The following is a 72,089-nucleotide window of genomic DNA, read 5'->3' as shown; positions in this document are numbered from 1 at the left end:
AAAAGTGGGTGTGCTATTGCATGGCCAATGAGTTACATTTTTTTGCACGGATGCCCTTCTTTTGGAGTGGTCTTTAAATTTTGCCCCTCATATTTGTGGTCTTTAAATTTTGCCCTTCGCTTGGATACCTGAGGTTCTGGGTTCGAATCCCCGCTCAGGCATAAAATAAAAAAAATAATTTCGCAAGGCAGGGCTGGAGGGAGTGTATGCCGGATCCGGCATAAAGTCCTTAAGGAAAAACTAAAGTTATGCCGGAGGGGGCATAACTTTTCCTCAAGGCATAGTTTAGTTATGCCTTATGGAGCAAAACTTTTCCTTAAGGAACTATGCCTTATGGGGCAGACTTTTAATTAAGGCATAACCAAAAGTATGCCCCATAAGGCAGAACTTTTTCTTAAGGTATAGACTTTGCCTTATAAGGCAAACTTTTAGTTATGCCTTAAGGAAAAATTCCACCTTATGTGCCATACTATAAAAGTTTGCCCATTAAAAGTATGCCCCCACCGGCATAAACTTGTGAAGGAATTACCAAAGTTATGCCGGACCCGGCATACTTATGTCAAGTCTGCCCATAAGGCATAAGTATGCCGGACCCGACATAAGTATGCCGGGTCCGGCATAAGTTTGGTAATTCCTTAACAAGTTTATGCCGGTGGGGGCATACTTTTAATGGGCAAACTTTTATGCCGGACCCGGCATACTTATGCCTAGTTTTCCCATAAGGCATAAGTATGTCGGGTCCGACATAACTTTGGTAATTCCTTCACAAGTGTATGCCGATGGGGGCATAACGAAATTTAAACTCTGTCTTGTGATTTTTTTAAAAATTTTAACTGTGTAGGGGTTCAAACCTGAAACCCATGGAGTTTAGCCGAAGGGCAAAATTTAAAGATTTCAAATATGAGAGGCAAAATTTAAAGACCACCCCAAAAGATGGGCAATTCTCCGAATTGCCCAATGAGTTACTCATGCTTTTGGTCAAGTGGATATTATATTGCAGCAATGCACAATCACACGTGGTGGCCCAGTAATCTTCATAGATGTAGAGAGATACTACTAAAAAAAAAGGGGTAAAACCGACCGTCGATGGAGTTGATGCGTTTTTCGAGAATACTGGTCTTGGTCTCCATATATGACCTGAAGAATTCTTCTTCCTTTAAACTAGCTTTTAGGGTTGAACAAGAAATGTTATTTTGCCTCTTTGCCAATCATATAAGCGGTCCTATTTAACCAACGTGTGTGAACTATTGCATGGCCATGAGTTACTCTTATGCTTTTGGTAAAGTGGATATTATATTGCAATAATGCACTGATTGCCCAGTAATCTCCATAGCTGTAGGGAGACACCACTAAAAAAAGGTAAAACCAACCATCCACCACCGTCGATCGGTTTTTCGACAATACCTATAAAAATGGATCTAAAATCGTTGGTCGGTATCCAAAACCGACCAACTTCTATTACCAACCATACTCGATCGGTTTATTAAGAAAAACCAACTTCGGGCGTTTTTTAAAAAACTACCAACCGAATTCGGTCAGTTTTTTAAATAACACAATAATAAAATGCATCATCCAGGCATAAAACCCGCGTCTTTACTTTGCTGGGATAACTTTTCTACCACTAAACTATTGGTGTTTGTTGGTTCAAGGCTTTCGTTCTTTTTATTTATACTCTTTAAGCTCATCTATTTGCGAGCGGTCATTTTTTCAGAAAAGAACTTGAAGAAAAATCTCAGTGGTGTCTGTCATTTAAAAAAAAAAAATCGTTATATATTTTAATGACTAAGCTCGATCAGTATCATTAAAAAATTACAAAAATAGAAAGAAAAAAAAAACTATTGACGTAGGTCAGTTTTTTAGGTCAATTTGGTGGTCGGTTTTTATCTTTTCTTCAGGCAGTGACAGAGTGAGGTGAAAGAGGAAAAACAAGTACATGTTGCTTGTCTTTTGGAGGTGGCCATGGGTATCACCATCTCTACGTTAGTGAAAATTGCAACCATTTATTGATTCAATTCCATGCTGACTATTTATAGATTTCCTTTTTTATATAGTTGGAGGCTCCAACGTTGCCATTTTAATAGATTCAATGAAGCAAGTCCATGTCTTTATTTGCATGATCCCTCAATGTGTACTGGTGTTAATTTTTTAACGTGCAACCTACAAAAGAGAAAGCAATGGGCCAATGTTACGTAAACTCATTGTTTCTTTGTCATGATTTTTTGTTGGAGTTTGAAAGAAACATCTTATCCTCATAAATAAGCTCTGCTCTGACTTAAAGAAACTTGGAGGTATTAGACCCCCAGCTTTAACTAACTCTATTCCTCCATACAGGTATCATTTAGTTTAGTGGGCCGGGGGAGTGAAATTATATGAAAATATTACTTCACTCATGATATCTCTTTAAAATTCTATTTCGACTTCTACAAGTTAGAAGAAATTCATGAAAAATCCCGGGATTTGAATGTATTCCAAATAGCACGGATATATTCGAAGTTTTAAAAGTTTCAGCGTTTCAGACCAAATAATGTTGCCGTATTAAAGAGTGTCCAGACTCTAGAATTTAATTAAATTTTGAAATATTGGTTGAAGTTTAATAAGTTGCTCAAAAAGTGGTCAATTTCCCTTTCTTCCGAACTAGACTCATTGCAAGTTTGACCATAGCATCATTCATTAGATTGACAGTTTTGTAAGCACCACATACTAGTGTACACCAAGAGTCGTAAGATGTGAGGACATTCTTATGAAACACGTTTAACATTAGGAAGTTGACAATTCGACGAGAGGGGTTGCTCTGTAAGCATCCTTTATTTTTAATTCGATAACTGTGAATTTGAGCAACCAAAGGAGTAAAAAGGAAGCTCCTGAGAGAAGGGTAAAAAGAAATTTAAAAATAAAAAAAATAAAAAAATAAAAAAAGGAAGACGACAATTTTGAGTGCTCTTAGTCTAGTGCCGGCAATTCTGACCCATTTTTCACTAGTCCGCCCATATTTAAATGGGTTAGGTGAGTGATTTTATTTTAATAAGGGAAAATTAAGGCCCGTGATCATTTGCTCATCTAGTCTAGTTTAGATAAATTAGCCCAATTACTGTTTTCTCAACCGATTTAGCCCAATTAGTAAATTAAGCATCTTTTAAAAAAAAAAAAAAAAACCAGGTCACCGCTCCCTTTTCTCTCTCTCGTAGGAGTGTCAATGGTTTTTAAAAAACCGACTTAAACGACCGAATTGAACCATACCGAACCGATTTTTAGATTTTCTTTAAGAAAACTGACAGTTCTACAAAAATATATAACCGTATCAAATAATTAGGTTGGTTTTTATTTTTATAAAAATAAACCGAAAAAATACTGAATCCTACCGAATATTATTATAAGTAAATATATTTTATATATCAAGTTTAAAAATAATAAAATATTAAAATTTTCGCCTTGGGCTTGGGATGATGGAAACAATTATGAGTCGTTAACATAATTAACACCCAAGGTCCTAATACTGAAACCTATTATACTACTTGTGTATATTAAAACCAAATTAGTTCTAGGACTAGGATCTCGATTACATGTAAGCTACAAAGGTATTCGAATGATTTTGGATAGCAAACTACAAAATATTAAATATATTTCTTCTCGTATGATTTAAATTATATTTCTCTTATTGGATATTTAATCTTAGTAGACTCAGTTCTTGAGTCTCATTTTGATTGATTTCTTCCCACTTGTGTGATTTAAATTATATGTTTTGTCTTTGCTTAACATTGTTTTATACTATCTTAAAATTGAGATCAATCTCTTTCATGTCGTCTTTCACGTTTCTTGATTCATCACCTATTAAACAGTAAAAATGTCTAGAGAGTTTTGGTTAAAGTCCAACAGAGTATCGTGTTCTAACTTTGACATGAAGTTTTTGTTTTAAAAAAATATTGAAAATTAACTGAACCGTACCGATATCGAAGAAAAAATCGAGATGATAGGACGGTTTCAAAAAGGCTAATTTTAGTTATACTACATAAAATAATCGAGAAATCAATATATTATAAATTTTCTAAAATAACCGCCCGAACCGCCCGAACCGTACCATTGACACCCTACTCTCTCCCACGTGACTTTGTTTTTTCAATCAACATGGTCTCTCTTTGTTCTTCTTTCGAGATGTCCCTAACTCTCTCTTTCTATATTTCCATATTTCTATCTCTTTCTTCTTTGTTTCTTTCTTTTTTCTCCTTCTTGCTACAAACAGGGGCGGAGCCAAGTGGGTGAACCCTCTCGGCAGAAAATTACAGTGTATATTGAAGGTTAAAATTATTTTTTTATGTATATATGGTAGGTGTTGAACCCCTTGGCTTCTTGTATGTTTACCTCTTCATATTTTTGCACCCCCTTACTGAAAATCCTAGCTCCGCCACTGGCTACAAACTCAAATTAAGGTCTTTAGTTCGAATAAAATAAGAATGGTTGAAATGTTTTATACACCCCCATCTCAAAGAGGAAGAACTTTCAGATCTGAAATGAAAAAGGTTCAATAGCTAATTGGTGGACGACTTCTGTATCTTCTTCTTGTTCTTTTTTTCTTGTTTGGTGATTATGGTGTTAAAATGGAGGTGTAATGGCGGTGGGATGGTGTTTTTGTAAGATAAATGTGTACGATAGGTGTATATACACCGTTATACATAGTTATGCAACGTATATACATGATGATACACTATTTATACAATATAGATGCATTACCTATACTGCGTATGAGTATTGTATAGCAGTGTATATGGATAAATACATATCTCTTATACATTGTTATATAAGGTTTATACATTTTATAACGGTGCTGGTAGTTTAATGACATTTTTTTTATGGTAATGAGTTGTTTTGCAAAACCGGTGATTTGTTCCTTTTTATTTTTGATGAATTTCATGCAGAAAAAACAAAAATAAAATCTGATTAAGAGCGAGAAGGATGAAATTGAGAGAGACGACGATTGTCTTGTTTTTGGATCTGAAATAGAATCATGTTAATAGTGATAGTGATTTTGATTTTGATTTTTTAAGTGGGGATTTAGGTTGAAGCAAGGAGGAGCCACTAATGAGGTAAGTACAGAAACAAAGTGAAGGAGTGACGCTGTATTTTTTAGCACCAGGCTATAGTGACTGGAACTTTTTTTTTTTTGGTCTATAGCGGGTGAAAACTATTTTGCTTGGCGGGACATCTTCGTAAGAATCCCTTTTAATAATGATCAAATATGGGCTCAACCCATATTTAACCCGCTGAAACATGGGTAAATGTGGATAAATCACGGGTAAGATATGGGCTGGCTTCTATTCAATCCATGCTTACTGGACAATGGACATGCAAAGTGTAGTATGATTCTTACCCCACCAGTGGCATACGCAGAATTTTTCATAAGCGGAGTCACCACGTAAAAGAGTAAATAACTAAATAAATCACTATAATGATATTTATAAAGACAACAACTCAAATCATATTAATAAAACTCATTACAAGTACATTATCACAATTCTCCTCTATGAGATTTCATTTTTTGCAAGGTGCACTCGTGTTCATAATGGGCTCATTATAAACATTACTAAATATTTATTTTTCTATATAAGGCACCAAACAACTATTTAAAAGCTCATGAACAATAAAAATAAACTTCAAGCACTTAATAAAAATTTATAGTGAAGAAAGTACTAACCTGATACGAAATCCAAATGCCGTTGAACCGAAATGAGAAGAAACTTACAAATATCTTTGAAATTTGGGCAGCCAGCAATGCTATTTATTAGTTATATCTTTGAAATTTGGGCAGCCAGCAATGTTATTTATTAATTATATTCTAATAGAAAAAAAGGGTTTTAACTTCTAAATAGTAACATTTATTTTCTTCAGGGTTTTAAATGAAACTGCCAGTTTAGTTAGGAGTTTAAATGAAAGTGCCAGCTTTTTTACCAAATAACAACCACTATGAGTCCAAAAGTTCTTTTTTACCGAATAACAACCACTAGGTTCAGTTCTTTTAGAATTTTAATAAATGAAAATATTTAAAAACATTAAGGCTTCCCAAGTTTGAATCCGCGACCTCTCACGTAAGAGTGCATCGCCTAACCGCTTGGCCACCGAACAACTTTTGACAAGGAGTGTCCTTTTAATAATTTTAACTTGTATTTTTATTTTATTTTATTTATTATTATATATGTATATATAGTAAAAACATTCGACGAAGCAGTGTCACGTGACACCCGTCGAGACAAGGTAAATCCGTCCCTGTACCCCACCCTCCACCACCTACACCTACCCCCACCCCATATGTCACGACCCAACCCCGTAGGCCGCGACTAGTGTCCGTGCTGGGCACCCGGACGTACCCCTTAACCCAAACCGGCATATTAGCAGAGTATATAAATATAAAAGTCAAATGGCGTCACTAACTATCACAGATGAACATATATAGCACGTGGAAGCCGATAAGGCTATCACAGATCATATCAACCCAAAACATATACAGAACCCACATGTATGTCTACAGACCTCTACAGATAACAACAGAATCATAAGACGGGACAGGGCCCCGTCGTACCCCTGAATAGCATACATATGTACAACGGCAAAAGACTGTACCAAAACGTAGGCTCCGAATAAAAGAGCACTCCAAGATAGCAGAATAGAGTCCTAAGCAGGCGGGTCAGCAAATCGGTCGTCTGTACCTGCGCGGCATGAAAACGCAGCCCCCGAAGAAAGGGGGTCAGTATGAAATATGTACTGAATATGTAAAGCCTGAAGCACAGAAACAAAATCATAACCGGAACAAAACGTACAGAAAATGAGTGTAATATCCAGATTATCAAATGCATATTTCCAAAACATAAAGAACGTATACAGAAACATATGCCATATCATATCCGGCCCCCGTCAAGGGACTCGGTGAACAGAACGTGGTCGCCACCCCGACACTGGCGCCATAACACATCATGCTCCAGATTAGGGAATAACCCCGTAACATAACATATCATATCAGGTGGCCATATCAAATCATATCATGTCATATCAGAATGTGTGTACATGGCACAGCATACTCCACAACCCATGTACAAGTGAACCTGCCCCCTCACATCGAGGCACGGCGAACAATGCAGTGGAATACGCTTGACAACATATCCTGGCCCGGGCTCAGTGAGGGAAACATTGAGGCATCCATGAGTGGAGTAGTGAGAAACTAAATGCAACGTAAAATACCATACATTTCCAGAGACTCAATAAGACATAGCGAATGACCAATCGAAACAATGAAATCGGACAGAATCATAGTAAGTGTATTTCGGATGTCATAATAGATTATGCGATAATAACCTTCCTGAGTCATTTCCATGTTCCAAAATGGTTTACAAGGCTTAGTAGAACATTTAAAATAGGAGTCATTTAGTAGTTAGAGGAGTAGTTAAGACGTTTCCTTGAAAATCGCTCGAAAACGAGTTACAAATACAATAAGGGTGAAATCGGGAATAGTGGGCCCACCTCGGGTCAACTGAAGCAATGGGCGCAAATTACGTATATTAAGTCTATAGAGTCACCCATGGAGGTCCTAAAGAAATTCCCTAACTTTTTAGGCAATTTATGAAAACTCGCACAATTCTTTCAACAAAACGTACATATAGGATTCAATTCTATTGAATGAAAAAGGGACATTTTCAAACGCGGGTTTCTATGAACAGAATACTCCCCGAGGTTCAAATCCAATCCTAGTACACCTAGGACATGCCAAGAGAAGGAAAGGGGTAGCTTTACATACCTTTTTCGCCCTTTACGCTAGTCCAAATTCAATTCCCGTTTCCTTCAAAATCTACAATTGGTCACAATTACCAAATGTCAATTTCAAGCCTTTAAGAATTCAATCTTAATTCATACTTGTCTACAGAAATTTGGGCAGCATCTCCTCTATACATATAGCATCCCCGAGAATTTAACTCGGCCAAAATAATTCAACAACAACACCAACAATCATTACAAAACACAATATAGCATAACTAGTCTTCTTTCCAACATAGTGCAATAGCTTTCATTCCAACTTCACATTTTCAAATCAATATCAACATTCTCACATTCATTTACTAATCAAGATCACTCCAATCCAATTCGGAAGCATTTCATATCATTTTACAAAATATTCACAAAATATACAGATTTTCCACCAAAACCATAATTCATCCGAAACTTCTAATCTTCAACATACATATTCATAACACATTTCCATCTTCCAATTTCATCAACAATAATCATAGTTTGCACCTTAACAACTTCATTTCCATAATATAAAAAAAAATCATTCTAAAATGACATAATCTTCTACATTCCATTTCAATGCCAACTTAAACCATTTTATCTTCATTTACATTATAAGGATCACAACAACACAACTAACATATTAAACAAAATTGGTTCATTTCCATTTTTCTCCTCCACACCACACGGCTCCATGCCGATTTTTACAACTTCAACCAAATTCATTCAACTTCTATTTCCAATATAAATTCCACCATAACCACAACTAGAATACAACATAAAATTCAACTCATCTTAACTACACAACAATGCACACACACACGGCTACATACTTACATACACACCCACTTTGCAAACTTCCATATTTCCATAATTTCTACTCATTTCTACATACTACAACACAGACAAACATTCATAACATAATAACAAGGAATTGATTCTTACCTTTTTCTCCAATCTTCTTCACTTGACCAAGTTGTCAACTTGATGAAACAAGTGCCCTTTCTTCCAAAATAACTACACCAAGTTGTAAATGACCCTTGAATTAGTGGAAATACCACAAGAAAATAATTTTAGAAGCAAGATTTTTAGGGGTGATTTTTGGGAGCTTATGGCCGAATGGCCTTCATCTTTTGCTCTTGGGGTTTTGTTTTTCTCTTTCTTAGTTTCTTGAAGCTTCTAATGGATAGGTTGAAGAATAAATGGTCCCTTTTATCTAATTTAGCACATGGGAATTCATTAATTTTGGTGGGCTTGGCCTATACATGGCCGACCACCCCCTCTCTTTTGGGCCTAAATTTTCATTCATTATTTTGAGTCCAATGACTTATGGATCACATTTTGTAATTCCCGAAACTAATCTCCAAATTCCAATTTTGCCCTTGGCCTTCTTCAACACTTCCACGTTAATATTCTTCCATAAACAACTCATGTGTTAAATGAAATCCATTATGACCTTATTTCTTACAAGTCAAAATTATTTCAAATTTTCCCGAATGCGCGAAAATACGGGGTATAACACCATACACCCTACTTGACTACCCACGCCACCCCTAAACCCCTAGCATCCACCACCACACCATTACGCCACCCCTTACCCCCCAACCCGATCCTCCAAATTTCTATTTCATACTTATATTTTATTTTACTTATATAAACAAGTGGAAAAAATTTCTTACCCCCAAGCCCTTTACTCACCCACACACCCCACCCCCACCCCCCCCCCCCACCCCCCAAATTTTGTATTTTTTATATTACTTTCTAAAAATATTTATAAAGATGGGAATCTTTTCTTACCACCCACCCTACCCACTACCCCCACCACCCATGCACCCCCTGAATTTTCTATTTAATATATTTTTTTACTTTCATAAAAGCCATATAAAAAATAGAAAAAATAATTCTTATCCCTCACCCCACCATCTCCCGAATTTTCTATGTCATATATTTTATTTTACTCTTATAAAAAATAATTAAAAATGGAAAAAATGCCCCTGTTCCCCCCCCCCCCCCCCCCCAACACACACACACAGTCCCCTCCTATATTTTATTTTACTTTTATAAAAATTTATGAGAAAATGGGAAATTTTTATTACCCCCATCACCTCCGAGTCAGAACCTAAATGACCCAAAAAAAAAAAACAGTAAAGTGACCAAAGTAATCCATAAAAAAAAGTTACCAAAGTATCTTTAGGGCAATAAATTGTTGCATGAAAGGACTTAACAGTAATGGTCAATTAAGTCCTTCAACGCAACAATTTATTGCGCTAAAGGCTCTTTCACACTACTCCATTCCTTCATCTTCTAAATTTTCACTTTTTTTCATACTTTGGCCAACGATTAGTCATATCTCAAGAGTCTGGAACCTCAATATTTTCTATAGAACCTGACGTTTGTTTGTGCGGTCAATATAGCCAATTCAAGACATCAAGGACCCCAAATAATTTGGGTCGCCGTTTTGGCGTTGTAAAGTACCCCAAGTACATTTTTTTCCAACTTTTTATAATCTTTATCACGTTGGACATGTTTTAATTTCAAAAATTTAATTTTTATTTGTTATTTTTTATAGGCAAGTGGTGGGGGAAAATATTTTCAGTGGGAAGATACAACTCTCGTTGCGCGATTTAGAAAGCCTCCCGTTCATAGAGAAACTATGACTTCACAAAGCAATAGAGATACCATGAAGCTTGAATTGCAGTTTAAAGTTGAAGCAAAAATTGAAATTCTTGAGTTGTTGCTAAAAGACTCGGAAGACCAAAAAATTATGCCAAGGATAAGCTTAGAGACACTCAACACGAGAGAAATGCTTTGAAAGGAAAACTGAAATTTTGGAGGAAGGTTTGTGATTTCTTCTTCTTGTTGTTTGTAATTTGCAAATGTTGCATTTTCGGTTCGTTTATTATTTTATGTATTTTTTTTTAGTAGTTGCACTTTTTATGTATTAGGTATTTTGTATGCTTTTTTGTTTTTAGTAGTTACACTTTAGAGACCCTTGATACGCTCAAAGTACACCTATTAATGGCGTAAAGCGGACGTTGTCAAATATAGTAACCCAAACAAGGTTGGGGTCGAATCCCACAGGGAATATGGAGAGAAAAAGGTACTAATTGTATGCGATACTAGTCTTTAAAGGCTTTAATCCTATTCCGAGTATTTTAAAAAGGAGATTTGGTTTGTATTTACTATTTTGAACTGTTTGGAATTTGTTTGCATTTGGAGAACCAAAGTTGTGTCCCTGCAATGATTAGACGTTACGCTATAGGTGTCAATATGATATATTTCTAATGGGTCGCGGTTATGTATGCACTTAATCTCTAATACACTTTCTAATATTTTCCAATAGTTAGAAACTATTTCTTTTCATGATTTTCCCAAATGCAGAAAAGTTATAAATAAGGTTGATTAAATATGCCAAGTAGAACTCATCTTATTCCTAAGCGAGTTCGTCGGCTGATCGACGGACCGTCGATTCTTCATTTCTGGCCAATTTTTCTTTTGTTCTTTGCTTTTTGCTTTTGGGCCATTGTTTTCCTAAAACACAACAAAACATATTAACGAGAACCAGACTTACTTCAAAACAACCAAAATTCATAGTAAAAAGGCGTCGAATGTGCCACAAATCCGCGGCACATCAATACCCCCAACTTAGGATCTTTGCTTGTCCTCAAGCAAGTCAGACAAAACAACCACAAAATAAAATTGCAACTATGCTAAAAATAAAGTAAAAGTGACTACAATGGTGTTTGCTCATCGCTACCGGCATGTGCATTTTTCAAATCAACTCCTTCTTTCATCATTCCCAAACAGGGTTCTTTCAAAACAAACTTGTTAGAATTGACCTTGACGCTTCAATTGATGACATCACATTATTAGAAGCATTTATGCATGCGAGTATTCGCTATTATGCCCTCACTTAGCTTGGAGAATGTCCCACACACAATTTTTCAATAAGAATTGGGAGAAGGATGGATGAGAATAGAAAGCACTCACGCTCACAAAGAAGTTCATGATTTACAAGTGCAGATACCATATGTTTGCCTTTAATTTCAATGCCTAACACTTTCGGATGGTTCAGTTGTGATCACTATAGGACTTGTTCTTGGGTTGTAATGTAGGCTCAGGGACGGGTAGGATACTCATTTGAGAATTAGTGACTCATCCTCCTCGACACTACAGAATTTGACCTTTCTTCTCATACCCAATCTATTCATTCTTCAACTCATGACTAAGATGTGATTTTACTCTTACTAGAATTTACAATCTTTTTATGAGACAATATTATTATTGCTATAAAACTATATATATACATATATATACATACACATATGTACATGAAATTCTCTCTTTTTTTATAAACTTTTCTCAAATTTAATCCGCTATCACATCTAGTCCTTGATTATGCAACTCACACACCCTCAGCTTTAGGCTCTTGGCCTTTACTTCACACATATACCACCCCCAGCTTAGGCGATTTGCCTCTTTTCTCTAGTGGTGTCAAGGAGGGAATGAGTGCAAAGATGGAATGAAGTCATGAAATGGGGAAAAGGTTTGTTACAGCTAATCAAGAGAAAAAGTCAAAGGCTCAACATGGGAACTAGTGATATTCATATAGAACAGGTTTTGAGCTTTTTAAGGCTGACGTGACTATTCAGAAGGAAAGCTTATGATCACTACACAACCGACTATCCTAAGCAATATAGCACGACCTACCAGGCAAGTTCTGGATCCACATATGCTAATAATGAACACAAGAAGTTCTCACACTCACAATGGCATAAGGATTTGAACACTCAATTCATACACACTCTAATATCTATGATGTCACAAAAAGAACCATACATGTCAATTCATTACAACCTGAGATACGCAATAAAATTTTGGAGGGGTCAATTTAAAATCAATCCATAAAACACATCATAAATATCCTTTTTCATCCAAAATCCATGCCATAAGTTCAAAATGCAACAACCATGAAAATCACAATTACTTTAATCCATAAAACAAATATAAATACTGAAAAGTACATTAGGTTACCCCACCCCCAGAAAAAAGAAGAAGCATTGTCCCCAATACATCAAAAATCATACCATCACCCTATGGTGGTGGTGCCGACCTGAAATACTCTAATCCTGCTTTTGCTGCTGAGGTGCCTCCCCCGCAGCAGTCTGAATGGGGGTCTGCTCTGCTGCTGGCACGGTGGACTGAAGTGGTGGAGCTGACTGGCTCTGTGGCTGCAGGTCCTGAGGAGCTATCATGATTGGCCTGACCGGCGCTGGGATAGCACTAGTGCTGGAAGAAACGTTGGTGAACCTCATGTCCAGGCGTGACCGCCGAATACCCTCCTGAAGCTCGAGGTCTTCATCCTCATTATCCTCTTCCTCCTCCTCATCATCATCATCAGCCAATGCGATAGGCTTCTTTCTCTTGCGACTTTCCCGAGGCTCGTCCTCAGTCACCAAGTCAACTACTCTGATCAAATCGGAAATGCTGGCGACTGGTGCTGGTGGTGTCGAGTCATCCACAATAACCTGCTCTCTCGTCTGAAGGGTCGCAATCTCAGCTCAGAGCTAGTCAAGCTCGGTCTTCAAATCTCCCGAAGTACCAGACTCACTCTTCTTCTCAATAGTGAGTATTCGCATCTCCAAACTGTCAAGTCGGGCATTGACTCTAGCATGATGCCTCTCCATAGCCTCCTGAAGAGGCTCCAACTCCGGTGCAATCTCTTGCGGGACGAACCTACCCAACTGCTGCAATAACCGGGTCACCTGCTGATCAGCACGCTCTGCCTTGATTGCAAACTCTCTGAAGTTGGCTTTGTTGAGGACAAAGAGATCCTCAGAAGTTGATGCTGCGGCTGACAGAGGAATAGATGATACAGATGGAACAGCAGGCCGAGGTGGTGCCTCAAAAGAAGGGGTAGCATCAACTACAGATAGTGTGGAGGCCTCTGTGGTGGACAATCCTTCTGTGTCTTGTGGTACTGAATCCGTGACATGCTCAGCCTGCTCACCCATGAGCTCTAGCAATGAAGTACTGGTGGCCTGAGATGTACGGAGGGTATCATCCCTACTCCGTGTGATGTCGCACACCTTTGTTGCGGAGAGAGTAGCGGCAAATGTATCAATGTGCCTCACCTGGGCCAACCTACACAAATGCATGATAAGGTACGGGAATATCAAGGCTGTCTCCTCCTGTGGTGCACGTGCCCAAATGTCCCTACTGATCAAATCACCCAAGTTCATTGGGTACCTCGATAGCATAGCAGCCACAACCACTGCTCTATCTGGTGTGACTATGTTATCTGCTCCCGTGGGCAGAACCCGATATATGACGAAATTCCACCAATATTTAGCTTCTAAGCTGATATCTGCCTTATGGATTTTGGCACCCAAGTTTTTCACCCACGGGGCCTAGTCTGCCGGCCCTCTAGCCATCACTGTCGCAAACCATTCCCGTACAGATTGCTCAGCCCTTATTTCAAATTTATTGTCATATTCCATGTGGTCGGTGCCACGAAGTCATCACCAAAATAGAATCTGTTGATTGTGCGTGCTGAGATGTCAACATGGACACCCCGAACATACACTGTGTCCAATGGAGGGGTGGCTTTCAAAGCTCTCTTGTTCTTGTGGCACTGCTCGAGCATTACCCTGTAGGTAGCATAGAATTCCCGAACCATGGTCGGGCAATAATCCCCTGGAGGCTGTGTGAATGCCTCAAGATGATAGTGCCGGATGAGATCGGTAATCTGAGGGTAGCTCTCTAAGCCGCTCATGCTGATTTGTTCTTCTTCTTGAATATTTCTCCTCGGATGACCCCCATCGATTGTAGTGGCCCCTTTTACATAGTACTTGCGGCACCCTTCATAGGGGAATCGGATTGCAGCTATCTCCATCTTTTGCAGCCGCAACCGCTCGTGCTCCTCATCTGAATTTCGCTCAGGAGCGGCTGGTTGGTCTGTTGCTGCATCGCTAGAGTCAGCGGATATGGAGAATGAAGTCCCCTCTGTAGACTGAGAGGAGAGTAAAGTGGGTGATTCAGCTTGGGGCGTGGTGGTCTGTGCCCTCGATCAAGTCGTAGGGACTACCGTTTGCTGGTCAGAGTCAGAGGGTTCGTCCCTAAGAGTAAGGATTGTTTGACCCCGACCTCGGCCTTTTCTGGGACCACCACCCCACTTTACTGAATTCTTTGGAGGCATACCTGAGAAAACAACACACTTTCTTGTTAAGATAACCATAGAAACCTAACAGAATCAGTCAAAAGTACAAGACATGCGATAATTGTTAAAGCTTCCAGTGGTCCGTCGATGTGCTAAAGAGTCGTCGAATAGATCGACGAAGTATCGAAGTTCCCGTCGAAATTATCAACGCGCCGTCGATCTCATCGTTGATTGCTGGTGAGCCACTGGAAATTTCGATCAAAAGATAGTGAGAAAGACGCCCCGTCGATCAATTCGACAAGCCGTCGATCTCATCGTCGATCTCTTTACAACACCAAGTTGGCCACTGAAAATTTGAACTAAACGACGGTGGGAAAGATGCCCCGTCGATCGATTCGATTAGCCGCCGAATCCACCGTCGATGTTGTTTTTGCCAAGAACATTTGATAAGGCTCATTCGTCGTTGAGTAGGACGATCCGTCGATTGAATCGACGGGCCGTCTAACTGAGCGTCGAATGTTTTCGCATGCTAGACTACAGATCCCATACATTCTTTGGCCGATGTGTCAATCGTCACGTATTTTGGGGTTACTCAGACTTCACCCTATGTTGGCTTGGGTTAGACTAGGGAAAACATTTGGCGGGCAAAACAACTCGAAGGTCGTAATGCCCTCCAAGCCATCGTGACCCACAATGCCCTACTTTGGCATTTCATCGATCAGTTGGTGTGCAAAACAACGAAAACCTCATGAATGAGGTGTGTTTGTCGTAATGCCCTCCGACTTGGCTAAAAATCAATCACCCAACAACCATAGACAAATCAACAAACCACCTCCAGCAAAAAAATATGAGCATACTAGGCGAAAATAACACGATGCAAAAATAAGGAAAACAATAAAAAATAAGCAACATAAGCCCTAGAATGTAAAAACAAACAATCACAAGGGAGCACTAATCCAGTAAGTCACATACCTTGAAGTGGAATGAAGATGATTTCAACTTTCTAGAATGAAAAAATACTCAAAAAAGCACACACAAAGAGGGACAAAGTAGTAGGGCAGGGGGTAAAAAGTGGCGGTAGTGGGTTGGTGAAGGAAGGGGAGAGTGGGTACGGTTGGGGTAGCAGTTAAGGAAAAGGGGGAGAGGTGGTAGCGAGAGAGAGAGACGTTACATATGAAATAAGGGGCAGGGCAACAGACGTGGGTTATAAACCCACGTTCCTGAACCGTCGGGTTAAAAAGACGGAGGGGGTGTTCAATCGACGGAGCGTCGAATCAATCGACGTTCCGTCTTTTTAACACGACCCTCCGTGTTTTTTTTTATTATTATTTATGAAAAAGAGTAGAAGAACGCCCGTTGATCAGTTCGACGGAGCGTCAAACCTGTCGTCGATTTGCCATTATTTCCAGAGACCAATCTTTCATGTGATCCACTCGACGGTGCATTCGACCTTTCGTTGATCAGATCGACGGTCCGTTGAATGTGTCGTGTAACTGCTGTCTTGGCAATTTCTGGGTTCAACACTTAGGTTCTGCAACACATCAACAAACATTAAAACAACACAACAACAAAAATCAACTGAATGAAAGAAAAATATATTGCCAAAATGCACATGGGTTGCCTCCCAAGAAGCGCACAATTTAACGTCGCGGCACAACGTAATACCACTTTGGATGCTAAGGTCCGGTGCCATGTTTTAACCGGTGAGCATCGACAATCTTGTCTCCATCAACCATCCAATGGTAGTGCTTTACCCGATGGCCATTGACTCTGAAGGTACGCGTCCCATCGTCAGACTTTAACTCCATTGACCCATTGGGTGACACACTCACCAAAGTAAAAGGGCCGGACCACTTGGATTTCAACTTGCCCGGAAAGAGCTTCAATCTTGAATTGAACAGCAACACCGAATCACCCGGTTGAAAATCTCGCTTTAGAAGTTTGACATCATGATGGTGTTTCATCCTTTCTTTGTACAAACTCGCACTCTCATAGGCATGATACCGAAACTCATCCATTTCATTCATTTGAAACAACCGCATCTTGGTTGCTTCATCCCAATTCATGTTCAATTTTTTTAATGCCCATAAAGCCTTGTGTTCAAGTTCAACAGGTAAATGACAAGCTTTACCGAACAACAACCGATAAGGAGAAGTATCAATAGGTGTCTTGAACGCTGTTCTATAAGCCCAAAGAGCGTCATCAAGCTTAGATGACCAATAAGTTCGGTTTGCATTAACTGTCTTGGCTAAAATGCTCTTTATCTCCCGATTGGAGACTTCGACTTGCCCACTAGTTTGGGGGTGGTAAGGAGTTGCCACCCTGTGTTGCACTTCATATTTCTCCAAGAGATTAGCGAATTGTTTGTTGCAAAAGTGAGTGCCACCATCACTAATGATTGCCCGTGGAGTGCCAAACCTTGTGAATATGTTTCTTTTGAGAAATTTGGTAACACTCTTGCCATCATTGCTGGGCAATGCTACAACTTCAACCCACTTGGACACATAGTCAACCGCGACAAGGATGTATCGCATACCACGAGAACTTACAAAGGGGCCCATAAAGTCGATGCCCCACACATCAAATAGCTCAACCTCCATGACAAAATTCATTGGCATTTCGTGCTTCCTCCCAATTGATCCTTGGCTTTAACATTGATCACAAGATTTCACCATCAAATTTGCATCATGGTAAATGGTGGGCCAATAATAGCCACATTCAAGCACTTTAGCTGCTGTGCGGTTCCCACTGTGATGACCCCCCACAGGAGAATCATGGCAAGCTTTCAAGATTTCCATGGCCTCAGATTCGGCCACACATCGCCGAATGATGTTGTCGGCACAAGTGCGGAATAAATAGGGCTCATCCCAATAGTATTGACGACTATCTCTCAAGAATTTCTTCTTTTGATAAGCCTTGATATAGTCGGGGATAAGACCTACCCCCAAGAAGTTGGCGATATCTGCTTACCAAGGGGCAACCTTACAAGATACAGCCAAGAGCCTCTCAAGTCTAGATAGATGATCCGCAACTTGGTTTTCACAACCTTTTCAATCTTTGACCGCAAAGTCAAACTCTTGCAACAACAAGACCCAATGAATCAACCTTGGCTTTGCATCTTTCTTTGTCATCAAGTATCTCAAGGCCACATGATCCGTATGAACAACCACTTTGGATCCAAGTAGATAGGCCCGAAACTTCTCAAACGCGTAGACAATGGCTAGAAGCTCTTGCTCGGTGACGGTATAATTCATTTGAACTCCATTGAGGGTCTTGCTAGCATAACAAATTGGGTGCATGATTTTTTTGTGCCTTTGCCCAAGCACCGCACCAATAGCAAATCCACTTGCATCATACATGAGCTCAAATGGCATTGACCAATCCGGAGATACAATAATTGGAGTAGAGGTAAGCATTTATTTCAACTCATTAAATGCCTTAAGGCACTTCTCATCAAAGGCAAACTTATCTTCTTTTTCAAGAAGCTTACACATCGGGTTGGCGATCTTGGAGAAATCTTTGATGAATCGCCGATAGAAACCGGCATGTCCCAAGAAACTACGAACCCCTTTTATAGAGATTGGTGGAGGGAGCTTGGCTATGACATCAACTTTTGCTCGATTTACCTCAATTCCCTTCTCGGAAATCTTATGGCCCAGGACAATCCCTTCTGTCACCATGAAATGACATTTCTCCCAATTAAGTATAAGGTTGGTTTTTTCACACCGCTTCAATACCTTACCGAGATTGGCAAGACATTCGTCAAAGGAGTCACCAACAACAGAAAAATCATCCATGAAGACTTCCAAGAAATCTTCCACCATATCTGAGAAAATAGACATCATACACCGTTGGAAAGTAGCCGGGGCATTGCAAAAGCAGAAAGGCATGCGGCTGAAAGCAAAAGTGCCATAAGGACAAGTGAAAGTGGTCTTCTCCTGGTCCTCTAATGCGATGTTGATTTGGTTGTACGCCGATTACCCATCCAAAAAGCAATAATAAGCTCTTCCAGCTAGCCGATGAAGCATTTGATCAATAAAAGGCATAGGGAAGTGGTTTTTACAAGTTGCGGTATTTAGCTTTCGGTAGTCCATACACACTCTCCATCCGGTGACTGTCCTTGTAGGGATCAAATCATTCTTGGAGTTAGGGAAAACAGTGATGCCCCCCTTCTTTGGCACACATTGCACCGGACTAACCCATGGACTATTTGCAATTGGGTATACAACACCCGCATCCAACCATTTGATTATCTCTTTCTTGACCACTTCTTGCATAGGAGGATTTAGCCTCATTTGATGCTCTACACTTGATGAACTATCCTCCTCAAGCTCGATTCTATGTTTACAAATACCGGAGGGAATTCCCCTAATATCCGCAATAGTCCACCCAATAGATCTTCGGTAAGCCTGCAACACTTCAAGCAACTTTTGAGTTTTTTCCTGACTTAACAAAGATGAGAGAATAACCGGTAAAGTATTATCTGGGCCAAGAAAAGCATACTTCAAATAAGAGGGAAGTAGCTTGAGCTCAAGTTTTGGATGCTCAATAATCGAAGGCTTAGCCGGAGGAGTGGTTCTTTTATCAAGATCAAGAGATAATTTCTTTGGCTCATAAGAGTACGAACCCCGGCCAATGAGAGAATTAACTATTTCAATATACCCCTTCATGTTATCCGCCTCACAGTTCACCAAAATAGCCGAAAGTGTCTCGTCAAAGTGCTCCTCTTCTAACTTATGCTCCACCGCTTCGTCTATCACATCGAACGAATCAATGACCGAAATGTTCTCATAAGCACTAGAAAATTTCAACCCCTTGCTAGCTTGGAAGGTTACCTCTTCATCATTGACCCGGAATTTTATTTCATTATTTTCCGAGTCCATTAGGGCTCTCCCGGTGGCAAGAAATGACCTTCCCAAGATAATTGGGACTTCTTTGTCAACCGCACAATCAAGAATGACAAAATCTGTCAGTAACAAGAATTCCCCCACTTTAACAAGGATGTCATCAACAACCCCTACCGGTCTTTTGATGGTTCTATCGGCCATTTGGAGACGCATGCTCGTTGGTCTAGGTGTTCCAAAACCAGCTTGCTTATATATGGCTAGTGGCATCAAATTAATTCTAGCTCCATTTTCACATAAAGCACGAGCAAAATCATGATGACCGATGGTGCAAGGGATAGTGAAAGCCCCGGGATCTCCCTTCTTTTCAACCTTTGATGACGAAATAATAGCGCTCACACGGTGGGTGACTCTCACTGTATCATGCTTGATTGGCCTTTTATTCGTCAACAAATCTTTCAAGTATTTAGCAAATCCCGACATTTCTTGGAATGCGTCTAGGAATGGGATATTCATTGACAACCCTTTCAATTGGTCGTAGAAGCGTTGGCACTTGGCATCCTCCGTTCTTTTCATCAATCTTTTTGGGAACGGGGGAGGAGACTTATATGTTTGAGTCAAGGGTTTAATTTCCCCCGTGACCTTGCTCTTCTGAAAGCTATCACCGGTAGCTTTTTCAACACTTGGCTCCTCGTCACCCTTTTGAACACTAGGGTGTACTTCCTTCTCTTTCTCAACAATAATAGGCACTTCAATTGGTGCCTCTATTTCTTCTTCAACCTCTTCTTCAATAACCTCATCAATAATCGGCTCGACAATGATAGGTTCAACCACTTTCTGATTTACCGCGTCAAGGATCTTTCCGCTTCTAGTGGAAATAGCTTTGCATGAGGCAATGTGATCGCCTCTACTACCCCTTGGGTTCGGAACTGTGTCTCTAGGAAGGCCCCTTCTTTGCGGTGGATGTTGCTCACGAGAAAGATCTCGCATTTGTGACTCCAGTTTATGAATTGAAGCGGTGTGAGAGCCTACCACTTCGGTCAAATTCTCCATCTTCTTGTCACTCTTATGATGGTTGTCCAGTATCTTATGATGGTTGTCCAGTATCTTTTCAAGCATAAATTCCGAGAAGTCCTTTGATCATTGGAAGTACCTTCTCGCCAATTCTGAGAGTTAGATGTGCGACCCTTTTGTGGAACATAGGCATTGGGATTTCGATTACCATAATTGTGGTTGTTGTAATCCCTCCTGTCCGAACCACCATATTCATTTCGGCCATATTGATTGCTTTGTGGTTGGGGTCTCCATTGCTTTTGATAACCCCTTTGAGAGTGATCGATATAATTTGCATCCTCACGTTGTGGCTGCCCCTCTAGATAAGCTTCCTCCGAGACTTAGTACATTCCGGGAGCATGAGATGGAATCTCTTCGACAACATTCACACTTTTAGCTTCTTTCTCCATAAGCCTCTTTGACAACAAATCCACGATGGTTTGCAATTGAGCAAAAGTATGATCTCGCTCATGATTTTCTTTGGCCACCGCGGCAGTAGAGGGACTACCATATGACAAGACTTCACTATCACTCGAGTGCCAAGCTTGATTGTGGGTGGTGAGCTTATCAAGCAAACGGGTGATAACGATAAATGACTTGTCCATGAAGCATCCTCATGCGGCAGTATTGACAGCAATCTGATTCATTGTATCTAAGCCCTTGTAGAATTTCTCCGTGAAAATAGCATCCGGAAATCCGTGAGTTAGAGATTGAGCTAGATAATACTTGAAACGCTCCCATGCTGAATATAATTGTTCCCCCGGAAGTTGTTTGAACTCAAAGATCTTATCCCGAAGCTCAGCCTTTTTGCTTGGCGGGAACCATTTCTTCAAAACTGTATTGGCTAACTCGTTCCAGGTATGTATAGAATTGCTGGGGAGCTTTTCATACCATTCCCTTGCTTGGCCAGCCAAGGAATATTTAAAGACCCGTAATCGAAGTGCATCAGCAGAAACAACACCTTGAGATTATTGAGAACACACATGCAAGAAGTTCTTCAAATGTCGAAGTGGACAATCCTCCGAAGAATTTCGGAAATAACCTTCAAGTTTCAGCAGCTAATAGATAGAACTATCAATTTTGAAAGTAGCATTTTCAGTTCTAGGAGGAACCACAGCAGAAGCATAATCAGCTTCATTAATGAATTCCGCAAAGATATTTTCATCCTCATCCTCTTCTGGTGCAGGTGGGTTCACTTGGAGTCCACCTTGGTTTCCTTGATTCCGATTCGGTCTTCCTGCCATGTTCACCTAGTTCACCACAACAGCAAACGAGGTGTGATGGAATAGAAAAAGTTTTAAAGAAGAGTACACAACAATCAGTAATTTCTAAACCGTATCCCCCGGCAACGGCGCCAAAATTTGATACGCTCAAATTACACCTATTAATGGCGTAAAGCGGACGTTGTCAAATATAGTAACCCAAACAAGGTTGGGGTCGAATCCCACAGGGAATATGGAGAGAAAAGGGTACTAATTGTATGTGATACTAGTATTTAAAGGCTTTAATCCTATTCCGAGTATTTTAAAAAGGAGATTTGGTTTGTATTTGTTATTTTGAATTGTTTGGATTTGGAGAACCAAAGTTGTGTCCCTGCAATGATTAGACGTTATGCTATGGGTGTCAACATGATATATTTCTAATGGGTCGCGGTTATTTATGCACTTAATCTCTAATACACTTTCTAATATTTTTCAATAGTTAGAAACTATTTATTTTCATGATTTTCCCAAATGCAGAAAAGTTATAAATAAGGTTGATTAAATATGCCAAGTAGAACTCATCTTATTCCTAAGCGAGTTCATTAAACGAGGGTTAGCGCCCCGAGTCCTTGTTATATTATTTCAAATCACACCTTAGTTCATCTTTTCAAATAAACTAGGGTTTGTGCATGAACAAGTGTTTGCAACCACTTATAGAACAATGAATACGAGAAATAATAAAACACATCACAACCCATTATATATATATATATATATACAATGTTAGATACCCATTACATATCACCCATCATTTGGGTCCACAACTTTGATTAAAGAAACTACTCACACATTATGGTCTCAAAAGTAATAAGCAATAAATGAGACATAAAGCTTACAAATGTAATAAAGATGATGGAAAATGGAATCTTGTTGTCTTCACTAAGCTCCAAAAGGGGAGTATTCAATGCTCACCCACCAATGGGACTTTTTAAGTGAGTACAATAAAATCTGGATGCAAAGAAAACCTAAAATGTTCTTTAAATAGGCTCCAAAAACGCACAGCAGAAAACTGACAAAAGTGCCCCCGATAGCAAGATCGACGGACCGTCGATCGTTCGACGATCCGTTGAGTATTCCGTCCTTTGTACCTTCAGCACTGTGTTCCATTCGATGGTGCCGTCGACCAGTTCGACGCTCCGTCGAGTATTCCGTCTTTTTCTCCTTTTGTTGAGAGATCCTGTTTGACGACACAAACGACGAACCGTCGATCAGTTTAACGCTTCGTCGATGCCTCCGTCCTTTGTCGTCTTCAACTTTGTCATCACTGGAAAATCGAGCTTATCGACGCTTCAAAGGACGGTTCGTCGGCTGATCGACGGACCGTCGATTCTTCATTTCTGGCAAATTTTTCTTTTGTTCTTTGCTTTTTGCTTTTGGGCCATTGTTTTCCTAAAACACAACAAAACATATTAATGAGAACCAGGCTTACTTCAAAACAACCAAAATTCATAGTAAAAAGGCGTCGAATGAGCCACAAATCCGCGACACATCAACCCTCACCATCGGTCATTTTTTAGGTCAAATTTGGTGGTCGGTTTTCACCTTTTCTTCAGGCAATGACAGATAGGGTTGGGCATAAAACACCGAAAACCGAATTACCTACCGAACTGGGGATTTTGGTATTTTGGTCTTTGATATTTCGGTTTTCGGTTCAATTTTCAGTAATAAAATTTTAAAAAAAATCGGTATTCGGTATTCAGTTCGGTATTTACCGAATACCGAAATAGTTATTAAATAGAGGGCCATTAAATTAATAGTCAGACCCATCAGCCCATGCGTCAATTGTAAGTTAGCAACAATACTCATCAGTTTAGACCATATTGTGGAAATTTGACCCAATTTTTCAAGAACGAAACACCACCGCCTCAGTATACAAAACAATAAACAAATCTCTCACACCCACCTCTCTCACAAGTCACACCAACACCAGTGACCACCCACAGGCCACCCCCACCGCCTCTCTCCCTTACCATCTAGCTTTATTGTTGAAATATATATTCATCTGAAATCAAGCAATCAATTTTCAAGGTACTGTAACTTGTCAACGTTTTTGTATTCCTTAAGTAGATATTTTTATTTCAGTTGCTTTTAAATGATTTTAGTTCCCTTGGCTTGTCCAATATTTGTGAGTATATTAGTATAATGAATATAGTTCTGCTGTATATGGTATGAATGGAGCCGAACAGAAATTATGGAAAAGACATTGTAGAGTCTCTACCGAATTGGTTTAATGCAATTTAAGTACACATATCCTAAAGGGTATTATTCACTTCTTTGCTCTTTTTCTTTGTAACGTTCAGTTAATGTGATTTCATGGGCTTCATTGATTTTTGAATTTTGATCATTTCTTAGTTTTTTCCTTGACTGAAGTTCACCAATTCTTGAAGGGATTTGTTGTATCATTTTTCTTCTAGCATATCATCTATTTGTGCTTGTTATCTAGCCATTGATGTAATACAGTGAACTCGACTTAATATGGTATTATCGAATACCGTAACGAACCAAAGTTTGATTTACCGATTACCGAATTACCGAACCGAAGTTTGAAAGTTCGATATTTGGTATCTACTTTCAATTACCTATTACCGAATTACTGAACCCGGACTTTGAAAATACCGAACCGAATACCGAACGCCCACCCCTAAATTGACAGAGTGAGGTGAAAGAGGAAAAACAAGTACATGAGGCTACACCCTTTGCTTGACAAAGTGGAATTCTGGGTCCCACTTGTACTTTTGCTTACTCACACCTTTCTCTCTCTTTTATTCTAATCATTGACTCCATCATTTTTCCCACTATCCTCACACAACTTAGCAAGAGAAAAAAGTATCAAGCGGATAAAATTTAGTTTTATAATTTTCTCTTCTAAATTAAGCCATACAATTTCATAGTTCCACCAACAAATATTTAGTTTTCAATAGTAAATCAATTGTTATTTTGTCTTCCAGTTCTCACTCGCTCCTACAAAAAAAAGGAAGATTTTTTTTTTTTTAAAAAAGTTTTTAAGAATATGCAAAACGTATACAACAGCAACAACAACAGCATACCCAGTGAATCCCACAAGCAAAACATATACGTGTATGACATTAACTTAAATCGTATTCTAAAAATCAAATTTATTAATTGCATTTCTGAAATGCAATTTATAAATCGTATATCTAAAAATCACTTTTTAAAGCACCAACAAAAATCAATAAAATACTAAAAGCTTTATGTTAGAATATCCTCCGCTTCAAAATAAGTGTCCACTTAACCTTTTTATTTTGGTTCAAAATAAGTGTTTGCTTACATAATCAAGAAAGAATTAACTTTATTTTCCAATTTTGCCCCTTTACTCGAGGCAATGAATATGTAAGAGTCTTATTAATAACGGGTTGTTTAGTCAAAATACAAATTTTTTCTAGGAATTAATATTTTCTTAAGGGGTGTGAAAAAGGCTAAGTGAACATTTATTTTGAATCGGAGGTATTACATTATTTTAATGCTAAGAATAAACCAACATAAATCGGCAAAAAAAATGGATAAAGATAGAAATAGATCTTTTTTATTTCTCTTGATCTACTAAAATGTACGAAACCGGACAATTGACCAATTATCAATACATAATTGTGTGAATTTTTTAAATGGCATACAACATATAAGGAATAGTTAATGCATTTATGCAATATTGATTGACCATTTATTACATTATTTTGGAATAATCATGTTGTTAACTACATAAATTATTCAATAATTGCTTTTAATAAATTATATTTTTCATATGGGAGCTTAGTGCTCCAGGCGCCTTTTTTTTATTTTACAAATGTGATTTATAAATTATATTTTATAAATCTGAGTGAAGCTAAATATTATTTTTCAACCTTTTATTACCTCAATTAACTTAAACACATGTATAGTATATTGCATGCATTTTAATGTACATTTTGCATATTTAGAATTCTGATAACAGTTGTGCATTAGTGAAGTCAAAAGTTCCATACTTTAATGAAAAAACAGAAATGAAATATTTTTACATTAACTAGTATATTTTCCAGAGAGAGATTTTTTTTTTACATTCTATGAGAAATAGAGATGAGAGAGCAAAAGATAATTGGAAAGAATAAAAGAGAGAGAAAGGTGTGGGTAAGCAAAAGTACTGGTGGGACCCAGAATTTCACTTGTCAAGGAAGGGGTGAAGCCTCACACAACTTTTGTTGTTTGAGCCTCTACCATCATAAAAATTTTCTTCTCCAGGATCTGTTTGTTAATCACAATTTTGTTTCAAGCATAATTATTTAGTTCCTTACCCACGTACATAAATAAAGGCAAAAGACATAAATTGACCCTTAAACTATACCCTAAAAGTCATTTTCACACTTAAACGTTAGTAGTGACCTGTTACACACCCAATATATGAAAAAGTAATATTATTTGCTCCCTGAGAGCTGATGTGACATAAAATGTAAAAATAATTAAAAAAATATAAATTTGAAAAGTGACCTATTACACACCCAATATATGAAAAAGTGATATTATTTGCTCCCTGAGAGCTGATGTGGCATAAAATGTAAAAATAATTTTAAAAAAAATAGGCGCGTTTTAATTAAAATTAATTCTTTTTTTTTTTTTTAAATACCAAATTTATATTTTTTTAATCCCACCCCCCACCCGTCCCTTTCTTCATTTCCCCCCCCCCCCCCTCCCACCTTTCTTCTCCGTACTCACCCACCCATACCTTTCTTTTGCACTCCCTTTTTCTTTCCTATCTTCTCTCCTCCCCCTCATTTCCTCCATTTTTCTTATCGTATCCATTATCTCCTTCACTGTAATTTTTCAGAAGATAAGAAAATCAAAATTAGTATTTCTTAGTGTTCATTGACGAAAATCAGAATTCAAGAATTCTTTAGGGACCAAAATAACTGAAAAGAAAAATTAAAAAATAAAAGTGCAAATGAAAGATGAATGTCTTTGCTCTCAAATCAATGGTGACTATCTATTGTGATTTTTGGTGATGGGTTAGTGGGGAATGGTAAAGAGGAATTGATAGTGGTATTTTAATTTTGGTGGTGGCTATTGAAATCATTGGAGGTGATGGCATATGAAATTAATGGTAATGATATCGTTACTTTTTCTGGTGTTGGTGGTGGTCTGAAATTGCAGTGGTGGCGGCGGCGTGACGGTGGTGCTGGTGGCCTGAAGGATTTGGGGGGGTGGGGTGGCGTGAAGGATCTGGGGGGTGGGGTGCCCTGAAGCATTTAGGGGGTGGGGGCGGTGTGAAGGATCTGGGGGGTGGGGGTGCCCTGAAGCATTTAGGGGGTGGAGGCGGCGTGACGGTGGTGAGTGGTGGCGTGAAGGAGTTGGGGAGTGGGGGTGGCGTGAAGGTGGAGACGAAAGGGGGGGGGGGGGGGTGAAATGAAGAAGAAGGTGGAAAATCAATTTTTTTGTTAAAATTTAAAAATCATTGTTTACTTTAATTTTGTGAATAAAATAAAAAAAGCAAAATTGTGAAAGAATAAATAAAATAAAAAATCGTGAAAGAATAAATGACGTGTCGCGCGCGTGTGGAGCACTTCCACATCTGAGACTGGTTATATGTGCGTCAGGGGGTAAATAATATCACTTTTTCATATATTAGGTGTGTAATAGGTCACTACTAAAGTTTAAGTGTGAAAATGACTTTTGGGATATAGTTTAAGGGTCAATTTATGTCTTTCCCCCATAAATAAATGGCCTAATAAATTGTTTAGTTCTTGAGCATAATCATTCCTAAGGTTTGAGTTCAGGACCTTTGATTAACTGTAAAATTTTGTCTCAAGCATAGTCATTCCTAAATTCTAAGGTTTGAGCTCAAAACTAAGAATTATTTTACACTTTATAATCAAAGATCTTGAACTCAAACCTTAAGAATGAAAAACGTTTTGATAGGAAGCTGAGTCTAGTTAGGTGATTCCTTAAATTTCAGTTATCATATGCTTAAAACAAAATGAAAAAAGAAAAGAAAATTGTGATCCTATTTTCGAGCAACTCTCTTATATTACTCCTTTTTTACAATTTATATTATACCCATTAGCCAAAATGTTTGACATAATTTTTTTCCTATGCAACTTTCAAGAATTAATTCATTAAACTCTTCAAAATTTAATTTTGTTATGATGCTTTCTCTCATTTCAACAGTACTTAAACATTTTTTTCATCAATCACTAACATATTACTCTGGTTCTTTATACGTCCCTTAAGAAAATATTAGCTAAAAGAGTAATTGGACTAAATTATAAGACTTCCATAATGGAGGTCTCAGGTTCGAAAACCCCTACCTACAACAGCAGGCGATTTGCCTTCTAGGTCGAGCTCGTCACATATGGCTTGCCTAGTGCGGGTTATCTCTCTTGTTTTGTTTGCGAGCTATTACACAAGAGTGGGGTTTACCCTATGCGCACTCAAAAGGTAGGGTTGTGGGTTCCCTTGTCATCAAAAAAGTTATCCTTATTTACTCCTTTGATCTCAATTTAATACTACTCTTTTTTTCACCAAATTAGTATCTTTCCACATTCATTGAGTACGGTTAAATGTGAAAATAAATACTCCCTCCATTCCAAAATAAGTGTCGCTTTAACAAAACAGATTTGTCTCAAATTAAGTGTCACTTTAGTAATTTAAGATAAAAAAATAGTACAACAATTGTTTCCAAGTATACCTTTATATTCAAGAACTACTACTTCTTTTTTAATAGTGCTCAGTTCTGAAGAAATTAATAAATAGGAGTAACTTAGTAAATTATACCTTATTTTTATTATTTTTGTTGATGGGGGCTAAACGACGCGTACTTTGAGATGGATGGAGTAATTAACTATATCTTGATTTCCTAAAATGACAACTATTTTTAATAAGCACGACAACTAAAATGGACTGAAGAAAGTACTACTACATAACTCAAATCGAGTTACTCTAAAAGAGAAACTTCATACACACATAAAAATGGTCATGTCCGACCTATCAAAAAAAAAAAGCATTTCATGTCGTCTTCAAGTGAGACTAAGATATAAATTCTTTTCAGGCTAACAACAGAAAATTAATCTCAGAACTTTAAAATGAATTAGTCATTTCCCCTTCAATTGAGGCTAACATATAGTTTTTGTCATCTATAGTGAAACAAATTCTTAGATTGACAAATTGTACTTCAAAAGAAAACATGATTTAGTTAGTAGTTTAGAGAGCTTTGTTTTTGGATCCATATATAATTAACACTGAAGCAAATATACTTGGTCCAAATACTCCTTTTCATTAAAGCATCGCTTAGTAATTAAAAAGCATATTACCGGTGAAATTCAAGTTAACATGCCGGCCAACTAAATGACATTTTGAGAATACAGGAGCGGCTCAATGAAATTGGTGGCCTAAAATCAAATCTTAATATAAAAGAGGTCTCAAGTATATTTAATATAGCTAGTTTCTGCGTGCGTCACACGTGCATCTAAGCCTGTCAAGTGGGCCGGGCCATAGTTAGTGGGCCAGGTTGGGGGTCGAAAAGGGGTGCCCGGCCCAGCCCCCAACCCGGGTAGGGGTACATAGTGGGTTAAGTGGGCCGGGCCGGGTTTTAGTTAGTGGACCGGGCCGGATTTTAATTATTTTTTAAAAAAAATCCAATACAAAAATTTATTAAGTTTGACACTTTAAAATCTAGTTGTTGTCAACTTTATTTTAACCATCAAGTTCCTTAAATTATACTTTGGGCCTATTTTCAATCTATAAATATCATTCATTCTTCTCCATATTATCTCACAATTCCCTACTCTCCTCTTTCCCTAAATTTCCTACTCATCTAAATCTCTCTCTCTCTCTCTCTCTCTCTCTCTCTCTCTCTCTCTCTCTCTTCCAACTTCCAAGTTCAAATTTCAAAATTTAAATTTAATGGATAATGATAATCCTCCACCTCCTCCTCCAGTCCGAAGATCAATTTCAAGTCCGGTGTGGTAGCATTTTGAGCGAGTAGACGAGGAACATATTAAATGTCAATATTGTGGTCAAATATATCTCCATAAGTCCGAACCGGTTTTTGGGGGTACCGGTCCGTTACGTAGGCACTTGGACAAAAGGCACAAAATTGAAATTTGAAGTTTATCTCTTCTTTAAATTTCTCCATCGATGCTAGCGTTTTGAACTTTTCATTTATAATGAGTTAATCGTTCAAGTTTGTATGTTTTGAATTTGCAATATTTTCAATTTAAGTTTGAAGTTTTATTTTAAATTACTTATGTAGTCTTGTATCACATTCTCAACTTTTTATAATTTTTAGCACTTAAATAGCCGTTGGGAGTCTTCATTCCAACAACATATTCAAGATATACACAAATATACCATTAACATATACAAGATATACATAAATTGGTAACGTTTTTTTGCTATAAATAAGCTAATCTTTTTAACCCCCAAAAAAAAGGTTAAAATGAAATCACACAGTAACTAAATGGGAACAATGCACAAGTTTTGATACTAAACCAAAGTTCTTAATTTAATTATCTCATCTGATCCTAAGTCCTAATGTTATGGTGCAGATTGTCACCTCTCTATCATCGGCAGAGACATTTCAAATACGCTAAAAAATATTTCATTATTATTATATATAAAATATTTGAAACTAATAAGATCTTAGACATTGGTTGTTCTACATTTTCGTACTTCATCACAATCTATCTTCCAATTTCTCTATGAGTTGATCCTTTTATTTCATTTTAACGATTCTGTAAACTCAACTATCAGTAAGAATGACTGATGATACAGCATTTTGACATAACTATCTTCCTTTTAATTATGCTATTGATTATTTTTATAATAATATCCATGATGCTCAACAGTGTTATTATATTAATTTGCTTGAATCATCTTCACGAAAAGATATTTTCTCTGCCGCCATAATTTTTGGTATTACCAACTTATTTTTTACAGTAAATAGGAGAAAAAAGAAGAAATGGTGGAAGTTACAAAATCTGTCTTATATATGTACAAATGCCTATTTATGATTTGTTTTTAAAAAAAAAATTAATTCGAAAGGGGCCGAGCCCCCGGTGGGCCAGAACCCGGGCTGTTGGTAGGCCGGGCTATCGGGCTAAATGGCATGTCCGGCCCAGGCCCCTAATTTTTTCCACTAGCCCAGCCCACCACCCTCTTATCAGGTTGGGGGGCTGGGCCGATTATGGGCTGGGTTAGGTGGGCAGATCCCGGGCCAACCCGGCCCAATTGATAGGCTTAGGTGCATCTCTATCTCGTGGGCGCGCTACACGTGCATCTCGTGCGCTGCACGTGCATCTCAAAGTTTCAAGCCTTTTTTTTCTTTGGGAATTTACACGCTTGAAAATATTTACTTTTTTTAGCACTTGTGGCACAACTTCAGTAGGAGAAGTAGCAGTAGACTTATGTGGAGTACTTGGTTTCCTTGCTCTACAATCAACAAGTGCCTTGGAAATTATTTTGGCCCTCTTGCGAATCCCAATAGGAGTATAGGATGAGCTAAGCTTCTTGGATGGATTGACACCCCTCTTGGATATCAAACTCTTTATAGCAGAATTTGTATCTTTTTGTGCCTGAACCAACTCTTCAACCTTGTTTATCAAATCATCCATTTCTCAGCTTGCAAGTACTGCATTCACAAGCACAAGAAGTGGAGGTACCGACACCAACTGAAGAATATCTACCAAACCTATATGGGAAATCTGTGGTCTGTCCACCACCAACTCAATCACCATCATCATCATCATTTTTTTTTTTTTTTATCAGCAAGACCTTCCACAGCTTGTCTTGCAACATCAACAATAGTATCAATATCAACATCAGCACCAACACCGTCACCAACACCAACACCAACATCAACATCAACACCACCATCACCATCATCAACAACACCGGCCCTTATGATGGTTGTGGTTCCAGCCAATTATTTTTTTATCTGATCAATCAATTCATTCGGCACAGATTCCACAGGCCCTAAACTAACAACACATGGCATGTGAAACTCTAGTTTTGTCGGGATAAGCCGTGGGTGCACAACCTACAACAAACAAACAGATATATTCAAATGGTTGGAAGAATTTACAAGATGTTGTAATAGATTGACAATTTAACAAATAACTTGATCCGTTACAGCAGGTGTCAAACTTGTTCAATATTTTTCAACAAGTGTGTAATCTGTTGCAACAACTCCCACATATGTTCCAACAACCTCCTCAGTCATTGCAGCATATTCTTCGGCTGTTGGAAAAACCAAAATAGTTGCTGCAGCTTTCTCTGCAACTGTTCTGATATTTTCCAACAGATTGTGAACCTGTTGCAACAACTGAGTCAGTTGTTCCAACATCTTAGGAGTTGTTGCAACAGATTCACTATCTGTTAGAAAATATCAGAACAGTTGTTGCAGCTTCCTCAGCAACTGTTTTGATTTTTTCAACATATTCTGAGGTTCTTGCAGCAGATAAATATATCTGTTGCAATAAGTAGTTACTTGTTATAAAACTATTTAGGGATATTTTCCAACAGACTCTGACGTACTGCTTCCTTAAAGGGGGTTAAAAGGATCAAGATTCATTTTTTTTATTGTTATTTATGGCAGTCAACCATCTGAGGATCCTTGGAAAACAAACCTCTTCCGAGTAGTCCTTGACTTGACTCCGGAGGTGAGGAATGGCTTCAAATGCCCTAGCCTAGAAAATATTATGCCACCAAAAATCAGAATAATTAATGAAGTAAAAAAATTAAAAAGATAAAACATTGAAGAAAGAAAGTTTACCATCAAGGCCCAAGGGAAGCCATAGATGTTGGAAGTCTTCACATTAGGGTTGAAATCTCTCGACAAATAATTAGTCAACTAAAAAATTTTATGACCCCATGGATAGTTCTTGAATGTCTCATGATCCTCCGAGAGTTTAATCAAACCAAGTTCTATATTATTTTTTACATCTTTTGTCCAAAGAATAGAATGGACAAACCAAACTAAGCACAATGACTCCTTGTTCTTTCTTGACATAGTTTTTTACTTCAAGTCTTCTAGCAACTGCTCTGCCTTGTAGCTCTTTCCAACAATATCCACTAAATCCAAATCAACATCAACCTTCGCTTTGCTTTTCTTGCCTTTCTTGGTTGTCTTGGATGGCTTGGGTGTCTTTTCACTTTTCTTTAGTGTAACTATAGGAAGAGGCTGAGAAGGAGCATGACACCTCAGTCCGGTGATTATGGAAAACTCCTTAATGTCAAAACAAACTGGCATGCCGCAATAGTTTATCCATATCTCATCAATTTTGCTACAAATAATTCTTCGTTTGAGAAGATCATGCACAATGGTCATTTGAAACCTTACATTGTTGTCCTCAGGAAAATCTAGATACATACCAAAACATTTGGCCCTGAAGTAATCCTCCAAGTCCTCCTCTTGAAGTGTCTTTCTAAAAGAATCAAAGGGCTTGCCTATGACTGATTTTACAATAAGATCACCATTCAAATCACCTAGTTTATCCATCGGCATCTGCACACGGAACTTCTCAGTACTAAAAGTTTTGACAACTTCATCAGTGGAAGGTCTATCAATATCAGTCCCAATAGAAGACTCAACAGCCCCAGTCATCGACCTTTCAAAAGAAGCAGTTTTATCCTCTTCATTTTATTCTTCATCTTCTTCAGATTCTTCATTGTCATCATTATTTTCATCATCATCATCATCATCATTTTCTTCTTCTTCTTCTTCTTCTTCTTCTTCTTCTTCTTCTTCTTCTTCTTCTTCTTCTTCTTCTTCTTCTTCTTCTTCTTCTTCTTCTTCTTCAATATTTGCCTATTCAGCAAGATCATCTAATGATGACCCCTTGGCTCTTTTACTAACTGTAGATGATTCCTTCCCTTTTTTTTCTTGGAGACATTTTATTTGCACACAGGAGATAAACAAAAACAATTTCAATTGATTTGTGCATCATTCAAAGTAAACAAGTAATGAATTTTTACAACAGCTGAAGCATATGTTGCAATAAGTGTGTAATCTGTTGGAACAACTCCATCATATGTTCCAATAACTTCATCAGTTGTTGCAACAGATTAGACAACTATTGGAAAATATCAATACAGTTGTTGCAGCTTCCTCAACAACTGTATTGATTATTTCCAACAAATGGATAATCTGTTGCAATAACTGATGAAGTTGTTGGAACATATGATGGAGTTGTTCCAATAGACTAATCTGTTGGAAAAAATCAGAACAGTTGTTGCAGCTTCCTCAGTAACCATTTTAACAATTTCCAACAGATTGTGAATCTGTCGAAACAACAAATACACTTGCTGTAACAACCTCAACAACTGTTTGGATTTTTACCAACAGATTACTCAGTTGTTGGGTAAAAACATAATAAAGACAAGGCCCTTTTTCCTAAGCCTTACAAGGACAACAACATCTATTTCACTATCAGCAATATCAGTGTACATTTATAAACACACAACCGTAAAAAATTGAACAAAATACACACCATTGAAGAGACACCCTACCCATGTTCTTCCTCTTCTTCTTTAACCAAAATTTATCATTTTCATACTTCAATTTCAAAACCCTAACTTTTGAACTAGAAAAGCATCTATTTCACTACAAACACACAGCCAACACAAGTTAAACAAAATACACCAACCTCAACTGTCAAACAAGTGCTGAAGTTACCGCAACAACTTACTCAGCTATTGGAAAAATTCCAAAAAAATCAAACCCTTTTTTTCGAAACCCCAAGGAGAACAAGAACACAAACAGTACCAAAACCATAATTTCACAACCACATACACTATTTAAAAACACACAAACCCCAACAAGTGGAACAAATAGAGAAAATAAGGGTTTTGTCAAGTCCCAACAAGCCCTTTTTTTGAAATTCTAAGGAGAACGAGAACACAAACAACACCAAAAATTATAATTTGACAACCACATACACTATTTACAAACACACACCCCAACAAGTGGAACAAATAGAGCAAATAAGGGTTTTGTCAAGCCCAACAAGCCCTTTTTTCGAAATCCTAAGGAGAACGAGAACACAAACAACACCAAAAATCATAATTTCACAACCACATACACTATTTACAAACACACAAACCCCAACAAGTGGAACAAATACAGCAAATAAGGGTTTCTTAAGCATTGAACAACAAAATAAACAACATTGAAGACAAACCCATGTTCTTCTTCTTCAACCAAAATCATCATTTTCGCACTTTGATTTCAAAACCCTAACTTTAGAAGAGGAAAAAGTTGAGCGATTTTACCTGAGAATAACTTGAAGAAGCAGCAGTGAAGACAGAGAGAAATGAGAGCAGCAGTACGTCGATTTTGCTTTTGAAAAGGTTGATGAGGGACGGTTTTGAAGAAGCAGTTGAGTTCCCCAGTTCAATTCGTGTCTTTGAAGGAGCAGTTGAGTTCAGTTGAGTTCGAATAAGGACTTTTGATTTGATATGGACCGATGTTGATTTTGAAATAAATGAGGGTTTGAATTAAATGGACTGGGTTTTTTTTTATTTATTTTGTAAAAGATTAAGAAAGTTGAAAAAAATAAATTTTGGACCCCAATATTCTTAATTCCAAATTTAATTGGGTTTTTATTTCGGATGGTCCCCACATGTCACCTGTGGCAATTTCACAACTTGAATGTCACCACAGGTTAATCCTTCAATGTTTTTAATCCATTTTTATCACCAAGAGGAATAAAATTAACCATCCATAGAGACCATAGATTAAAGCAAAAATCAAGAATCTGTGTTGTAAGAGCATCAACAGTTGATAGCTCATCCAATTTTGTTGAATGTATGGAGAAAGCCTGGTTAATTTCTAAGGTACTTTCTTTTATGTTTTTTATTCCATATTTCCATTTTCATTTCAGCTATTTTAGCTTTTTGCTTGAAGAAAATAATTACTGTATGAATTTTGTGTTATGGGTTTTGTTTGTGTTGTTAATCAATCAATTATTTAATCAACTATGCATCCAAAGGTGTGTTTTTTATTTTTTAGCTTTTCAAGATGCTTCAGAAAATAATTATTGTATGTATTCTGTGTTACGGGTTTTATTTTTGTGTTCTTGTTGTCAATCAATTAAAGGGGAGCTTCAGCATAACTGGTAAAGTTGCTGCCATGTAACCAGGAGGTCAAAGGTTCGAGCAGTGATCAGCCTCTTGCAGAAATTCAGATTAGGTGATTTTTACCCATATATCTAAGTCTTGGTGGATGAGTTACTCTCAATTTGTGTTGGATGGGAGGTAGTAGGTACTTCGTAAATAAGTAGAGGCTTACACAAGCTAGTATGGACATCAAGTTATAGAAAAAAAGAAGTAATCAGTCAATCAACTATGCATCCAAAGGTGTCTCTAGCGACTACCAGTTAGTGAAGCTGGAATTGACCATGGGAAATTAGGATTCAAATCTCAGTAGAGGCGAAAAAAGTTAGGTGGTTTTACCTGTATATCTAAGCCTTGATCGAGGAGTTACTCATTACTTGTGTTTGTAGGAGGTAGTAGGTAATTAGTAGAGGCATGCACAAGCTGGTATGGACACCAAAGTGTAGAAAAAAATTAATCAATCAACTATTCTTTTAACCCCAAACTAGTTGAAGTTGGCCTTGTGAATCTTCTATATCCATATTTTCTTTTCTTAATAATTTACGCCGTAAGGTGGCGCTTACCTTCTATTACCTCCAAAAAGAGATACATCAATGTAGAGTGGATCAGTCCCACAACTCTACTAATGAAAAGCATATACAGCTACTACCATCTGACATCAACTAATGATGGTTACTAATGCTAAGAGATATTCACTTAAAGAAGGATGTATCTTTTACTAAGTGCTACAATCTAGTAAAGATCCATTCCTCTGTACAGTATCATAGGGACAAAAAATTAGTGTATATCATGTACAAAATTTCTCCTTTGCTTGTGTCTGATCGAAGGCATTTGAGCCTTGTCTAGGATGTAGGTACCAAAATCATTTTTGGGCAAGTTTGTTGATGAGAGCATGACTGTTTCCGCTTCTTCAACACCCCACTTTGCAATAACATCCGTGACTTGGTTGGCTTCCCTATAATAATGTTGGATCACATGGTTAACTTGTTGCAAGAGCTTCCTGATTTCTATGATGGTCTCTTGTAGCTGCCAAGGCACTCTTGTGATTCCTTTAATCATGTTGGTGACAATCAAAGAGTCACACTACAAAAAATCGTTGTTGAGGCCCTGATTAATACACCATTTAACTCCGATAAGTGCTGCCTTTGCCTCTGCAAAATTACTGCTGCCCCTTCCTAACGGATATGCAAAAGCCAAAATTAACTTGCCCGAGGAATCTCGAATAATACCTCCAGTTCGGTTCTGCTTATGTTAGCTTTCCATAGCCGGTTTCAAGTTAGGATAAAGGAGGAGGTGACCAAGTTGATGAATAGTATAAATTATCATAATATCATGAACCCTCTAAGTATTGTGTTCATCATATGCCTTATACCATCTTGTATTTTTAGTCATGCCCTTTAGTTCATCTTGAAGTCTGGTTTCTTTTGAGTGAAGCTTGGGGAGATTAAGTGTTGAGCTTGAAGAAAAAGGGGAATGAGTTATAGAAGCAACGATGTTTTGGTGAGAATTGAAGAATTAAAGATCGGGAAGACAAGAATTTATGCTTGTTCTTGGCAATAATCGGTGTTATCCAGAAATGTTAACCTAGGAATATGAGCTGATGATGAGGTACAAGATTCCTAATTGCTTGTTCTAGCATCATAGATCCTAGAGTAATGATTCTCGTTTTTTAGGAACATACCTTGGTTTCCATTTTTACTTTGATGGTGATGAATAGGTTGCTTTGAAATGATCTTGGACCAGTAGGACTTAACATTGTCAATACTCTGAAAGATAGCTGAGGTGGCACCGATATGCGGTTATGATGCTGAAGTGAGCAAAGGATATGTGCAAGTATGCTTCAGATACTTTATCCTATATCTAGAACTAGAGAGCTATATGTAAAAGAAGAAAAGAAAATGGTGAAGAAGAAGTAGAGTGCTAGAAAGTACACGAGTTCTGGGGGATGCACAATAATATAATCGTTATTATTACTATAATTCTGATTTCATGATTAAGATCTTCATATTAACAGTAACCAAGGTAGTGCAGAAGTACCTGCACTTGTAAAATGGTAAGACATAAGAGAAGCTGAAAACAAAACAGCCACAATGTAGTCTCAGGACCTAACCTGCAAAAAGAAAGGCAGCAGCAAGAGGCCTAATTAATTCATGCGGTGCAGTGCTTATATAGAGATGAGGAAATGGAGCTTTTTGGTCTACCTCTGAAATACATATGGTGCCGTTTGTGTGGTAGCTGAGTAGGTGAGGTGAAAAGACAAAGGAATATCCCTGTATAGTTTTTCACCTTTCCATAGCATGTTCACGAGTTAACGAAGTCCATTTTGTACAAATAGAAGGAGGGGTGACGATGCACTTTCTGGGACAGCCTAAGAAGTAAAACCCTCTTTCAAATAATAGTGAAAAACATAGCATGTATTTCCTTACTTCCAAAAGCACCACCTTCGCCATAAGGAGAGGAGTGTGACTTCTTCCAGAAAGAGAAGATTGCAACCTCGTTCAGAACCCCCTTCAGAAACCGTTATTATTCCCAAGGGGTGTAGCCTTTCTTCGAAAGAAACATCAATACATATCAATCACATAACAAGAAAAATAAACCCTCTTCTGGTGTCTATACAACAACAACATATTATGTGTGATCCCACGAGTGGGGTCTGGGGAGGGTGGGGTGTACGCAGACCTTACCGCTACCTTGTGTGCACCAAACTGGTGCTTGGACCTCATGGATTGCAGTTCGGAAGCACATCAAAGAACACCGGGATGCTTTCTTTACTAGGAATATGTAAAAGGCGGGAAATGGAAGAAGACTTTACTTTGGCTTGATGCATCATGGACCATACTTTGGAGGAAGGTGTGTCGTTTCTTCTTGTTGTTGTTTGTAATTTGCAAATGTTGCATTGTAGGTTCGGTTTATTATTTTATGTATTTTTTGTTTTGTTTTTTAGTAGTTGCACTTTTTATGTATTAGGTATTTTGTATGCTTTTTGTTTTTAGTAGGTGCACTTTAGAGATCCTCAACATCGGTCAGTTTTTTAGGTCAAATTTGGTGGTCGGTTTTCACCTTTTCTTCAGGCAGTGACAGAGTGGTGAAAGAGGAATAACAAGTACATGTTGCTTGTCATTTGGAGGTGGTGTTACGCCCCGTAGTTTCGTACGTTGAAATTTATAAGTATTGATGGTTGTTTTAAGTATGGATACTCGAGTTTCCTTCAAGGATATATGAGATTATATGCGCCAACCTTATGGTTACGAGGGTTTAAGTTCATATAATAAGCTAAGGGAGACTCTGGGACCAAGCAAATCGAAGAAAATAAATTTGGAAACAATTTGGAAAAAATTGGAAGAATTTTGGATAGAATTTTGGGTCAAATTTGGAGGGGTATATCTCCAGGAATATTAGGAGTTTTAAGGTGTTTCAAAATCCTAAAATGAAGTTCGTCGAGTCTAGTTTTCAACGCAACAAACCGCTCGTCGATACGACGTCGGAATAGAGAATTATGAACGTTACAAATTAGGCGGGCAAAGTGGGGCGTGCTGCTATAGTGCTACAGTGCCACAGACTCTAATCCACTATATAAGGGCAAAAATTTATCTTTTTCTCCAAAAACAATTTCCCAAATGCTCTAGAAATCTCATCAAACATATGAGAGCCTATATATCACATAAAAGTGAGGATTTTGAGTAATTTCAAGTTACGGAGTATTAATCGAGGTCCGGACAACGTGTAGTCGCGATTATAGTTTCATTTTGTGTTGGAATTATCTTGGATTCAAAGTAAATATTGAAGATATTGCTGCTATAGCAAGAATAAGGTATGAATCTCTCCTTATTTATATTAATTTTAGCTTATTTACGGAGGAAAGATTATTAAATGATCATATAATGAATTTGTGGATGGAGGAATTGGATAGAACATTGTGTGGGACGTTTTATGGAATATATTGGTATTGATAATATTGTGGTTGATGTTGGTATTGTTGTTATTGTTGTTAGTTGCTGGATTATGATTTCAGGCTAAGCATATAAACAGGGGAGATGCTGCCCGAATTTCGATAGATCCTAAAGGGATTTTATTTAAATGCTTGAGACAAGTGGGTGACAACGCGCCTAATGATAGTATGAATGGTTTACGTGTAGATTTGCGGGCTTGGAAGAATAAACGTTAAGTGACCAACGAAACCGAAAGGTATGTTAAGGCTAAACCCTTTCTTTCTAAAGGATTGATTCTTTTGTTATAAACCTTTGTGCCATATCCATAATATCCTTGCTTCCACAAATGCTAGAAGTCTATGAATCTCATGATCCTTACGATATTATTGAGCTTATTCATGATCTTAAGACTATTCTTTGTGATTGATCTCACCTCATAATACTTGTTTTTTTTTAGGTGAGATATAGCGATGACGATTCTATTTCTAATGCTATCTAAGTTCATGGTTCTCGATACTCTCGTGACATTATCGATTTCATCTTACGATGGTTGATCCTTCAAGGAATGATATAGTGATAATGATAATGCTAATTATGATGATTTCATTTATGTATTTGTTTTTTTTATGTTTATATATGTATGTATGCATTGCACTCCCACTAATCATTTGGGTATGACACCGAGTCCCGAAAGGGCCTGGTACGGATGACACTGAGTCCCGAAAGGGCCGGGTACGGATGACACCGAGTCCCGACAGGGCCGGGTACGGATATGGCAGATGTATGTATAGTAAGTGTATGTGAATACAAATGTGTGTATATTATGTATGGATGTATATGAAATGTTTTTTTTTCTATAGACAAGTTAATTTACGTGACAGAGGTATGAGAATGTGTACGAGGTATAATTGCTCACCTTATCTTTTCCTATTTTCGTTTTTATATCATGTTACTATTCATGTCTTACATACTCAGTACATTATTTGTACTGACGTCCCTTGTTGTGGACGCTACGTTCATGCCCGCAGGTGCAAATAGACGAGACAAGGATCTTCCACCGTAGGCTGCCTTCAGGTACCACTTACGTTTGGTGGCTCCACTTCTTCCTGGAGCATTGCCGAGCCTAAGTCTATATATATATGAATTGCGTTAAGGGTATGTCGGGGGGCCCTGTCCTAACTTGTATATTTCAGTCATGTTCATAGAGGCTTTGCAGATAATTTCTGTGTATAGATTAGTTATGCAAGTTATAAGTTGGTTCGATCGGTTCCCATAGGGTGTCGGGTGTCAGTCACGCCTTATCAAGGGTGGGTTGTGACAGGTGGCCAATGGGTAATTTGCGAAGGTTGAAAATTGCAATTCGCGGGGGGGTTTAGCCTCCGCTAATTGCTTGAAGAGGCTAAACCCCCCGCAAATTGCAACTTTCAACCTTCATAAATTACTCATTTTTTTATGTAGTATCATCTCTACGTTAGTGAAAATTGCAAACAATTATTGATTCAATTCAATGCGTCGACAGATTTTCTGTTTTCGGTAGTTGGAGGGTCCAATGTTGCCCTTTAAATAGATTCAAAATAGTACTAACTCCCCATTTTTAGTGGATGAAGCAAGTCCATGTCTTTATATTAGCATAGTACCTCAATGTATGCTGCTGTTCAATTATGTAAGGACACAAAAGGGGAAAGCAATGGGCCGGGGTACGCGCACACACTGGATCTTTGAAAGAAATATCTCATCCTCAAGGAGATGAGGAGGCAATAGGCCCGTGTAGTCTTAGCTAACTCTACTCCATAAGCATGTCCTTTAGTTTAGTGGGCCAGAGGTGTATTGAAATAATGTGAAAATAATTACTTCACTCATGATATCTTTTTAAAATTTTATGAGTTAATTTCCTGGGTGGCCATCCAAATTTAGGAATTTTTTACAAAAGTCATTTTTATTTTATTTAAGACAATAAAGTTACTCAAGTATCACTATTTTTCTCAAAAAGTATCTAAGCACCTCAAAAGTCTCATTCTCTCCTACTTGGCATGCCATGTCACTGATTTTTTTTTTAATAATAGACATATTTAACTCATTAAATTCATTTAATCAAATTCATATTTATACCTAATCAAATAGGACCCAGTCAAGAAGCGACACTGTTTAGACCACTTTCTTCAAATGTACGATTTTCTTTAATCTCGATTCAAATATATTATCTTTTAATTTTAATTTAAATTAAAGTAGTTTAATCTTTCTATTCAAATTGATTTTTTTTTCAAATAGCATATTTTTTCCACATTAAACGGCATAACACAAAGATTACATTCGTATCAGTTTAACTTTTCAAAAGTCTAACCGAATCATATATTTTTTAAAATAAAGTTAGTGTAATTTTTTCTATGTATTTTGAGTTATTTATCCTTAAATATGTAGTGTACAATTTTTTCTATTTCCGTTTTAATATCATCGGGATCTTTTTATTTCTCATGCAAAAGGTATAATTTTTTTATTAGTGTAATATTTATTTTAAAATATTATATAATTATTTTTAATTTTTATTTTTATTTTGTTTATTATTAGTCTTATATGAAATATAATATATTCTTAATTTATTTCATGTTAAGATATAGATATTTCAACTTGTCATTTAATATCTAGCAATATATTAAACTAAAGCCCTAAAGTAACTCAAATTCAACTTTTATATTTTAATTTTTAAATTTATCTATAGATTTAAAAATTTCTTCTTTTAATTCAAATTCATTTATATTACATGCTAGTTTTTTTTTTTTTTTTGCCGCTTTTTAAACAAGTCATATGTCACGCCCCGAACCATGGTCTGGGCGTAACACGACACTCGGTGCCTGTCTGCATGTGACCGAGCGAACCAACTGGCTGGCTGAATCAACATGTGATATCAAACATACTAAATACAAAAATAACACTGGTGCATGTTGATCTACTAAAAGTCTGACTGAAATATCATAAATGCGGAAATACTAAATAAGCCTAAAAGTCTGAATAAGTAGCAGACAAGGCTAACACAAAAGCCTGCTAAACATCTAACTGACTACAACTATAGTCTATGAAGCCTCTAAGAATAATAAAGCCTGACTGTTTACCGGGACAAGACCCCCAGCGTACTTAACTGACTAGAAATACTGAAAAGACTGTAAAGTGTGATAACGCCCCAAGGGAACTGGGGCTCACCAAATAGCTGGTACGATAATCCTAGCGCTCTGAATTTTCAACCTGTAAATCGTTAGCTGCATCTTGAAATGCAGGCCCCCAGGCAATAAAAGAGGACGTCAGTATATTTGAATTGCACTGGTATGTAAAGAAATTGAAAGAAAGAACTGTAAATGGGGTGCTCGGGGAAAGAGCAGCCCAAATCAATAAACATGTAAAGAGTGTTGAAACTGAAACTGATATTTGATGGCTGATAACTGAAATGAACAAAGGAAGTAAAGATACGAATACTCCCTGTTTTGAATAGAGAACCACATTTTTAACTGAAAATCATGGTCTGCGGCCTTAGGCCCAATATATATGTGCATACATAATCTGTGGCCTTGTGCCCTAGTATAATCATGCTAAATCTGTGGCCTTGTGCCTAAGTATAAGTATGCTAAATCTATGGCCTTGTGCCTAAGTATAAGCATGCTAAATCTGTGGCCTTGTGCCCATTTACAGGTAATCAACATTCAACAATTTGTATCAAGGAACTGAGGATCATGTTGTAATGCATAACTCTGGAATACTGAACATTACTATACTGAGACATGTATTCATGAACTGACTAAGAGACATGAAGCTTTACTATTTATAAACATGTTGCGTATATTCTAGACTGAGACTCAATGTTATCAAACACAGGTCTATATTGATTACGTACTGAGCTCACAACGTTCGGAATGAAAGTCATGAACGAATTACGAAACTAGAAAATAGAAGTTCTACAACTATTCAAGGAACTAAGCTTAACTATATTTTTGAGGCAATTAGTAACGTTGTAAAAGAACGTGGCGTAGGGAGAATCACTAACATTCCCAAATGTAAAGAGTTAGTCTCACATACCTTAATCCCGGCCTTTGAGCGTACTACAACGTTCGTCAACCCTTTCACCTTTAATCTATAGCAACACAAGTCAAAGGGATTCCATATTAGCAATAATATCCATTCTTTGGGCACCTAAGCATTTTATCAAACACTTAGTGGGCATAATGCTCCACAACCTTCATTAATGGTGCTTTCTTTACCCAATTCCCATTCTATTACTTCTAGGTGATTCTACAATCTCAATTTGATGAAAGTAATATCATTCTTCATCACCCATAAGACTATAAACTATAATAATCCTAAGTTAATAATCCAAAACACTAGCATAGTTCGTATCATACTCTCTATCAAACCCATTACGATTCTCCCAAGAACTTATCAATTCACAACTATAAGTGATTAGAGAGTAGAAGGATCACCTTTTTGAAGTTTAATCCTCTTGAATTCGGATTCTAGGGTTCTTTTGTCCAAGACGAAGATTTAATCGATAATCTATGGAATAGATGAGAATTCTAGCGTTAATCTTTGTTAGATTGATGTAATAATCAATGTGGTTTGAGTAGGAACTCTCCTTGGATGCTTTGTGGGAGCCCTAGGGTGTTTTCTCTCCAAAAAGACTGTTTAGAATGAAGTGGGAAAAGTTTTTCGGAGTTGGGTACATATAAAATTCGGAAAAAGGTCGTTTCAGGCATAATTTGGCCTGTTGTGTCACCCAGGGCGCCACACTAGGCCTATATTACAGGACCTGATGAATTACATTTTTCTGTGATTTTGGCCTGGTGCGGCGGATCCCTAGGCCATTTCTGATAGTGTTCGGTAAAATGAGCATAACTCCTAGCAAAAAGCTCCGTTCAACCTCTACAACATATCATTGGAAATCTATTTCAAAGATCTACAACTTTCATGTTTTAAGTTTTCTCAAAGTCTCAACAAATTTTCACGAAATTGAGCTGGAAAGCAGACATATCGAAAACTTAGCGTTTTCTATCTAATCTTAAGCGCCTTACTATTAGCCATCTTGAGACGATCATATCTCCCTGCTCCAATCTCTGATTGGCCTGGTCCTTATATGGTTGGAAAGTTATTTCTACGTAGTACAACTTTCATTAAGGATACTTTCCCAATTCCTAATTAATCAAGGGGTTACAACTACCCGAAGTAGGCCTATCAACCCCTTTCGCAAAACATTCAAACCTTCAGTTTTTCCACTAAAACTCTTAACGATACGAGTCGAACCTTAGTTCTAATATTCGGAGTTCTAATATTCGGGGCATAACATTATCTTCCCGTTAGGATCATTCATCCTCGAATGATGGTCTTGGTTATAATCGCAGCTAATTTTGAGACTCTACGGAACCTTGGCGGAGTTTACTCTGTAACTCAGATACATGAAACTGATTAGTTGAGACATGTGATCACTGAACTGACGTGAACACATGCTTACTGATCTGAATGAATACATGATTACTGAACTGAATATCTACAAAATTGATTGAATATTGAACTGACTGAATACTAGACAGGCTAAATATTGGATTGATTGGATACTAAAAAACATGGAGATTATACTATAAGCATATGAATGAAAGGTTATTTACCTTCAACATTTTCTACTTGCTCTTCAAAGAGATGGGGATATTTGGACTTCATGTCCTCTTCGGCCTCCCTCGTAGCCTCTTTAACTTTCAGATTTCTCCATAGTACTGCCACTGAAGCAATCTATTTAGTTCTCAACTTGTGGATTTGACGATCAAGAATAGTCACTGGAATATCTTCGTAAGACATGCTATCTTTGGCCCCTGTGATATCCATAGGAACAACCAGAGACGGGTCTCCCATGAACTTCTTCAACATAGACACATGAAATACTGGGTGTACGGTAGCTAATTCTTGTGTCAATTCTAACTCATAAGCCACTTGCCTGATCCTTCGCAGGATTCTATATGGCCCAATATAGCGGGGACTAAGCTTCCCCTCCTTCCTAAATCTCATCACTGTTACACCTTGTAATTTTGTACGTGAAATCTATTAGGCATTAGTTATTTTAAGTGTAGACCTGGAGGACTTTCCACGATATGTGAGATTGTATGCACCTATCTCATGGTTACGAGGGCTTAAGTTCATACAATAAGCTACGGAAGGATTGAAGGGTAAGTGGATCAAGGAAATTAAGTTGTTAGATTTTATGGAAAAATATGAGGGGCAATTTTGGTCCAACTTTGAGAAAGAATATCTTTTAGTATATGAGGAGTTTTGAAGCAAATCGAAAGCCAAAATTGAAGTTCATAAAGTCTAGTTTCCAATGCAACAAACCGCTCGTCGATACGTCGTCGGAGTAGAGAATTATGGACGCTATAAGTTAGGCGGGCAGAGCAGGGGACTGCACTGCGCGGACGCACAGTGTCGCATGCTGCTACAGTGCTATAGTGTTACAGTGCTACAGTGCCACCGACTTCAACCCACTATATAAGGGTTAAAACCCCCATTTTTCTCCATAATAATTTCCCAAAACACTCAGCAACATAAGGGAGCATATATACAACATAAAAGTGAGGATTTTGAGTAATTTCAAGTGACGGAGCATTAATCAAGGTCCGGGTAATGTGTAGTCACGATTATAGTTTTGTCTTGCGTTGGAATTGGCTTATATTTAAAGTAAATATTGAAGATATTCCTGCTCTAGCAAGAATAAGGTATGAATCTCTCTTTATTAATATTAATTTCAGTCTATTTACTGAGATAAAGTTATTAAATAGTCGTATAACAAGTTGGTTAGTTGAGAAACTTGGAAAACATCGTGTGGGATGTTTTATAGAGCCTATTGATGTTGATTATGTTGTTGTGATGTTGGTATTGTTGCTATTGTTGTTGGTGATGGATTGTGATTTCGGGCTAGGCATATAAACGGGGGAGATGCTGCCCGAATTTCGGCAGATTCTAAATGGATTTAAATTGAAGGCTTAAGATAAGCATGTGACAATGAGCCTAACAACAATATGAACGGTTTACATGTAGATTTATGAGCTTGAAAGGATAAACGTTGAGTAGTTAAGGAGACCAAAATGTATGTTAAGGCTATTCCTCTTTCTTTTAAAGGCATGATTCTTTTCCTATGAACGCATACACGACTTCTATAATACCTTATTTCCGAAAATACTAGCAGTTCATGATTCTCAAAATCCTTATGATGCTAATGACGAATGTTTTCTATAAGGACCATCATGAGGATTATGATGATCCCATTTCTGGAGATTCCAAAGTTATGGTTTTAATGTCATTATGAGATTACTGAGCTGGTTTCAAGATTTTTTATTATATTTGTTGATGTTGATCTTATCTTATGATTTTGTTCAAAAGGTATGATTCCTATGTTATGATTCCATATATGTTTCCATTACTTTCTTCCTTCCAAAAGTTAGAAGTTCATGATTCTTAAAAGCTTCTTATGATACTAAAGATGAGATGTTTTCTATGATGAACATGATGATGACGATCTTAATTCTAGAAATTCCAAAGCTTCTGATTTTAATGCTATTATGAGATTATTGAGCTTATTTCATGATTAGCTCGATTTTATTCATTATTGTTGATCTCACCTTATAATAATTGTTTCTTTCAAGGTGAGATATAGCGATGATGATTGCTCTATAGTATAAATCAGAGGTTACCGACCTTACGTCACTCCGATACATATATACATACATAAATATATATGTATGTATGTATTTTCTCACACCGAGCCGAGCTATAGTCGGCCGGGTACGGCACCTATTGTGCAACCACTGATCAGTTGGTATTACACACCGAGTCCCGAAAGGGCCGGGTACGCTACACACCTAATCTCGAAAGGGTCGGGTACGCGACACACCGAGTCCCGAAAGGGCCGGGTTCGCTACACACCGAGTCCCGAAAAGGCTGGGTACGTTACACACCGAGTCCTGAAAAGGTGGGGCACGTTATGATGATGAAATTATATATATATATATATATATATATATATATATATATATATATATATATATATATATATATATATATATATATATATATATATTATACGAAAAAAGTTTTTTTAAAGGCTAAGCATGCATGACACCCGCCTTATGAGGCACCCAGATGTACAGGTTATCTCTCTTATTCCATATTACCTTTCATATCTATATTATGTTGTTATTCATGCCTTACATACTCAGTACATTATTCGTACGGACGTCCCTTCTTGTGGATGATGTGCTCATAATATATTATACAATAATATGACCCGGTGGAGCTATAAAATGTCTAACTGTACAGACATATCTACGAGCCTCTACATAGAATACAAATGATCATAAAGACCAATACCAAATATATTGCAGCTCCGAAGTAAGTGGAGATCTCTTAAGAATTCGCTGATAGAAGACCTACGGATCTGATCCGTTTATGTTATGGTATGTGTCCTTACAGGTTATGACAACTATGAGCTACCTTTGGGGTCCACCCAGAAATGATTATGAGATGTATGCTTAGAGGTACTCGGTAGGTTAGCTCCGGGTGCCCGTCATGGCCCTCTGGTTGGGTCATGACATAACACCTTTCATGGGCGAAACTTTCAGAAACACCCAATCATCAACTTGGAAATGTAAGCCTCTATGCCGCACGTCCAAATAGGACTTTTGGCGACTCTGATAACTTGACTTTCTCCATAGCCTGATAAACCAAGTCTGGCCCTAACAACTCTGTTTCACCAACCTCAAACCAACCAACTGGCGACCTACATCTCTGCCCATACAAGACCTCAAATGGTGCCATATGGATACTAGAGCGGTAACTGTTATTATAAGCAAACTCAATGAGAGGCAAATGGTCATCCCAATTACCTTTGAAATCTAGGACACATGCTCTCAACATTTCCTCAAGAGTCTGAATAGTACGCTCATCCTGGCCAGCTATCTAAGGATGAAAACTGTACTGAGGTTCACCCTTATGCCCAATCCTTTCTGAAAGGATTTCCAAAAGTTCGCTATAAACTGAGCACCACGATCTGAAATGATGGACAAAGGAGTCCCATGCAATCAGACGATTTCCTGAATATATAACTTGGCATAATCTTCTGCTGAATCTGTAGTCTTCACTGGCAAGAAGTGAGCTGAATTGGTAAGTCGGTCTACAATTACCCAACTCAAATCATGCTTTCAAAAGGAGCGAGGTAAACCTATTATGAATTCTATGTTTATCATCTCCCATTTCCAAACGGGAAGTTCTATACTCTGAGCCAACCCACTAGGCTTCTGGTGTTTAGCTTTCACTTGTTGGAAATCTAGACACTTAGCCCCAAAATTTGCTACATTATTTTTCATGTCGTTCTACCAATAAATCTCCTTAAGATCATGAAACATCTTTGTGGAACCTGGATGAATAGAATACCTGGAGTTGTAGGCTTAAGACATAATCCGATCTCTGAGCCCATCGATGTCTAGAACGCATAGTTCACCTCTGTACCTCAAAGTATCATCATCTATCTGTACCTCAAAGTATCATCATCTACCCTTTGTTCAAAAGTCGTAGTCTTGTGTTTGTGAACCCCTTCCTTCAGATGCAATAAGTAGGGATCACTAAACTGTTTTTCCTTCACTTTGGCTACTAAGGAGGATTCAGCCTCGTTCTGAACAACGACTCTACCATCCTCGGGGTCCAAACAAATTTTCTTATCTTTTGAAATTCTTTGCACTTTACGTCACTGACGACTCATCGTTCGACTCACTTCTGAGCAATCTTTCTTACTAGAAAAACTAAGGTATTTACATAAACGAAAAACTAATGTATTCGCAACCATCATACATACTCTTTGTTGACACCCAATTTTGTCCCGTCTCTCCTCCGAAATACCTATTTTTAAGCTTCTAATATTTTTGGAAAAAATAAAAAAAATATATATTATGTTTACTATAATTATTAGCCTCTTATCAATACCGCCATTGTATCATTCTATCAATTATTATTATTTACCGTATTCTTATTATTATTATTATTATTATTATTATTTTTTATTATTATTATTATTACTATTATAGTTCACAATTTTTATCATTTCAGTATTTTACCAGCTTACGCACACGCATTTATCTTTGCATAATTAAATAATAGTATTTATTTTACTGTGGATTTTTCGCAATATTATTGCACTGCTATTACAACGCCATTTTTTATCTAAGCATTAATGACGACATATTCCATATTGAGCAATATTTTAACAGAAGTTATTTAAACAAGTCTTTTATTTAAATTTAGAAGCCAAACTATTTCTTGCACTCATTCCGTATTTTGATTTATCGGATTCCAAATCAAAGTCCAATCAATTCATAAATATTTTTTAACCAGCCTATATTTTTACCTTAATTTTTAGACCAGTCCGTGTTTTAATTCGTTAGCCCATTCTTTTAATACCCGGTCTAAAAATTGACCCGGTCCGTAAATGAACCGGGTCTGACCCATTTCAGTGAAAATAAGGGGAACCCTTTTAGGGTTTCCCCTCATTTCCCCCCCACCTTCCTCCGCCTCCCTCTTCATCGTCACCTCCTCGTCTCCGCCTCCCCTCCCCTCTTTCGTCTCACCTCCGCCACGGCTCTCCCTTCCCCTCCTCCCTTTTTCGCCCGCCGCTCCTTTCCTTCATCCCTTCCCTTTCCCTTAACCCTCCAAAACCCTAGCGCCGCAACCCTCTTCCCCCCACGTTACCCCCACTACTTTTCCGACATCATCACACCCATATCCATCATCTCCACTCACGCCCGACATCTCCACTCCTCACTACCATTCCACTTCATCGTGTCGCTCCTCTGCCATCCCTCTGTTCCACTCCATCCTCACCACGTGACCCCCATCCTGCACCCATACCTCGGACACCACGTGACCATCATCTCCACCACACCCATACCCCCACGTGCTCTGACATCACCACGTTACTTCTCCCTCTGCTCCTTTCGCCATTTTTGTCTTGAACCCAAAACCCTATAAAATGGGGTTGATTCATCGATAAAAGGGGGAATTTTTTGGGATTCAAAATTCCCAAAGGGCCGATTTTCTTTCAGTTCAAGAAATCCTCTGCGAAATATTTTGTTTAGTTGTCACAATATCGCAAAAATATCGAATCAAAATACTCAAACGATTTTTCGTCTGTTCTGTGTTTGTTGCGAATCCGAGTTTCGCAGCCTCGAATTTGAAGTGTTTCGAGTGTGAATCGAAGACCCGCACCCACTTCGCTGCACCCGAAGAAGGTCCGTAATTTTCTTGTCCCTTTTAATTTCTTAGTCTCCGTAGTAGTTAGATGCTAATTGTGTGCTTAGATCAGACTTGATTATGTGGAAAATGTGTTTATTATCTTGGTTTAGTTAGACATGCGATATTGTAATTATGTTAATACCGTTAGCTTTAGTTTGGATGCGCAATGAGGTCATATTCAGCCTATGATTTTATTGAATAACATACTGTTCTAAGCCTGATTGTATGCTTAATTTGCTGTTAATTATATGATTGGCATATTTGTTAGTATAATTTTACTTTAGACATGTACTCGGTTGTGCATCAGCTTAGTATTATGTGTTATAATTAGTATATATTAGCCTTAAATTCCTGTAGCATGACTGGAGCATGATTAGTGTACAGTCCATAGAAATATCTATGATTTATGATTCATTCTATTTAAATTTCCTAAGTTAGCTATATGTTCGATTAATGTAGCTATATTCAGCATGTAATGTTAAGCGTGTAACCCTGTTTGGATCTTTATGTTTGTAAGTTTAGGAATGTATGAAAGTATGTTCGTCTTGTTTTCTTTATGTGGTACTGTCAATATGAGTTTCTTTGTATAAATACATGAACTGTCGATTTGAAGATCCCACATCAGTCTTAGCATGTTATTCAGTCAAGACTGCCCTCAGAATGTCTATGCTTGGATTGTTTGCTAGTTTAGTTAACTTGCATATATGATTGAAGCATATGGACACTGTTGTGTGATGATGCTATTGAATCATGATGTTAAATTATGTGTAAGTTTGTTTGAGTCTACCTAGACCTAAGGCTATGCCCATTGAGGCTAAATGACATATGAATTGGCTTATTATATGGTCAAGACCCCCTTTATGCTCCCCTTAATGACCCTGCCTAAGTTACAGGATCTATGTAGTCAAGTTTGTTGTTAAATTGGTTTGTGGATCCCTAAGATAACTGTTGGTGGCTGAGACTCGAAGCATTATTTATGATTGCCTGCAGTTGGCCTTTGTTGATGAATCATCATGTTATTACTTCGCAGTTGCCATCTATGGTTGTTTATTGTCATTGTTTGTTGTAGCTTGGTCATCAGTTGTTGCTTTGCTCTTAAAAGAAGCATATTGATGCTAGGAACTGATTCTTACATTCTTGTGATCGAGTTGCAGCCTCGTTCACTATTTAAATTGATGCTTAAAATGAGTATGTATGTTACATTTGATGCAATAGCTGCATTTATAACTTTTCTGCCTTCTTAGAAGAAACAGATTATTATACTTATCACTGATCTGAGTGAAAACTCCAGGCCTTACACTTGTTTCCGTTTTTTTTTTCTAATTTCACTTGCGTGCTTACATTGGTTTTCTTTTACCCCTATGACCATGAGTTGCATCCCTATGACTACTTTATTACTTTTCTATATGCTGTGTGACTCCATGTAAGTCTCCCTTTAATTCCCGTTAACGCGTATGTGCGCACCGCTGCTGTTTGCCTACGGATTATGCATATGTATACTCGAAGTACACTTAATGTATATATACATCACTTGTGTGCAATGCATAGTCTGTATTTCAGTTTGTTTTGCTCAAATTTCGTGTGTTTGTTGTAAGTATATTCCAGTTGAAAAATCTGCATATAAATGCATATCGAAGTTGTGCACTTGGATATACATAATATACATAATCAACAGAGTTGTTTTGAATTCATATATTTGTATGCTTAATCTTATTGACCATATACTAATCCCTTTTCTCTCATATCGTTTATGCATGAACCTCATATACGAGTCCGAGGGACTAGTCTTCCGCATTCGCCGATGTTGGGCCAAGGCCCAACGAAACAGCCTCTCCTTTTCGTCCAGCCCTTCTTCTCACAGCAAAAGAAAAATGGGAAACACAAGTTCTGGGCCAAGGCCCAATATGCATGACAACAGCAGCAGTCTCGAATGGGCTGACCCATTTGATATTTATTTCCCTCTTTTATTTTATTTTGTGCACATTAATTTGTATTATGCAACTAACTCTTTGCTTGTTTTGTTTTCTTAATTTAGATAAATCCTAATGAATTAATAGGTTTAGTTTTAGTAATGGGTAGTTTAGTTTAAGGAAAACTAACAATTAGTCCTGTAAGTTTCATTTTCTTCCGTTATATTGAAGTTATTTGAAACATTTATAATATTTAGGATAATTAATTTTTCAATAGGAATCATGTTTTACTATCTTAGGAATCTCAAAACGTCACTAACACGCAAATAGGAACTAAAGAATATTTTGTAGACATCTTAAGGTTTCATCCAAAATTATGCACACTTTAGTCAAATGTAGTTAACGAAACATAATCTCGGGTATTTCTAAAGCGTCAAGCTAATCAATACATAATCGTTAAAATTGTTTCATATAGTTATCAAAAAAAGGGTATGTTACAAATTCGCATTTCTTCTTTCTATGTATAATATTATATGTAAATTTTATTTCAAAGAGCATTATTATTTAAGGTCTTAGCAACATTTTATAAGTTTATTTTGAATGGCATTTGAAATTTCCTTTTATGCAAATCATCACGTTTTCTACAGGTCTCATTCTAAATAGCATTTTTTATTTAAAGTTTTATCAATTTCTATCAATTTTGTTTGAAATGGCATTTGAAAATCTTCTTTCATGCAAATTATTATATTTTCTTTAAATCTTATCTTCAACAACATTCTTATATTTTTCTTAAAAAAAACCTTAGCAACATTTCTTAACCTTTTTTTTTGTTTTTCTTAAGGTTTAACGTCTTATTTAGCATTAATTAATTAACCTAAGTTTGGTCGGATAACCGTAGTTAACGGATTCTAAAGGATGCCTAACACCTTCCCTTTAGGATAATATAGAGCCCTTACCTAGAATCACACTGGTTAAGCAGACTATTAATTGAGGTTTAGTTTTAACTTTACCTTAGTTAACATCTAGGTGTCCTAATTCACCGTTAAATTAATTAGGTGGCGACTCCTTAAAACAAAATAAATAGGAATCACCAATACGTCATACCTCCTAAATCAACCCGGTTAAAATGGGGTGTGACAGCTTGGCGACTCTGCTGGGGACTTTAGGCTCTAACCATAACAACTTAGGTTAATAAATAATCTGTGGGACATTTTGTTTGTTTTGCTTTATTTTCCCTATATTGTTGCTTTATATGCTTTTAAATGTTTGTATTTCATTCCTTATGTGCATTTTTTCTATGTAATATGTACATTACTGCTTTCCTTAAACTGTCATTCCGTTCATATTTCTTCCACTTCTGGAAACTCACACTATCACACGTACACGCGAGGTGTGTTTTGCGCACCCGCAAATTTCTTTCGTAGAATCCAAATTTTAGGAGAGTTGGCGTATGCGCGGGGTGCCCGAGTAACGGGGACCGCGTAGCCTTCTCACTCGAGCAGTCCGCTTGGGAACCTTGCGTCTAGTAAACCCATTCTTAGTCTACTTAGGGTAGAGCGAAGCCAAAACCTTGTAAGGACATGCATCATTTTAAACCTAGGAGGCTTAATACCCTTGGTGTATTAAGTTCATTAGTCAACCTTACCAAATGTCCAAAAGAGTCTATGACTCTAAGTGACACTACTCACTATCTATGTGCATTATTTGAAGGACAAATATGTGGAATATGTAGACCTAGTACTCTATAGATAAGTATTTCAAGAAAAACTGACCTTTTGTTGCAGGTTGACATGGAGCATCTAAAATTAATGCCGGAGGTTGAAGACAATTAAAAGAAATTAGTGGAGATAAAGCGTTAGATATCCTAGATCAACTTTAAATTGTATTATTAAACTGGCATGTAATAAATTTTATTTTCTTGTAAATTAGTTGTAAGAAGAGTTATGGAATGATACATAAAAGACATGTTTGTCCTTCAATGTTCGTTAGGCCTACCTCTGGCATAAAGAGGTCCCTTGCATTATAAAACGCGATGTATTATGTGCAATAATGTGTTTATATGCAATAATATTCTCCTTACCGCATACTGACTCATTTTCCTTTTCTTTTTCTTGTTTTTATCTTTTTTCTTTTTAAACTTATTTTCAAAACCAAAAAGGTTGACTTGTGCTAAAGGGGAACTGGCGGAACATCCATATTTCACACGGTCTAGAGCCAAGAAATCAGACTCTGACTCATCACTAATCGCCTGGTTAACTAAAAGGACTCGTTCTAAAATGGAGCAAAGTTTGATCAATGCAACCACTTCATCTGAGCCATCTCTTAGTTTACCAATCACGAGTGATCCCACATCCTCTAATGAACCAGAAACACATTTGGAGACCATTGCTCGTCTGGAGCGACGAGTTGCCGAACTAAGTCATATGGTACTTCATAACCGGTCATTTTCTCAAACACCGCCACATATGACTCCGTCCCAGGGAGTTCGTCAAACTTTGCCTGTGCCACATCCATTCCCAAATTTGGACGAATTTAACCAAGCAAATTATTTCACCACTTCTCAGCCAGTTCGTTCCGAACACCTCACTCAAAATGCTCCCTTTTTATTTACAACCACCTCTTCAAAAGCTCAATTCATACCGCCAGCACATGACACACATCAAGTTCTGCCAGTGTATACTTATACCACAGCTCCACCCATGACACAGAATCAAGGACAATGTCGCACAGATGTTGATCATTATGTCGAAGTTGAAAATGAGGCACGGTCAGTTAATGATGAAATGATAAATAGAAAGCTCAAAAGTTTGGAAGATGCCATGAGAAGTTTGCGTGGACTAGGTAGTAATCAAAGCGTGAGATATGAAGAATTATGTGCATTCCCCGAGGTAGAATTGCCACCAGGTTACAAGATTCCAAAATTTGAGAAGTTTGATGGGTCAGGAAACCCTTTCTTTCATTTGAAAGTTTATTGTGAAAAGTTGATTGGCGTAGGAAAGAATGAAGGGATAAGAGTCAAACTATTCAATCAAAGTTTGAGTGGAAAAGCCTTGGAATGGTATTCCAAGCAAGATACAACCAAATGGCGTACTTGGGATGATTTGGCAAATGCTTTTGTGGATCACTACAAGTTTCATGTTGAGATCGCTCCTGATAGAATCTCAATTACAAAGTTGCAGAAAAAGTCGATCGAATCATTTCGAGAATATGCTATACGGTGGAGAGAAGAAGCATCTAGGGTACACCTACCCATGGAGGAGACCGAAATGGTTATTTTCTTCATTCAAGCACTAGAACCGGAATACTATGAACGTTTGGTGACAATGGGTGGAAAAACTTTTGCAGAAGTGATCAAAGCTGGGGACATGATCGAAGATGGCATTAAGACAGGGAGAATAACAAGTCTTGCGGCTTTGCAGTCTACTAGTAGGGCTATACAAACAGGTACTCTCGGAAACGGAAAGAAAAAAGAAAAGGAAGCAGCCTCGGTAATGGCTTTGGGAAACACCTCGTACCGCCATCAACAACCACCACGATACCAGCCTAACGCTCCTCACTCACAGTATTTCCAATATTCTCCATATCCATACGACCAAACTTTGTCATCTTACCAACCTCAATCACCACAAATATCTTACCCCGTTTACAACACACAACCAGCATATCGAGCTCCACGACCACCAACATATCCAGCTCCACCATCACAACCTCATCATCCAAACAATGCATCCGCACCTCGCCCAAATAAACCGTTTCGCAATTTCACACCATTGGGAGAACCACTAAGCGTTGTTTTCGAAAGGCTGCAAGCTTCAGGCTTAGTATATCCTGTGGAAGGTAGAATTCCAGATCCATTACCCAGAAGCTTTGATCCCACTAAGACATGTGCATATCATTCGGGGGTAAAAGGCCATTCCACTGATCGTTGTTACGCATTGAAGCATAAGGTTGAGGATCTTATTGAAGCAAAACAGATCACGGTCAAACCACCAACACCAAATGTGGTTAACAATCCACTCCCGACCCATGATGGGGCCACGATAAATATGATTGGAATAGATGAAAATGTTGATGACCCAGCCGAATTTATAGTGCCTGTGGATCGTGTGGAGGATCATGATCTTGTAGCCGTTGTTTCTCCGGCTGTAGTGATAAGGGGTTGTGTGCCTGTCGAGGTATTAGGAGCTTCATCAACGCCTGTGGAAGTAGTTCAAGCACCAAATCAGTTACCAGTGCTCGATACAAAAGCCGTACCATGGAATTATCAACAAACTGTGATGGAATGTCGAGGAAAGGACGCGATCACTGACAAGGTTAAGACATCAGGAATGACAAGGTCTGGAAGATGCTATTCTCCAGAAGAGCTAGTTAGATTGGGGCAAGATAAAGAAACCAATGCGCCTCCCAAAAGGGTCGTGACAGAAACCGAAGCAGAAGAATTTTTGAGGAAGATCAAGGCTAGTGAGTACTCAGTTGTGGATCAGTTGAAAAAGACCAATGCTCAAATTCCTATTCTCTCTTTGCTTTTGAGTTCAGATATGCACAGGAATGCATTGTTGAAGATCTTGAATGAAGCGTATGTTCCAAGCGAAACAACTAGTGAGGCGTTAGCTGGGATGATTGAGCGCGTACTTGACAGCCATCGAATCAGCTTCGATAATGAAGAACTGCCGCCAGAAGGATGTATGCATAACAAAGCACTCTATATAACTGTCAAGTGTCGTAACATGTTTGTGGCTAAAGTATTGATTGATGGGGGTTCTGGACTCAACATCTGTCCATTAGCAAGTCTGAAGAAGATCGGATATAATGTTAGTGAGCTCAAGACCAGTGATATGAATATTCGAGCATTTGATGGGGCTCAAAGGCGCCCTATTGGGGAAATAGAGTTGAAAGTGTTGATTGGCCCTGTTGAATTCATTATGGATTTTCAAGTACTTGATATTTCCACGACATACAACATGTTGTTAGGTAGACCGTGGATCCATTTGGCTGGGGCCGTACCATCTACTTTGCACCAAACTGTCAAATTCGAGTGGGATCAGCAACAAATATGTATACACGGAGAAGGAGACACGTCTTTCTATCTAGAGCAATCCACCCCATTCGTCGAGGCAGAAGGAGGGTTCGACGGAGCAGCTTACCACGCTTGGGAGGTTGTGAATGTCACTAAGGAGAGTGAAGTATGTCAAACTCAAGAGTTCAAAAGATCATGTGCCGCAATTATGGTTGCAAAAGAAATGGTGAGAAATGGGTACCAACCTGGATTTGGGCTAGGGAAAACACTAAATGGGCGGGTTGAGCCAGTCGTTCTCCCTACGCAACAATTTACATTCGGTTTGGGATATGAGCCAACTGAGGAAGAAGTGAAGAAAGCACGAAAGAATAAAAGGAAGGAGATTGCATTGCCAAAACCTATTCCTACCATTGATCAAACTTTCTCAAAACCTTCAGATCTGATTGTTGAAGTTGCCTATGATGATATCGTGGAGGGAGTCAAGAACCTGTTCGTGGAAGATGAAAATGATCATGCTGCGATAATCAAAGACTTTGCTGAAATATTGACTTTATAGGCTGCTGAGCCAGGACCTGAGTTGCAAAATTGAACTTCTATCTTAGCCCCGGTTCGCCGGGAGTTTCAGTATTTTAAGTTTAAATTTCCTTTTGTAGTAGGCCGGAGGCATCAACTAGAACATTTAGTTCCTTTTGTCATGTTGCCTCTATGTTTTGTTACGGCCTTTTTAAATTAAGATTTCTGTCATTTTGTTTGTAACGAACTACGTTTGGCCTGACTTCCTGTTGGATACGTAGGCAGCCCACATCGGGTTCGGCCACTTTTTCAAAATATTTCAGTGTTTTGTTGTATGAACGAACTACGTTTGGCCTGACTTCCTTTTGGATACGTAGGCAACCCATATCGGGTTCGGCCCCCCCTTTATTAAAAAAAAAAAAAACAAAAATTCAAAAGTCTTTATTTTTACCACGAACTACGTCTGGCCTGATTCCTTTGGGATACGTAGGCAACCCGAGGCGGGTTCGGCCCTTCTATTTTGAAATTTTTCAGTTTGTCCAAACATTTTGGTTCCTATAAAATACATAAGGATTTTTATACAAAACTTGGTCTTCCCCACCGCTTAAATTCATGTGTCTTAGTATCTTGAAACTGAGACAAATTTTTGAAATCGGTCAAATCACTTTCAAAATTTTTTCATTACAACTTTCTCACTTTTCGATCGTTTAGAACCAAGCGTTTCCAGGACTTGAAACTGGGACAAATTTCGAAGTCGGTCAAATCACTTTCGAAAACTTTCATTATAAGTTCTTATTTTTCAATTGTCCAGAATCAAGCATCTCTAAGACTGAAACTGGGACAAATTTTTAGAAGTAGCATAAAAGTGGTCTTAAACAAAAGTCCATCCATATTTCTAAAATGTGAGTAAATTCAAAAATCGAGTCTTCTTAATCATGTTACATATTAGAGCCACTAAGTATTTCCTTTCAAAGTCATCCAAATCTCATTACTTTTATTTTCAAAATACATTTTTTTATATAACTGAAACTCCCCGGCAAAGCAAGATATGTGGTGAGATATCGAAGAACGTGGACGCGACCGAGATAAAGGTCAATTCAAGGGCCAAGTTTCCCGACATGCACAAGTCAACCAATTTTCTTTTAAACTCACAATTTTTCTTTGTTGAGACAGGTCCAATTAACATGAACACGGTGCATGTATTAAATTATGGGCGTGATCAAAAGTTAACTTTCTTCAAAATGCAAATACTCTTCAGCGTGGATGCAAAGGTAGCTTATGCCGAACGGTGGGCGTCGTTCCACTCATCACGAAATTTCGATTGCAACAGTGGACACAAGTTCATCTTCTCAACCAAGGGCTGTAAGTATAATTCTTTTAGACCCAGCTATTGATTCTTATCACTAACAGTTGTTTTAGCTCGTGACATTCATCGATGGATCGAATACATATAATCATGGACACTGACCTTGATCACCTGTTATTGGTTAGAATTCCTCAATTTCGTCATCACTTCATACATGTTCAAATCATTATCAAATTCTTTTAGAATGAAGTATGTTAATAAGATAACAAGATCGAAATATTGCATCGTATATCAAATTGTGGGGTTAATTATAGATTTAACCCCCGTCACAACGGGACATCGAGTAAGATGTGGATATCTTTTGACAATATTATCTCTAAAGTGGACGTGGATTTACATTTATATTGTGGATACGAGTATGGGAGTGGGAGTAGAATTATATTACAAAAATATACATATAATTGTAGAAGGCGGATACAGATTTATGTTTCGAAAGTAAAAGTGAATTTATTTTTGCGCCGTATAATGCAGACGTGAAAGTAGATGTAAATTTACTGTTGTACCGTATAATACGGACGTCAAAGTCGACGTGGATTTATATTTTGTACCGTGAAATGCGGACGTAGATTTATATTTTGAACTGTGAAAATGGACTTGGATTTATTTTTCTGCACCCTGAAAGTGGATGTGGATTTACATTTTTGCACCATGGGAAGTGGACATGATATAGGCACCCACCATAAAATGCGGGTGTTTCTAAATTCAAATTAGGCACCCACCTTAGAATGCGGGTATTTCAAAATTCAAATTAGGCACCCACCTTAGAATGCGGGTATGTCAATTTTCAATTTAGGCACCCACCTTAGAATGCGGGTATTTCAAAATTTAATTTGGGCACCCACCTTAGAATGCGGGTATTTCAATGTTCAATTCAGGCACCCACCTTAGAATGCGGGTATTTCAATGTTCAATTCAGGCACCCACCTTAGAATGCGGGTATTTCAATGTTCAAATTAGGCACCCACCTTAGAATGCGGGTATGCCAATTTTCAATTTAGGCGCCCACCTTAGAATGCGGGTATTTCAATGTTCAGTTCAGGCACCCACCTCCGAATGCGGGTATCTTATATTTCAAGTTCAGGCACCCACCTCCGAATGCGGGTATCTTATATTTCAGTTCAGGCACCCACCTCCGAACGCGGGTATCTTATATTTCAAGTTCAGGCACCCACCTCCGAATGCGGGTATCTTATATTTCAGTTCAGGCGCCCACCTCCGAATGCGGGTATCTTATATTTCAGTTCAGGCGCCACCTCCGAATGCGGGTATCTTATATTTCAAGTTCAGGCACCCACCTCCGAATGCGGGTATCTTATATTTCAGTTCAGGCGCCACCTCCGAATGCGGGTATCTTATATTTCAAGTTCAGACACCCACCTCCGAATGCGGGTATCTTATATTTCAGTTCCGGCACCCACCTCCGAATGTGGATTCAACTTTCGAAACAGGGGCTGCAAGTGTAACTTCTCCAACCCTGTCTTATTTACATATATTTCTTTATTGCTAACAATTGTTTTTAGCTGGTGGCTTTTGACAACATCAAAGTTGGCATCACACATCAAATCGTGGAACTATTTCTTCGGCAGCGAACTGGGGCAATTTGTCGGGAAGGATAATCAGACTTCCCGACACGGGTCAAAGATCTACCTCGAACACTCGTCTCTAATTACAAGTATTCTCTTGCGTTCCAACAATTCAATTTTCAGAATTCTCAAGTTTCTATCACAATACCCAGTGTTATCATAATTCAGCACTGAGACAATATTTTGCAAGTTTCGCGCCGATTGGGGTTCAAGTGTCGTAATTGTCCCAGAACTACACTCGACCTGATTCTCGTATAGCCCGAGATATGTAGGCAACTCAGAGACCGGAGTCCGGTCATAATCCTCTCAAGTTTCCTTTAGCCAGGACAAAATAGGCTACTGAGTCAACGTCTTTGCCCGACAACTCTTTTCATCATTACCGGGCAAAGAGGGACAAGTTGTTGACACCCAATTTTGTCCCGTCTCTCCTCCGAAATACCTATTTTTAAGCTTCTAATATTTTTGGAAAAAATAAAAAAAATATATATTATGTTTACTATAATTATTAGCCTCTTATCAATACCGCCATTGTATCATTCTATCAATTATTATTATTTACCGTATTCTTATTATTATTATTATTATTATTATTTTTTATTATTATTATTATTACTATTATAGTTCACAATTTTTATCATTTCAGTATTTTACCAGCTTACGCACACGCATTTATCTTTGCATAATTAAATAATAGTATTTATTTTACTGTGGATTTTTCGCAATATTATTGCACTGCTATTACAACGCCATTTTTTATCTAAGCATTAATGACGACATATTCCATATTGAGCAATATTTTAACAGAAGTTATTTAAACAAGTCTTTTATTTAAATTTAGAAGCCAAACTATTTCTTGCACTCAGTCCGTATTTTGATTTATCGGATTCCAAATCAAAGTCCAATCAATTCATAAATATTTTTTAACCAGCCTATATTTTTACCTTAATTTTTAGACCAGTCCGTGTTTTAATTCGTTAGCCCATTCTTTTAATACCCGGTCTAAAAATTGACCCGGTCCGTAAATGAACCGGGTCTGACCCATTTCAGTGAAAATAAGGGGAACCCTTTTAGGGTTTCCCCTCATTTCCCCCCCACCTTCCTCCGCCTCCCTCTTCATCGTCACCTCCTCGTCTCCGCCTCCCCTCCCCTCTTTCCTCTCACCTCCGCCACGGCTCTCCCTTCCCCTCCTCCCTTTTTCGCCCGCCGCTCCTTTCCTTCATCCCTTCCCTTTCCCTTAACCATCCAAAACCCTAGCGCCGCAACCCTCTTCCCCCCACGTTACCCCCACTACTTTTCCGACATCATCACACCCATATCCATCATCTCCACTCACGCCCGACATCTCCACTCCTCACTACCATTCCACTTCATCGTGTCGCTCCTCTGCCATCCCTCTGTTCCACTCCATCCTCACCACGTGACCCCCATCCTGCACCCATACCTCTGACACCACGTGACCATCATCTCCACCACACCCATACCCCCACGTGCTCTGACATCACCACGTTACTTCTCCCTCTGCTCCTTTCGCCATTTTTGTCTTGAACCCAAAACCCTATAAAATGGGGTTGATTCATCGATAAAAGGGGGGATTTTTTGGGATTCAAAATTCCCAAAGGGCCGATTTTCTTTCAGTTCAAGAAATCCTCTGCGAAATATTTTGTTTAGTTGTCACAATATCGCAAAAATATCGAATCAAAATACTCAAACGATTTTTCGTCTGTTCTGTGTTTGTTGCGAATCCGAGTTTCGCAGCCTCGAATTTGAAGTGTTTCGAGTGTGAATCGAAGACCCGCACCCACTTCGCTGCACCCGAAGAAGGTCCGTAATTTTCTTGTCCCTTTTAATTTCTTAGTCTCCGTAGTAGTTAGATGCTAATTGTGTGCTTAGATCAGACTTGATTATGTGGAAAATGTGTTTATTATCTTGGTTTAGTTAGACATGCGATATTGTAATTATGTTAATACCGTTAGCTTTAGTTTGGATGCGCAATGAGGTCATATTCAGCCTATGATTTTATTGAATAACATACTGTTCTAAGCCTGATTGTATGCTTAATTTGCTGTTAATTATATGATTGGCATATTTGTTAGTATAATTTTACTTTAGACATGTACTCGGTTGTGCATCAGCTTAGTATTATGTGTTATAATTAGTATATATTAGCCTTAAATTCCTGTAGCATGACTGGAGCATGATTAGTGTACAGTCCATAGAAATATATATGATTTATGATTCATTCTATTTAAATTTCCTAAGTTAGCTATATGTTCGATTAATGTAGCTATATTCAGCATGTAATGTTAAGCGTGTAACCCTGTTTGGATCTTTATGTTTGTAAGTTTAGGAATGTATGAAAGTATGTTCGTCTTGTTTTCTTTATGTGGTACTGTCAATATGAGTTTCTTTGTATAAATACATGAACTGTCGATTTGAAGATCCCACATCAGTCTTAGCATGTTATTCAGTCAAGACTGCCCTCAGAATGCCTATGCTTGGATTGTTTGCTAGTTTAGTTAACTTGCATATATGATTGAAGCATATGGACACTGTTGTGTGATGATGCTATTGAATCATGATGTTAAATTATGTGTAAGTTTGTTTGAGTCTACCTAGACCTAAGGCTATGCCCATTGAGGCTAAATGACATATGAATTGGCTTATTATATGGTCAAGACCCCCTTTATGCTCCCCTTAATGACCCTGCCTAAGTTACAGGATCTATGTAGTCAAGTTTGTTGTTAAATTGGTTTGTGGATCCCTAAGATAACTGTTGGTGGCTGAGACTCGAAGCATTATTTATGATTGCCTGCAGTTGGCCTTTGTTGATGAATCATCATGTTATTACTTCGCAGTTGCCATCTATGGTTGTTTATTGTCATTGTTTGTTGTAGCTTGGTCATCAGTTGTTGCTTTGCTCTTAAAAGAAGCATATTGATGCTAGGAACTGATTCTTACATTCTTGTGATCGAGTTGCAGCCTCGTTCGCTATTTAAATTGATGCTTAAAATGAGTATGTATGTTACATTTGATGCAATAGCTGCATTTATAACTTTTCTGCCTTCTTAGAAGAAACAGATTATTATACTTATCACTAATCTGAGTGAAAACTCCAGGCCTTACACTTGTTTCCGTTTTTTTTTCTAATTTCACTTGCGTGCTTACATTGGTTTTCTTTTACCCCTATGACCATGAGTTGCATCCCTATGACTACTTTATTACTTTTCTATATGCTGTGTGACTCCATGTAAGTCTCCCTTTAATTCCCGTTAACGCGTATATGCGCACCGCTGCTGTTTGCCTACGGATTATGCATATGTATACTCGAAGTACACTTAATGTATATATACATCACTTGTGTGCAATGCATAGTCTGTATTTCAGTTTGTTTTGCTCAAATTTCGTGTGTTTGTTGTAAGTATATTCCAGTTGAAAAATCTGCATATAAATGCATATCGAAGTTGTGCACTTGGATATACATAATATACATAATCAACAGAGTTGTTTTGAATTCATATATTTGTATGCTTAATCTTATTGACCATATACTAATCCCTTTTCTCTCATATCGTTTATGCATGAACCTCATATACGAGTCCGAGGGACTAGTCTTCCGCATTCGCCGATGGTGGGCCAAGGCCCAACGAAACAGCCTCTCCTTTTCGTCCAGCCCTTCTTCTCACAGCAAAAGAAAAATGGGAAACACAAGTTTTGGGCCAAGGCCCAATATGCATGACAACAGCAGCAGTCTCGAATGGGCTGACCCATTTGATATTTATTTCCCTCTTTTATTTTATTTTGTGCACATTAATTTGTATTATGCAACTAACTCTTTGCTTGTTTTGTTTTCTTAATTTAGATAAATCCTAATGAATTAATAGGTTTAGTTTAGTAATGGGTAGTTTAGTTTAAGGAAAACTAACAATTAGTCCTGTAAGTTTCATTTTCTTCCGTTATATTGAAGTTATTTGAAACATTTATAATATTTAGGATAATTAATTTTTCAATAGGAATCATGTTTTACTATCTTAGGAATCTCAAAACGTCACTAACACGCAAATAGGAACTAAAGAATATTTTGTAGACATCTTAAGGTTTCATCCAAAATTATGCACACTTTAGTCAAATGTAGTTAACGAAACATAATCTCAGGTATTTCTAAAGCGTCAAGCTAATCAATACATAATCGTTAAAATTGTTTCATATAGTTATCAAAAAAAGGGTATGTTACAAATTCGCATTTCTTCTTTCTATGTATAATATTATATGTAAATTTTATTTCAAAGAGCATTATTATTTAAGGTCTTAGCAACATTTTATAAGTATATTTTGAATGGCATTTGAAATTTCCTTTTATGCAAATCATCACGTTTTCTACAGGTCTCATTCTAAATAGCATTTTTTATTTAAAGTTTTATCAATTTCTATCAATTTTGTTTGAAATGGCATTTGAAAATCTTCTTTCATGCAAATTATTATATTTTCTTTAAATCTTATCTTCAACAACATTCTTATATTTTTCTTAAAAAAAACCTTAGCAACATTTCTTAACCTTTTTTTTGTTTTTCTTAAGGTTTAACGTCTTATTTAGCATTAATTAATTAACCTAAGTTTGGTCGGATAACCGTAGTTAACGGATTCTAAAGGATGCCTAACACCTTCCCTTTAGGATAATATAGAGCCCTTACCTAGAATCACACTGGTTAAGCAGACTATTAATTGAGGTTTAGTTTTAACTTTACCTTAGTTAACATCTAGGTGTCCTAATTCACCGTTAAATTAATTAGGTGGCGACTCCTTAAAACAAAATAAATAGGAATCACCAATACGTCATACCTCCTAAATCAACCCGGTTAAAATGGGGTGTGACACTCTTAATTACAACTCTACTCACACTACTAATCTTAGGGAAACCTCCTTTTTTATAACTCTTAAATTTATCTCTGATTTGCTCTCTTACGGCTTAGCTAATTTCTTCTTCCACTAATCACTATACTTTAAATTTAACTTAAACCTTTGGGTTCTAATAGGCATTCGGTGTATTCAAATTGTTACTCATTCACTAGTGTTAACCTGACTAAGGAAATCAAATCATACTCTACTAGTCCTGATGTAATCACTAATTCATTGTATCTACTCAAAACTTACTCATTATTCTTCTACTAACCATCTGCTAGCATTATGTCCTTTTATTCTGCTCTGAATAACTAAAATGAAGCAAAAGGTTATTTCTAACTCCCTTCATCATCCGACGCCTACGGTCGTATACTATCTTTGCTGAACTATAGACATGGACCACACTTAGGGAAATTTCATCTGTCTTAAACGAAACATTAGAACAACTAACCCCAAACTTTCTATGCACTTCAAAATCATATCAGACTATAAACATCTGGGATAAACACTTAGTCACATAACCTAAGAGGGAACTGTCATATCCTTTATCTCATAGTAATATCTGCTTCTTGTAGTAACTTACTAGCGTAGTACTTTCTAGTTCTAATATGAAAAAAACTTGAACAAATTAAACTTATTCGATATCATCTCCTCTTGGTTCCCATTCCGTACACTATATCTTCTTAGTCATGTGCATGAGTCGTATGAAAAACATATCTTTGTAAAACGTGTCGGACTCCTATGTATTTTTCCCTTAGGCTCCATTCAGAACCATGGTAATCAATTTATGCCCGATGTGGCTAAGATCATAACATGTTGCCCTATAGGGTCCGACATTAGAGTAATCATCATCATACCTATGGAGAAATCTCAGAATGCTTCTGATGACCTGCTAAATCATACAACTCGTTCTGACCTCTATCTGTATCACTAGCCTTAGCTGCATTGTGCCCCACTTGGGATTAAGAATTATGGAGGACTACTGAATTTATGGACTGAACCACATTAACTCTAGAGCATTATCTCACTAGTGGGCAATCCTTCAGATAGTGACCCTGTTGGCCACACCCAAAACACCCATCCATTCCTGAGCGGCACATCCCTTGGTGTCTCCTACTACACTTGCTACAGATAGGATTCTGATAACCCCTTTTGCCCACACTAATCTGTGACTTAGAACTTGGTGCCCTGAAATTCTATTTTAGGCTGGACTGACCCTTTTTATCATACTTGAACTTCTGAGCTGGTGCACTAACGGTAAATGGAGCAGGCCCTGATAAATTCCTATTAAAGAATTGTCCACCTCCACCTTCTCAAGATCCTTCAAGGTAAATGTTACGTAAAGAGTTAGCTCTTTTACTGAACTCGCCAACCCTGGAACTGACCTACTCCTCATGAGCATCAGTGTTTGAAACCACACCCTGACGCTGAGCTTACATGGCAACAAATTGGGTAAGCACCTGGATAGCTGTCCTAACATCCATATCAGTGGAACTAGGCGGCAGAGTGACTGTAGTATAAACTTTTGCAGGCCTCTCTATTGTCGGTCGGGATGAAGTCTAGGGTAAAGAACCCGGTGCAAGTCCCTATGCCCTGATGCGAACTTCTTGAGTCTACGAGTCCTCCCTTTGCGTAGCATCGGTAGCAGCCCTTTGGCTGGTAGCTGCCATTATCTTAAAGGACATTTTTCGAAATACGTAATTCACACGAGTTAAAAGAATTCTAGAAAGTACTGCTCTAACGGCACGATCTAGAGTATGAAAGAAGTGAGACAATCCTGAATGTCTTGGTGGTCAACTGTTTACATGTGTGGCGAGCACACACACATAAAAGTGACCCCATTGGACACGGATTCATCAACTCCCTAGGACACTTGAACCTAGGCTCTGATACCAAGCTTTATCACACCCCTATGGCCTGGCAGTAACACGGCACTCGGTGCCTGTCTGCATATGACCGAGCGAACCAATTGGCTGGCTGAAATAACAAGTGATATCAAACATACTAAATACGAAAATAACACTGACACATGCTGATCTACTAAAAGTCTGACTGAAATATCATAAATGCGGAAATATTGAATAAGCCCGAAAGTCTGAATAAGTAGTCGACAAGGCTAACACAAAAGCCTGCTAAACATCTGACTGACTGTAACTATAGTCTATGAAGCCTCTAAGAATAATAAAGTCTGATTGTTTACCGGGACAAGGCCCCCATCATACTTGACTAACTAGAAATACTGAAAAGACTATGAAGTGTGATAACGCCCCGAGGGAACTAGGGCTCACCAAATATCTAGTACAATAATCCTAGCGCTCTGAATTGTCAACCTGTAAATCGTTACCTGCATCATGAAAGGCAGGCTCCCGAGCAATAAAAGGGGACGTCATGTCACACCCCAACTTTACTAGGGTGTGATGGGCACCCGACCCTTACTTAGGGCCGAGCGAACCCTCCGACTCCTATTACATGCATAATCTTTTGAACCTCTAAATCGAATAAACATGAAATATATAATAAAGTTTTCTGAAATATTCTTTTGGTTGCTTTCAAATCAAATAAAATATGTAACCATGTAGAACTGAAATCACAATACAACTGACGTATCGGCTGATGGAGCCGCTGACAGACTTACTCCCAATACCCACGACTCTATCTGCAAAGAATCTGCAAAGTCTCTAACATCAATCCAGAAATCCTAGCATACAAGCTCTGACTCGGCAGCACTTCCAGGAACAAGTGGAGTCTACCAACTTCGCTGGAACATCTTCTATAATAACTTCAACTCATCTGGGTGTACCTGCGCGGCATGAAACGCAGCCCCCGAAGAAGAGGGGTCAGTACGAGCAATGTACTGAGTATGTAAGGCATATATGATAACATAATAAAATAGACAGAACATAAACACAACATAGTATGGAACATATGGAAGGTATAAGAAAAGGTACGACTGTAACTGCTTGCCTCTTAAGGCGGAATCATGTATGCTCACTTTTACTTTCCTGTATACATACATAACCTGTCTGAATCACATAACATCATTAGCCCGCGTCCGGGGTAATCATCTCGTGCCGCCCACTAGTGGTGATCATGCCCGGCCCTCTAGGCTCGGTGTAAACATAGCAGCCCACCTTAGCGGTGACATGCCCGACCATCTAGGCACGGTGTAATCATCAAATAGCTGCCCACCTTAGCGGTGACATGCCCGGCCATCTAGGAACGGTGTAACTATCACAACTTAAGCATGCATAAGAGCCCAATCAAAAGCTATAACTTTATCGGAGTGACGTAAGGTCGGTAACCTCCGATTATATTATGGAATAATCACCACGACTTTGTCTCACCTTGAAGGACGATTATTATAAGATGAGACTAACAATGAATAACAGCGTAAATAAACCGACACCTGGAGACTCAGAAAAGAGTTTCGAGTCGATCCAACTTCTTTTAAGAAAGTTATGAACGTTTGAAGTACAGAACGTTCCACAAGCGTTTCAGAAGCTATTTTTTGGAAAACCGAAGCAATAATCATATCAAGTATCTTTAAACATGAAATCATTCTTATCATGGTCATCATAGAAATATTCTCATACTCGACATCATAAATATCGTTGTAAAACATATCCATCATTTTTGTCATAAAGGCTTACAATACCATAGACCTTTGTTTTGGAAAAGTACGAACATTTTTGGAAAACATTGACGGGTTATCGGAAAAGAATCATGCCTTGAAATCATAAGCATCTAACTTTCGAAAACAAGGAGAATATGGAAACAATTATGAAATCATAACATCGGGATCATGCCTTTGAAAGAAAGGGACAAGCCTTACATACCTGTGTCGCGCCTTACTAGCTACGCTTATTCGTCCAACTTGTTAGTCTACATTCAAGAAGATCGACACTATCGTTAGATTCATCGACATATACTTGTCTTAGCCCTTCAAATAAATTCACGTATGATCTGCCGAAATTTCGGCAGCATCTCCCCTGTAAATAGGCCATCCCCGAGAATTTAACTCGGCCCAAATCATCAACCAACAATCCGAGAATGGAACTCGGCCACATTATCAACAACAATACCAACAGTTATTCTAACATTATCCACAATCGATTTAGAACGCATACTAACATTAGCAACTTCTTCCTATAAACTTCAACGGCGTCTCATTTATGTTCAATTCATATTTGCTCACACATTCAAGTACTAATCCGAAGCCATTCAAACAATATTCAAGAACGTTTCAAACAATCCGCACAATATTCAAAATAATCTCACCATTATTCCACTCTACCCGAAAGCTTCCATTTGCAACAAGAACAAGAACAACACATTCAACTTTATGCTAGATTCATAAATTATACCACAATCCACATGTTACAATACCATTCATACAAATGCAAGAAACTATGTTATCAATGTACTAACTTCCACAATAGCTCACAAACGATTTCAACTCCAAAATATTCCATAGAACAACCCACACATTATTCTCCAAATTTTCTAACCAACCAATTCGCGATATAACTATTTAATAATTTTTAGTTCCGTAAAGAAGTCGAAATTAATACTAACAACATCAATAACAACATCCTTCACATTCTACAAGTTAACTACATTTATTTTCATCCAAAATTCTCTTCAAATCTCATTCCATAATTCACAATGCCAACGGACGAATTTATATCGCTATTTTCCCATTCTAATCCGTTAAAACTTTAAATAAACTTGTTAGCAATGAAAAGGAACCTTATCCATACCTTAAGCATTCAGCCACCACGTTATCACCCTCCTCCTTGGTTGATTTTTAGCTCAAATTGAAGACAACGCAGCGTACAACACTTTTCCCTTCATGGGCTTCGGGATTCGGGGCTCGGATTTTGATCAAAATTGGTTTTTCTTCTCCAAGGCCTTTTTTTCTCTATCTCTCCAGAATTTTCTGGTTGTTCCAGGTCTTAAAATGAGGAGGGAAGGGCTGAAATATCACTTAAATAACATGGGTCATGGGCCTAACCCGGTTGGGCCCGAGTTGGGCCTAGCCCACTGACCTTTCGACCTTAAAACGTCCATATCTCCTTGTACCGACGTCACCTGGGAACCCACGACCTATGGTTGGAAAGATAATTCAATTATCTACAACTTCTATTTCTTGGTATTTTTCCATATTCCAAACTTATAATACCGTTTTTTCCCCACGAAGTCAGGTCACCCGAAAACGTTTTCTTAAAAATATTCGTTTGGAGGGCTTCCACTTTGATTTGGCCCAAGGGTCCTTCGTGAGTTGTGTTTAACTTTATATATGTGATTCATATGACTTGTCACATGTTCCAAAAAAAAATCTTGATGTGTGGGCCCCACCTCAGCTTACAAATAATCCGACGTTCAAAAATAC

The 72,089-nt window shown here is 37.9% G+C and overlaps 1 long non-coding RNA gene and 1 other non-coding gene across 3 annotated transcripts; both read left to right on the top strand.

The window, feature by feature from the left end:
* Positions 1-21,516: 21,516 nt before the first annotated feature.
* On the top strand, positions 21,517-21,622 carry LOC132612440 (small nucleolar RNA R71). The gene has a single exon (XR_009571800.1). It is a non-coding gene; the product is annotated as a small nucleolar RNA R71 (small nucleolar RNA).
* Positions 21,623-35,625: 14,003 nt separating this feature from the next.
* On the top strand, positions 35,626-41,808 carry LOC132609426 (uncharacterized). 2 transcript variants are annotated; one of them, XR_009570830.1, is made up of 3 exons: positions 35,626-35,903; positions 40,319-40,367; positions 41,140-41,808. It is a non-coding gene; the product is annotated as an uncharacterized LOC132609426 (long non-coding RNA). The 2 variants fall into 2 exon arrangements; XR_009570831.1 differs by lacking the exon at positions 41,140-41,808 and adding an exon at positions 40,569-40,966.
* Positions 41,809-72,089: the final 30,281 nt, after the last annotated feature.

The sequence above is a fragment of the Lycium barbarum genome, chromosome 9 (genome assembly GCF_019175385.1).
Source record: "Lycium barbarum isolate Lr01 chromosome 9, ASM1917538v2, whole genome shotgun sequence".
NCBI classification, from domain to species: domain Eukaryota; kingdom Viridiplantae; phylum Streptophyta; class Magnoliopsida; order Solanales; family Solanaceae; genus Lycium; species Lycium barbarum.
This window is presented reverse-complemented; position numbering and strand designations above follow the sequence as displayed.